Raw genomic sequence first — 72,089 nt, 5'->3', positions numbered from 1 at the left:
ACTTGTCTACAGCAATAAATTAAATTTTTCATATGTTGTTTTTAGCAATACTTGAAATCACATATTAGAGAAGTGCTGTAAGGATAAAAGGTTGTCATTTAATGACTCACCTGCTGGGGGTTAAACAGTGCAGGCCATCTGTCTTTAAAATCCACAACTCTGGGGGACAGGTTGACAACTTCATGTCTTCTGAGCGCGAAAGTTTTTGCCATTTTTGCTTTGATCACTTGGTATTGTCCTTCTTTTTTACTTCACTAAGCAATTCCAACCCTTCTTGCTCCAAACTCTCTTCACTCTGACCTGTTGGGTATGGTGGCAGGTAATTCACTTCTGCTTTCCTTGGCTTTTTGACATCCTTTGCGGGTTTCCTGTTCTCAGGACTCTTATTTTTCAGCGTGTTACATGTAACTTCAGGACAACCAAACTTGCTGAGTCGCCTTCTGTAATCAGCCATTTTGTACTTAAGACTCATCTGCCAACCAAAATACCCACTTAAGGAACCAGGTTCTTTTAGACATGGATATTGCCGAACAAGTGCTTCTGCCACACAGATAATCTGCATACCTGAAGGATATGCTGTATAAGCATGAATAGCCTGAGTCAGCCTTTCAGTTATATTTCTATTTACATTTTGGACACTCATAAGAGTGCCATCTCTCATGTAGGCCTCCATTGCCTTTTCAAGCACGATCTGTACTTCTGGAGAGAAATATGGGATTGGAAATTCTTGGGGCCATGGTAGCCTGTCTGGGCTACTCTGTGGAGAAAGGATGAGTGTATCTTGAGAAGAAGAGGAAAGTGCATCATCTGACTGGAATGTAGATACATCTGCCCCACTGTAACCTGACGAACTATGTATAAATGCAACGGCAGATGATTCCTCTTCAAACTGTAATGTACTGGTGCTAGGGATGGGATTATGTTGAGTACAGAATGTCAGCACCACAGGCGAAGGGAAAACAACTTTGATTGTATCCTTGTGTTGAATCTGGTCAGTAGAAGTAAGTGTGAAAAAGTCATGAAAATCAGAGTCCATGTACTGTAGGCTAAACTCCTCGGTTATAACAAATGCTTCCTTTACAGCTAATTTCAATTCATCTACAGTATTTGGGATTCCTAAGGGAAGGACTAGCTTCCTGATTTGCTCCTTAATAAGAACTTTTAGCAGGGTCCATGTTGTATCTTAGACCTAAGACAATAAAAGAAGTGATAGTCATTTATAAAATTAGCACAAAGCAAGAAATAACACAGACCTAAACCTGAATAGTTTGTGAGATCATATAACAATCTAAAATGTACAACCTATGTAACGCTTCAGAGTAACCAAACGATTTTTACCAACACAATAAGCTGCCAAAGGATAAGAATCACCAAGTGCTCTATGCTCAACAAGAAGAAAATGCCCAGATGACTCAAGGTGATATGATCTTAGATGCTCATTGTAATAAGCAATAAGAGTCTTGACAATGAAACTGAGACCTTTGTCCAAAACAACTATCTGAAGAATCTCAACAAAGTCAGGGAGACCTCCAGTACAACCATAAGGCAATATCATGCCCACTTTGTATGTTGTTCCACAGTAAGATACAGCATTGGCCAACTGCACACTTGTTTGGTTTGGTGATAATTTTCTTATGGCCTCCTGTACCTCTGCATGTACCAATTCCACAGGCATTTTGTGCACCTTACTGACACACACTGAAGGTGTCACAGTGCTTGCATAGGAGTGGTAAGCCATCATCATTTGGTGCCTTGTAGCGAGTGACAGCAAAACATTTCTGAAGTTGGTAGTATCCCTCACTACACGTTTAAAGAAACTGTGTTTTGCTTCAAATCGCATTGTCCAAAGTCCAACAAGTGGTCCAAAGGCTTCAATCATTTGAGGATAGTGCTCCAAGAAGTGGTGTTTTGGAAGCAGTCGTTCATTTGGAAACACACTTAAAAATAGATGGCGATGTTCAGATATCTTTGAGTCAAGGAAAGCAATACTTTCTGCTGTGTGGACAGGTGACACGACAAGTTCAATGATGTCTTTTAAAATCATGAGAATGTGCCATGCTGGTTCATCCAAAGGTATCTTTGACCCAATAAAGAGTGGCAGAAGTCTGATTAGTGCCCAGTTCTCATGTGCATTTCCCCCTACGCTATGGCGAGTAGCAAAATTTTGGGGTATCGATTGGGGGCTGTTAGTTTTGTCAGTCCATTTGTAGGGGAAGTTTTTAATTGAGTCATTCAGTTCACTTAATGTGATGTATTTTTTCTTGATAAGAACAGAGAGGCACAGTACTAGCTCTACTGGAATGATACCTTCAAATAAGTCATGAGCTATATCTGGAGGATAACCAGTGGCAAAGTGAAAATGTGTCAGTTTCTCTGTCAGTGGACAAGCCTTTTTGACACCAGAACAATGGGTAAGTGTAGGATTTACCTTCATAGTCTCAACATATGCCTCTTTTGTCCTTTGTGGAAAAGCCCCTGATCTTACTTCTTTCTGCTAGAATTCACTACGACATCCTAAACAGAACCTACAGATGTAATCCCCGGTAAAACTTTCAACTAAACCACTGAGAGTATGGGCACCAAGGTTGTCTGCTACAACACGAAGTACAGTCCCTTTGATGGTTTTTCCAACACTAGCAATGAAAACTCCTTCCTGTTCCAAGACACAAATATCTTTCAAAAGTGGTTCCAAAACTACATCATATCCAAACCTTCTTACATCATCACCTTTGCTAAGAATAGCCAAATGTATTGATGTCAGAGTAGATCGCAATTTGGGAGGCATATTGGCCAAAACCCAAAATACTGCTGAAATTTTGTGCTTTTTCTTAGAGGTTCCAAGTGGATTGCACACCTCAAACTCATCAACATAAATAATCAAAGAGACTTTTAGTTCATCCCCATCAAAGAACCTATTTTCCTTGAAATATCTGCCATCTACAAATTACTCAATATGGGATGGGTCACTTGAAACTTGATGTTTCAGCATGTCCAATTTCATACTTTTGCTGTTCAACACCTGCTGCAATGTCTCAAGAATAGGTACATAGTGATATTGCATACTCTCAGTAGCATCTAGAACAAATTCTACTGGTTCAACAACTTCAAAATTGTCCTTAAAAAATTGTCTTCTCTTGAAGGCAGACCCAAGGGGACCACCTGCTTCTAATGTTCTTACAATAGGGGTGGACTTACAAAGTTCATTTACAAATTCAGTGACATTCTCTTCACTGAGGACACAATTATTCTTACTTAAACTTGATTCAACAATGTTTTTGAACAGCTGGGAATGGGATGACAAACAAGACACAAAGCGGAGTTCTTCAACCAAGTCATCAATGCATCTGGAAGACACATTGTATATGCTCTCTAACTTCAACAGGAGCAAGGCTATTTTGTTCACGACTGTCTGTGATTCATCTTGTATTTGGTAATCCCCATTTATACATCTGTTCTCAGTGTCACTGTCCTGCAGCTTAGTATCAAATGAATGTGATTCAGTCTCCTTCATCACTAACACATCGGTCTTGAAATCTCTGTAAGAGTGAGGATTATGTTTTCTGCTTCTGTGTGTTACAAAAGTCCCATATCTATTTGTCTTAAAGTTACACCCTTGAAATACACATTCTATGGTTTCATGACTTCTAAGATGATGACCTAAATGTTGAAAATAGTCCTTCTCAGAACAATGTTGTGTGCTACAACTTTTACAATTTAAAGTAAGCACTTCTGGCACTTGATTGTCCTCATGTATATGGTATCTACTTAAATGTGTGTTAAGGGCACTCTGTGTTTTGAAAGAGCATGGACAACTCGAGTGTGTACACAGTACAAAATGGCCATGTGTAAATGAACCATGATGAAATCGACAGTGCTTCAAGACACCTCCTTTCGTGGAGGCTATCCACTGACAGATCTTGCACTGCCACACCATGATTGCAAACAACATCCTCATACACCCAACTACCCCTTAAATCTGAGCTTTAAATCTTAAATTGCAAGGGAATCTATGCTTACACAGCTGAACATCTATAGTGGTCTTCAATATATACCTGTAAAAAAAGGGGGGGGGGGGATAGTTTAAAATATAACAGCAAGTGGTAATCATCAGGGTTCAAGCACAAATTGCTCCCCAAGTGGCTGATTTGTCCAAAAATTCTTTGCCACTAGCACATTGAAGTGGGGGTATCCCTTAATGTGAACAGCTATAGAAACTAGTTTAGACTTTAAAACGAAGGAACAACAAAAGTCCGGCAAAAACGTATTACGTCTAAGTTGCACAAGCAATCCACCCTGCAAATGAGTTTGTTGGAATTCACAATGGTTGACACCAATTACCTAGCTAAATTATGTATGAAAATACCAAGTTAATACAATTATCAGCCATACTTCACTTGAAAACAGTGTGACTAACATACATTTGACGAGCATTTTACTTTGAAGGTTAGATTGCTGTAGAAAACGGATAGTTCTCTTACCTACAGTAACAGTAGTATATTATTAATATCGAGTTTGGCGCCGTTTTAATGCAGCCAACAGTTGATTCATTGTTGTAATACACAGGTATCACAGATGGCATGCTTCACTTGAAAAAAACTAATGTGACTAACATACTGTACATATCACAAGCATTTTACTTTTAAAAGTTAGACTGCAGTGCTTTCTAAACGGATACCACTTGGCTACATCATCGGAGACTTACATTCAGTTTTTGGCGCCGTTTTCGTTCACTGAACGGTTCAGCAGAAAAAAGACGCGGAGAGTAGATTCAGTAAAAATGCATTTGTTACCACAGGTATCAGAGATTCTTCACTTGAAAACGTTAATGTGACTACTATTTGTTAATCTCATATAACTTAAGGTTTGATTGCTGTAAACGGATCGCTCACTCAACTACAGTGAGTGCGACACACCATTTTTAATTCGAGTTTGGCGCCGTTGTTTCGTAATGCGGCCAGAAAAAAGACGGAGAGAAGTAGATTCTCAGTAAATGCATAAAACCAGTGAAAACTATGTCTGCCATAAATGTACCGATACAGTACAAGTGTTAAATTACAAAATATATACCTATATAACTCACCTTATTATATTATCAAGAACGAACGACTATCTGACGAATATTAACGCATGCGCAGGGAGAAAGCGAGCCAAAATTTCGATGACGTCGGCAAATTACAGGCTAAGGCTGAACTCCTCAAAGAAAATGATTTAATCTCACACCTTTCCATTTTAAAAACAAAAAGCTGCGCAAAAGCTCCTAAAAATAATCAATTCGATTATTTTCTGTAATTATTTCTGTGAAAATGAACCAATATTTTATGTAAAATATGAAATCTTGATTTTATAGATTAAATGTACTTATCATTTACTTTATATTTTTAATAAAATCTGCTTCACCACTAATTCATTTTTTACAGTGCAGGACAGGATGCCAGTCCATCACAAGGCACCCCAAGCAGGACTTGAACCCCAGACCCACCAGAGAGCAGGCTCTGGTCCAACCCACGGCACCACCACACCCCCCACAAGAAATAAACATTTTGTATGAATCAATTTATACAGCCATAAAAACTGACATATACGATTTTTAACCCATTTTATGCTCTTTTTCTTGTGTGACAGGTGAAGAAAGAAGAATTTATGCTCTGTCTGTGTACAGAGCTCTAGAAAAGGGGACTGACAAGTTCCCATTTGTCCATTCATCAAAACCTGGTCAGCTGATGTTGACAGGAGAGATGGCAGTGCCTGTGGTGGTGACCCCCACGGGGCACATCCTTATTGCAGCCTCTACTTATGGAAAAGGGCAGGTGGTGGTGGTGGCACATGAAGAATATATTCAGTTTTCAACAAGGATGCCAGAATTTGGGCAGTTTGTACTAAATGCTGTGGAGTGGCTCACACCGGATCCAGAATGGTTCCAAATCCAGATCCTCAGTGGATTTGACCAGGTCCTCCTTTCTGGTGCATCTGTGGTTCAAGTCCTGCTTGGGGTGCCTTGCGATGGCCTGGCGTCCCATATTGGGTGCATCCCCTCCCTCTCCAGGTTTACGCCCTGCGTTAGGCTCCGGGTTGCCACAACCCTGTTCGGGACAAGCAGTTTCAGACAGAGTGTGTGTTTCTGTTCTTCATTACTATAATTGTTTACTGTGTTGGAAATAATTTTCAATAAAATGCAAAAATAAATAATAAAACACGTTTTCTTTTGTTTTAAATGTGCATAAATTGTCTTAAAATCTCTTATTTTAATGCTATTGATAAAATCAAGATGTTTTTCTTGTGTAGCCCACCCACTCGATTCTGATTTTTTTTTTTTTTTTTTTTTTTTTTTATTACTAGCATCATGGGAGGTGAATCGGTGGTGTCTATAACACAACTTTGGGATGCGTGCACTGTCGCTCCCCCAATTGCGGGGTATGGCTCTCGCTAAGGTGAGGAGAGGCCCAGTTAGCGTCGTGCAGCTATACTGTTATACTACAGTGAGTACAAACCTCCCATGCGTCACACACAGCAACCTCAGCCCCGCCTTCCTTTCCCCAAAAAAAAACATTCACACCTACACACACAGGGACTGTCACAACATTCAGGTGAAATAAACCCAACAAACATTTAATATAAAACGTCCACACAAATAAACATTATAATAATTCACACCACCAAAGAAAACGAACACGGTTTTTTTCCTTATATGACTCAGTCTCTGGTACCGGCTTCGTCTCGTTGGCGCGCTTTAGTCTGGAGCTCCTTGTCCACCACCGAGGGAAATTCCCGCCGTTACTCACGGTTTTCGTGCAGTGCAGGAAACCGACAGCCACCCTCACTCTCCAGTGAGGATGGAGCGATGATGGCGAGTCCTGGCGACTCTCTCTCCGGGTCCAGTCGCGCTGGCCAACCCTAATCTTCCACGCCCCAACTCCGAAAAAAAACTCGGTCAACGCGGTATCTCCCACACATACTCCGTTCCCCCTCTAGTCTTAAACTTCTCCAAAAAAAAACCTGACTCCCCGCAGGCTGGTTGTCGCTCGCGCCGTTTTTTTTTTTTTTTTTCCCCACAAACCCCTCCCCGAGCGAGAACGAACCCAAAACTGCTCATTCTCCTCGCCCGGTCTCAAAAAAAAAACAACTCCCCTTTCTCCCCACGTGATGTTCCAACCCTCTTCCTCCTCCGTCTTCTTCCCCTTCTCCCCCCGGAACATCCCGCCCCACAAGGTCGCAAACACTCTCCCCACCAACAAACACCAAAGAAAACGCACAATACAGGAACAACAAAAAAAGTCATGTTACAAAACCATAACCCCCTGCATATTTATATAACCATTTTCCACCCCAAACATCCAGCCACACATGGGAACAAACTATGTGTGGGCTACACTTGCATTCAAACTAGAAACAATTGTTATTTGCATTCAGACACTCAGATACATTCAAGACACTTGTTACTCCACCATATTTAGGCACCAATGTCACGTTCCCACTCACACATCCTGCCTACAGTGACCAACTTGGTAGATTTGAACCACAGCTACAGAATTAAGCTTCCGCATGAAGAACCTTTAGTTGATACCACTGCTTTCAGAAAGGTTGCTTTCAAGACAGTCTGTGTTTGGCAACAGTCATGAGGTTCTTCTTCCTCATCATCATCGCTGCAGTGTTTGTGCTGGCATCTGCAAATAGCAAAAGTAAGTGTCTGAGGTCAGTCTGTGTCCTTCATTCTGAATCACTGTTGTCCTTTTGGTTTCATGCATTTTTGTGTTTCTGAGTAGCATGTTTATTCATACATCTGGTCGGGATGAACAGCCTAAGATGAACAGAAATCTTTGCCATACTTTCAGCTCAGGAGAAGCCAAAATATGAACAATACTGCCTACAAGTTCATTCCAGGAAATACTGGGACACAGCAACTATGCCAGGTACTGTATGGATAACCCTTGATTTAAAATGTGCTGTTCTACACATTGGAACAACAGCAACATATTCAGTGCTGGTATTTTAAACACTTATATTTTTAACATAAGCCTAAAAAGTTTTTGAATGTTTAAAGTGCATCTGAATAAATCTCATGGCAGAATTTACCAACTTCCGATGTAAATGATTCATAAATTTATTACTAGTAATTAGTTGCACTACATTACTCAAGCTAATTTCAGAATTTCCATAACAATTTCAATCATGGAGGTGGTAGTGTTGTGGTTAGCATAGTTGCCCTTTAATTGAGTGGTTTCAGGTTCATATCCTACCTCCAGCTGTAGTTCTCTTAAGCAAGGTACTTTCTCTGAATTGCTCCAGTAGAAATACTAAGGTGTTTAAATGGGTATGTAAATATAAATTGCTTTAGATAAAAGTTTTAGCTGAATGAGTAAATGTATTACTAAAATGCAGCACCATGCGTGCATTAGAAGTGTTATGAATTTCTTTCTCGACACTTGAAAACTATCACACTTCCTCTTTTTAGTGTTGCAAACTGAAAACTTGCAAAAGTTTACAGACTTTTTCACAAACTTACTATTGTATTCAATGGCAGAAATAATAATTAGAGAAGAGATGGGAGAGCACACACAAGCTGACCAAAATAGTTTTATTTTTTCTAGTAGGACAAAAATTTTTTGTAGGATGCTATTATCAGTATACCAGTATATTGTACAAGCAATAAAATTTATGCAGTTATGAAACCATTTAACACATCGTTCTTAGCACCAATGGTGAAAGCTTCACAGAGGTTTTGCAAGACATGCCCAAAAATATCACTTTAAACTGAGTATGCTAACAGAGTGAAAACATGCAATAGGACAGCTTAAAATGTTCATCTTCTGTTTTTTCAATACAGCCTTCCTCAGTGATACCTGCTCGACTTATGAAAATTTGCATTTACAAAGAACATCATTTAACAACTCTTTTACTTTTATGTGTAAAAAACTGCAATTACAAAAAGCAGTGAGGTTGCAGTAGCAACACCGTGTCGAAAAATAGCCTCTTGCATCTTTCAAAGCCTCCTTTACACGTGAGACACATGAACAGCAGCACACCAGGCAGCAGTTACAGCTGTAAACATGTTTAGTGAACATCTTTTCATTTACACTTCTGTTTGTGCTCTTATAAGAAATTAAAACTCCCACACACACAGACACACACAAGCACGGCATGTGAGACACCATGTCAGTTTGTTCAGACTGCAAATTCAATAGCATTTTTCTCTTACATTTCCTTTCATTTTTTGAAATTAAAAGCTGAATTAATACATAAAGACTTTATAGAGCACTCTTATCACATAGTGACACAGAGCGTGGAACAAAGGCAAAAGGGCAAAAAACAAAGATAACTGTTTATTACAGTGTGGCGTAATACATTATCAATGCATTTATTAAAGCTATAAGTATGCCTATTGGCCATGGAGGAAAGGAACAAAAAACTCCCAACTGAAAATCTAGGGAGAAAAAAAAACCTCTGGAGATCCAAATGCCACTGATCTCCCACCCCGCCTGGGCATTCTACATTAAATAAGATTATTAAGTCAGGTTACAGGTAATAATAGCAATGTTTCTGTATGTTGACTGATTTCCCAGTTTAATGCTGACAGTATCATAACAATGTTTTTTTTTTTACACTTGGTTACATGCTTTTCTAAATACTGAGTTTAACTTTTTCACAGCTTTAGTGTTTGCATTAGATCAGTCTTTGTGGACTAAACTCTGGATAATTTTTTTATTGCTTTCACACAAAATGCATTCGATGACCACATCTCTCGAAATTCATGGACTCCACCACCTGGAAAAACTCCATCTACAGCCAATTTTACACATATATATATAGACACGCACACGTGCACATGCACACACAGACAGGGGTGTGGTGGTACAATAAGTTAGTCCTGTGCCTGCTCTCTGTTGAGTCTGGGGTTCGGGTCCTGGGTGTGTCCACTCTTCCTCCTCTATGCCTTGTGTTTCCGGGTTAGGCTCTGGCTCGCCAATCTGTCACAGGGCACCCCAAGAGGCACTTGAACCCCTGACCTGCCAGAGAGCAGGACCCAGCCAAATGCACCCTGATATTCATGTACTCTGTTGAATATGACAACTGCATTTAAGTTTGAAAAGAAATTTAATAAAAAATTGAACTAGAGAGCAATTTATTAAATATCTTCAGTAATACTATACTGAAATATATTCAAAATCTTGACATGGAAAAAACAACCATAGCTGACACCCATTGTAGTTAAAGACCAACACAGGTGTTTTTCTTTCAAATTCAAGACGATTAAAACCTTACAAACATAATGTGCCAAAGCCACAATGGCTATAAGTACTGCCTTCCTAAGGCAGAAGAAGACAATGGTTTAAGAAACAAACATTTTGTATGAATTGACAATTTATACAGCTATAAAAACTGACATATACAATTTTTATCTATTTTTTATGCTCTTTTTTCTTGTTTGACAGATGAAGAAAGAAGAATTTATGCTCAGTCTGTGTACAGAGCTCTGGTAAAAGGGATTGATGAGTTCCAATTTGTCCATCCAATATCAGTACTAGGTCAGCTGATGCTGACAGGAAAGACAGCAGTGCCTGTGGTGGTGACCCCCTCAGGTCACATCCTTATTGCAGCCTCTACTTATGGAAAAGGCCGAGTGGTGGTGGTGGCACATGAAACATACATTCAGTTAGCAGAATTGGGGAAGTTTCTACTAAATGCTGTGGAGTGGCTCATACCGGATCCAGAATCCTGGGTGGGAATCAACAGGCTGAATTTCCTGGGTGGCCACCTGAAAAGGGCTGGCTATAAGGTGAAGAGAATTCCCTGGTATGATGGATCAGTGGGTGTCTTCTGCTGTGATGCTTACGATGATGAACAAGCTGAAGAGCTGGTAGAATTTGTAAGGAGAGGTGGTGGTCTCCTCATAGCAGGTCAGGCTTGGCACTGGTCCAGCCTTCACAAAGAGAAGGATGTGCTGAAGTGGTTTCCAGGAAACAAAATAATTGGACACACTGGGATTTTCTTTATTCCAAAGTATGGGGATAAAGGAACATTCAGAGTTCCCGATGATGTTCCTCAGATCCCATAATCTACACGATAAGATGCATTTACCTGCATATACATTGATCTGTGAAAAAGTACACATAACTTCACCTTACTAGTGAAGAGTTGTAAACTGGTTAATAAAGGATTACAGTATTTTATGATATGAAAACTGAAACTAAATAAAAAGACTAGTAAAAATAATGAAAATGTTTGCCACAGTATGGTTTTTATCTTGTTCACTGAAAAGGTAAAGCCTTACCTTACAGAAAAGTGCTCAGGGAATCATTAGTGTCACAGTCATTTATGAGAGGACTGTATAAACATCTACCACCTTTGAAAAAATTCTGATTTTCACACTGGTATCTTTCCTATTGATGCTGTACAACAGCACACACGGAGATGAGCAAAGTCTCCTTACACAGTGAATAGTTCTGTATTGCCTTGCTTCAGGCCCTTGATAACCACTGTTTTTCAACTTTGAACGTTGGAGGGGCTCAGATGAGCACCTTTTGTGGGGCTCATCTGTGGATATTGTATATAGCTTTTATTTCCTGCTCTCCAAAAGGTCTTTACTGCATTTGAATGAACTCAGTTAAAAGCATGACAAGAGATCCTGGTCTTACAATTACAGATAAGTACATATGTACAAAATTCCTTTGAAAAATAAATAAAGCATTTCTGAGCCACAAAAGCTTAACCCAAAATAATCATTGTCTGAAAGATAAAATAACATTAGAATAGCATTATGCCAAGTGTAAATGAAAACTCTTCAGTTTTTTCATGCTTTTCATACTGTTTATTTTTAATACAAGAAAATATGTAGTTGTGAGTGATGTATTTACAATGTACAGTGAAGTTAATTATATAAGTACACATTGTTTAAACCTATATTTCAGTTTATACAAGAGCTTTTTCAATCTTCAAGTGAACAAGAGCCATAATGAAACACTGCAATATTTCCAAGAGGGCCAACATAAAATAACATGATGGGATGAAAAAAAAAAAAATAAAGAAAGTTCATTTGTAATTTGTGTTGCCGGGTAGGCTCCGGCTCCCCGCGACCCCGTATGGGACAAGCGGTTCAGAAAATGTGCGTGTGCATTTGTAATTTGATAGTGTTTTCTATAAAGAGTAGAACATAATCTAAAATGTAAAATGGTGACAGAAATCTTTTTCCACATGTCCTCGGTCTGAAAATTAAAAGTAAACCAACTGAATAATTACCATTCAAATGCATACTTTTATTATATGTTCATTGTGCTTGACAAAATTAAATACGAAGAAATCTTTTTAGTTCGGAAATATGGAATTTCAAAAATAAATTATATATTTATAGGTTGAAATTACAGCAAAACTAAAAATACACGAGAAAAGACACACTGCAAGACAGTGTTAAGTCAAATAAGTTTAGAAAAATCATTAATTGCACAATTTTGTACAGTTATTTACACATTAAAGTTTATAGCCTTTTGTACTCAAAGGAACATAAGTAAACTTACAAAGCGAAGGGTAACAGAGAAAAAAATCCCTGTCTTTATACAACGTTTATTGTTCCCATTATCACAGTGTCAAAGTTGCTGTAATACCAACTGTGAACCCTCAGCCAGAACTGCTGATTGCTTTCCTCAGTTTTTCCTGCTAAGACATCAGTTCCTCTCCAGCATCTCATGCATCTGCGGAAGGGATGGTGCTGGGCGGAAGTTTCCTGATGGGGACAACATCACAGGTTAAAAATCAAATGGATGAGTATGAGAATCAAGAAGAGCTGGGCAAGAAAGTGCAACAACAGAAAATGCTGACGCCTCCTGCACACTCTTTGTAGGTGTGGTACCTACTTTGTCATCAAGGTTTCAAATGGGTTTCAAAAAATGGCCATTGGAAACACTGCAGATGTAGCTGCTGTTCCACCTAGTTTTACACCCTTGTACTTTGCATATGTTCTCTGTTCACCACCTGTCATAGCAGGAAAGGCTTTGCAAATCCTAACAAGAAGTTTTGTATCTATGTTTATATAACAGCTAAAGGAACATATTTGCGCAAGATGATACAGTACTGTCAACGAGGTCGGAATTCTTGTTATTCCAATAGTCCTGATGTCTGTGGAGCTCATGATCAGATAGAGAATAAAGCAGACAAAGATGTATGAAGGTAAAGTAACATTCTAATTTTAGGAAATTGCTGGAGAAATCAAAAGTACAGGGTGCCTGACTTTGCCATTTTTTGTGGAGCACAGCTTTTCATTTGGAGGATTGGCTGTGTCCACCCTTATAGGAATGGGCACCTACTCGAATTTGGTGAGAGGCGCTTTGTCGCATGTGACTTCCACCTGAGCCCCATTCTTTGGCCCATTGGGAAGATGCAGTTTTGGGATACTCCCCCTTGGAGTACTTAACCCTTTCAACTTCATGTCTCTGCATTGAGGGACACACATATAAACTAAGGCTCAAAAAAAGGTTCCAGCATACACACAACAGGAAGAGCACACACATTCAAGTCATCAAACATATACTGTTCCCCACATAAATAAATAAATACACAAGTTATCATGGCGACACAAACGAAAGTTACTAATGAGAATATATTTCCCGAAAATATGCCTCCAACCAAGCACACACAGAGATGAGCAAAGTGTCCTTACACAGTGGAGATTTCTGCATCGCCTTGCTCCAGGCCCTTGGTGACCACGGCTTTTCGACCTAGAAGCTTGACGGTCAGGAACATGAGTATACCGCAGTTGTTCATGTAGCAGCAAGTGGCATCCACAGCAATCAGCAGAACCAAGAAGATGAGCATGACGATACCAACAACTCCTCCTTTCCCCAGCCCAGACTTTACAGGTTTGGCTGTACAAAAGGACAGAGTCACAAAGGTAAGTTGTCGATGCAGGGAGAACAAAAAGGTCAAAAAGAGATGACAGCATGAAGCTGTGGCTCAGCAGCACTAAATGAATTCTTAAAAACAGTGGTATAATCCAGAATGGTTCCTAGAGACATTTCACGTGCTTTTAGTATTGCTGCATCATGTAAAACAATTTAAAAAATGAACACAAGTAATGAGAGAGAAAGAGATGTAAAATAAAGGGGAAATCACATGAGAAACAAAAAGGCACAATCTGTGTGCCACTGCTCTGCCTGCACTCCTCACCGATGACAAGCAGAGGTGTGGTGAAGTTGTAGAATGCAGGGTATGAGAGCCCGTTAGCATTAGCAGCAATGACCTCCACGAGGTAACTGGTGTTGTACTGGAGATCAGACAGGACTATTACAGAGGTGTTGGAGGGAAGCCTTTTTTCCCGCCAGTCATCATCAGCTGCTTCCTATGGACAGTGGAGGAATACTTAGTGTCAGTACAGGAGACACTGATTGCATCCCTGGACACCGCTGACTAAGGGAGTTGCTCCCTTAGCAAAAACTACAGTCTCCATGGCATAAGCTATACCTATTGTATGTCTGTCTTTAGTTTTTAGTAAAATTTCAGTGCAACTAAATTGAAATTTTTAAATGTAAAAGAATACTGGAGTCATTTTCCAGATTTTGTATGTGGAAGAACTCTTTGATAACACTCCAACTCACTTAAATATAAAAGAATGAATGTTTCATTTTTAAATACAAGTACTGAAATTAACAAAAATTAATAATATATTTATACATTTTCTCCTTTCATAGAGGGGTGTGGTAGCACAGCAGGTTTGGCAAGGTCCTGCTCTCTGGTGGGTCACGGGTTTGAGGCCCGCTTGGGGTGCCTTGAGATAGACTGGAATCCCGTCATGGGTGTGTCCCCTTCTCCTACAACCTTGCACCCTGTGTTGCTGGGTTAGGCTCCGGTTCACCACGACCCAGCTCGGGACAAGTGGTTTCAGACAGTATGTGTGTGTGTCCTTTCATAGATTACAATATCAGCTGTTAAACAAACAGTGATGTACTTAGTATCATGACCAAACCTATTTGAATTGAAAGTAACAGTGTTGCCTAGTGCTTTTAACCTCACCGTTCTATAGCGTACAACAAAGCGGAGGATTGGTGAGGCTCCATGTTCAGGCTTCTTGAAAGGCAGGGAAAAAGAGTTGTTTTCTATTTTGCTCTCACTGATGGCCAGAATGGGGCTGTCAGGCTCTCCTGGAGTGTGGGAGAAGGACCCATCTCTGTAATATCAGCCATTTCAGCAACATTCAGGAAACACAGCATACCATCATTGCACAACTGGCAAGGTGACCAATCGCTGTGGTGCAATAATTTCTGTAACTGTTGGCTTTTCATGTTCCTTTTAGACAACTAATACATTTCAGCATTGCTCTCTTTTGTATTCTCTCAACATAACTTACTGCCACATTTATCGCTTTAAATCGCTAACCCCAATGTTTCTAGTTTACCTTCTGCCGGCGCCAATGGAACAAGGCAATGGGACGATGTCATCCAAAGGGTAAATGATGTAACCACACAGTAATGCATGGTGGAAGATGTCATCATCATGGGGATGGTGCCACACAGATGGTCATATGACAGTGGAATGAAGTGGTTGTGCGGAGGTGGATGGCAGATGTTAAGTTTATGATGGATGCAGATACACAAAGGAAAAAACAGCAATAAGACCAACTTACATAATCAGTTAAAGAGAATCAGCACAATCAGTTCAACAGAGACAAGGAAGCTTAATAGCTCAGAGGAGGAAGAGAAGACAGCATATAGTATGGACTTTAAAGAATATCTTTATCAAAACAAAAGACAAGTATGTTGTGAAACAGGAAAGGAAAAAGCAGATGTTTACTCTGTTGAGGCTGAATGGAGAAGCGTGTCACAGCTCTCATTGTCCTTAGCTGCAACACAACATGCATTTCTACTCTTGGGATCCACAGCTGCAGTAAGCAAGAACAAACTGCGGTAAAAAGGTATCGTAGTGTACTTACGTCTGGCGAGCGTTCGGAGAGAATACTCTGAGGAGAATCTGCCCTGGCCAATGTGATTCTGGACAGCAATCCGGACAGTGTAGGTGGTATAAGGATTTAGAGAGGTGATCACAACAGGTTCTGAACACAAAAAAATCACAAAACGAAATCAGTCATATCTCACATCATGGCCCAATTTCTAGTACTGGGTGTCGGACACTGATACACAGCTTGATAGAGATTTAAGCATAAAGTTACCTGTGGATGGAATGATATTTTGGGACCACTTGGCATCACCCTTCTGTTTCCACTGTAAAATATAGTGGGTGACAGGAGAGCCTCCGTCCACTAAAGATGTCGGTAGGAAGAAATTAACTGAACTGGGGCCTTCTGTCACAGTGACATTTGTAGGGATATCTGGCCAAGCTAGAAAGGGAGAGTTCAAAAGAAACCATAAAGAGGTCAGAAAAAAAAAGAGGATGTGATTTGTTTACATATGAAAGAAGGAAAAGGATGAAAGAGAAAAAGAAAAAAGGAAGAAAATAAAAATACTGACTGACTAACCGGCAACAAAAATGCAAACTGTCTATGTTTCTCTCAAAAACACCAGTACTGGTATCACATAATTTATTTAACAAAGGAGGTTAATTTGCACAAACTGAAAAATGGAATAATTAAAGAAAAATTTTAATTGTTTGAATCCTTAGATATTAATGACTGGACAAATTGCTTATTTATTCTTTATTTGCTATGCCACAGATTGTTTCAATGCTGGACAAAGCATAGGATGTACTCAGTCTTACTTTCCAGGCTGAAGTCTTTGCTGTCGTTCCCAGCAGAGTTCTGAGCTATGCAGGTATACAAGCCGCCGTCAGAGGGAACTACTTTCTCGATCTGCAGAGTAGATCCCTCAACCTTTACTCGTCCTGTGGTTGAAGTCTGAAGTTACATGGCCCCACACAGGTAGTGACATGAGGGACACAATCGGGAATCAGACTTCACAGATAAACTTTGCACTCAGGAAAAACCATCTAACTCCTAAGATGGGCCTCTCGAAGGAATTATTTGAACATGCAAAGGAAAAAAGCCCTAACGAAAACACTCCCCTTTCCTTTTCATTTAAGCAGTCAAAAGTAAATTATTTAAACCCTTGTATGAATTTCTGCCCAAAAAACAGCCCTTTCAACATGTAACTGTGAAAATCTAAGCACCTGCCTTTTGACTTTTGAAAATAATCATAATTTGCGTCTCACCAGTTCCTCATTGGTGCCTTTCTTCACCCACAGAGTTGTGGGATCTGGATGACCAGCAGCCCGACAAGTCACAGAGGCAGGATGACCAGGCTGCACTTCCATAACCTTCTTTGTCAGAGTTACATTGGGATGCACTGGAAAACATTTGAAAGGTCAACTCAACCGATGTTTAAAGTCAAGGTATCCTCACATTTTTTGTTAACAATCATTTTGAGCATTGTTCTCCAAAAACCAAATATGTGCAGTCTGGATTATTATTTAATCTGTTTAAATAAACAGCCAAGACAAGCATTTTTTAAATGTGCTTTCTTACAGAATACCTGAATATAAGTTGTTTCAACTAAAGTCTGTTTATTTATCTTAATGAAAATTTTTGCAAACAGTGCTGACAATTCCTTGTAACATCTGTTTGTGGTATATGTAAACTTCAGAGTGCACTGCTTATACAGTCCTCCAATAAATGGACCTAACACAATAAAAACACTATTAAAGAGAGAACAATGGTTGAGCTTTGTTATGGCTCTTTTAAGTAGAAAAAAACAGATTACTAGAAAGAACACAATCTATGCAGCACCATTCTATTGTTCAGAGTATACATTTTTTCACACACAAGTTTCATCTGAAAAAAAGTGAACACCGTTCATTCTTGACAGTCCCAGGTTTTATGGCCACTGGCATTTCTAAACTGCTTTAATGGAACTGCTGCTCTGCCCTTGACCATTAATATACCATAACAAAGGGCTATGCATCAAGAAAAGTCACTTTTCATTAAAGCATTTTATAGGCTGGTTATTCATAAAGTAATGTGCACACATAGTAAGTAAGGGTAGTAAAATGCAACTGTTTAACAAATGATCGTGTGATATCCTCACTATAAATCATATGATAGTGTTGTATTTGAATCTATACCTGAGACATCGAGCATGAGGCTGGCGCTTGCCTCTCCAATCTTATTGGTTGCCGTGCAGGTGTACTCTCCGTAGTCCAGTCTCACCACAGATGGGATGGTCAGCTCGCTCTTGTCAGAGTTGAATATATAGCGGCTCGTGTCTGATGTCAGAGGGCTAAAAAAGTCACACATATGTTTCAAGTCAGAAGAATAAGAGTGGTGAGACACTAAGCTACATTAATATCAGATACGATGCTTTTTTCCATAACAGACTCACAACACTCTTGCATTTATTCATTTAGCTTTTTCTCCAATGCTAAGGTACTTACAATTATTTACCTATTTATACAGCTGAGTAAGTTTAGGATAAGTACCTTGCTCAAGGGTACTACAGCCAAAGATGGGGATGAAACCTATAACCTTTAGATCCCAAGGCAGTAGCTCTAACCACTACGCTACCAGCTGTCCCAGGGTACTTACATGGTGACAAAAGAATAAACAAACATACTATTTTTTGATAGAGATGAGTATAAATACACATGCCAAGCTTTTATGGTACACAAGAAGAAAAAAGGTGTGACAAGGGACGATTTGTATGCTCACCTAGTCCACGTGATATTTGGGGTTGGTTCTCCAGACACCAGGCAGATAAGAGACACGTTATTTTGAGGCCCGGCCAAAACATTTTTTAACTTCTCATGAATTTTTACCTCAGGGAGGGCTGGGAGGAAAGAGAGTAAACAACAGTGAACATGAAGCTGGTCATGCACTGTGAGACACTACAAGAGCAACATTTTGACTTCAGGGTGCAAAACATTTTGTCTTTTAAAGCATTACTATACTTAAAATATGAGGCACACCACTCTTCTTCAACTGCTCCTTTACAACTTGCCGGTGAAACCCCGAAAGCCTACACTAATATAACGGAACAATGAAATCTTCCCTCAACATCATCACCTTTAAAACTCACCATTAACCACAACGGAAATGGTGAGGGTCTTTGAGATGGGACGGCTGCGAATTTTGCCCTCACATACATAGGCCCCCCGGTCTTCCCGTCGGATGTCAAGGATTTGCAGGCTGTTATCGTTCAAGACTTTCACCCGATCTGGGGGGGGATGAGAAGCTGTCAGTGTGGAGACAAAGCAATGAAGGGGAACAAAACACACTGCAGATTTTCGCAATCTATCACTACAGAAAACAGATCCCAAAACAGAACCTACACTGACCCGTTTCCTATAAGACCACAGACCTCTCCACCTCCCTCCCAAGCTTTCACATTCGCCCTACAATTATAGCTATCTATTGTGCTTTGGTTAGACCCATGACGGCAGTTCCTCACCATCAGTGATATCGTGGCCATTCCTTTGCCACTTCACATCTACTGCTGGTAGCCCAGTCACGATGCAGGGAATGTTGGCCTTTTGTCCAACCAGAAACTCATGATAGGTTTTGGTTCCACTGAATGTGGGCTTCTCTGAACAGAAAAGAAAACAAAAAAGAAGGGTCTGTGTCATAACTGTCTGAAGTTTGCCACTGCTGGAAGAAGTTACCAGCAAGTAAGAGACAAATGCAGCCTCCAAATAATCTCAGTTGTATAAGATAAAAAGGAGCAGCATTCTTAAACTTAGTTAAATTAAATTAAATTAGTGCATAATCAAATAAGGTATAAAAGAGGGAAAGACTGAAAACTAGTGAAAAAAAAACATAATATGAGCAGGGCACAGACCCATTTCGGCTGGATGCCTTTATCAACATGCCACGATTGTTCACTAGGTTTGGAAGTGCTGTTCCATTTTTTATCTTAATAAACATTTAAAGAAGCATCTGCATTGTGCAGATAATGCCCGCTACTTTGTTGTCTGGGAGCTCATACACGCTTGTTGTTCTTCATTTAAAGCTTGCTAAACAGGAGTGTAAATGTACATTTATGTGCATAAAGTTGAGAAGGTTACTCACGGTAGACGTAGATGTTTATCTCTACTTGATCAGTGTGCCCCGTGTCATATTCACAAATGCACTTATATCGTCCGCTGTCTGCCAGAGAGGCTGACTTAATTATCAGCTTAGATGAGGTTTCGTCCACTTTTTCAACTTTGAAATGTTCTTCATTCACATCTTCTCCATCTTTCTGCCATGTTATGTCTCCCTCAGCACCAGCTGGAATGTATGATTTCACAGTCAGTGTCCTCATACTACAGTAGGAAATACAGTACTGTTCATATCAGGTTCTGTAAAATTCCTAATTGTTAATTCAAATCAATTCAATTTATTGTTTATAGAGCGCTCCTCTTATTCAGTGACACAGAGCACTTGAACACAGGCATAGAGCAAAGAAAAAAATACATCAGACAAGGAAACAAATAAACTATAGAACTAGCATAATACATTATCAATGCTTTTGTAAAGCTACAAGTATGTCTACTGGGCACAGAGGAAAGGAACAAAAACTTCCAACCGAAAGTTGAGGAAGGAAAAAAAAACTCTGGGGGTCCAAGTGGGGGTTCAGCGGTACAGGCAGTGAGATTTTCCATCAAAGGAATTATTAGTGTTAATAATAACAGCTATCATCAATATTATATCTTTGAAAAGTGCATACCAACCTTTACAAAGAAGGAGAATCTGAGTCTTTAGTTCAAAATCCTGAGCATTGGTAATGATTTCCATCTTGGCATCTGAGGAAAACATGGGGAGAGCCTTCATTTATATTTGCACATCAAATTTAAACAGGTGTCCTTTTTAAATCTGCTGCTAACAAATCATGGGATTTTTAATCCTTTCTGAGGTTTTTCCATCAGCAATGCCAACTTTGCAATAGAGAGAGTAATTACTGTTAAGTGTAGTCTTGTCTGTTTTTGTAATGGATGAAATTGTGCAACCAAATAGTCTACATATGTAATACTGTACAAAAATGGTGTTTCTATTCTGAGAATGTGAAAAAGTGTGTAGTCATACCCAAAAAAACATTTTATTTCCCATTTCAAGGTTTTTGGCTAAAGAAGAGTGAAGGTTATTGGTTAATGTGCGTCATTTCCAGTGAAGCATCCAACTGCACAATATGGTTACATTTTAAGGCACTAAGCAGTAAATACTAACAAGACTTTGCTCTTTCCATAAGTTGAACATAAAGAGTGATGTAGCCAGCCCTCCACCAGTTTGTCACAGTTCTGGCCAATGATACAGAGAGCATTTTAACCCAATCTCAAAATCAAATCAAAATCAAATCACTTTATTGTCACTCACAATAACCAAAAGTGTACAGGTAGTGAAAATCTTACGTGCAATCTCCGCAGCTGTTCGGCATAAGTAACAGAAATACACAAACAATATATACAATATAGACAGTAAATCTCCTACCGGTGATTGGGTACTTTGCAGGAAATAAGCAGATACAACGTCAGACAAAACACTGACATGTAGAAGATGGTAAAGGAGAAGGGAAACTTTCTATCAATGGAAAACTGTAAGTCCTCCTTTCTAATTAGAGTTCACAGAACATTTAGCTGATGCTTTTCCCAAAAGTGAGTTACAATGTTAGTCTACCCAGATATTTACCCTTTTATACAGCTGAGTAATTTCACTGGAGCAATTTTTTAAGTTAAGTACCTCGCTCAAGTGTACTACTGCTGGAGGTGGGATCCAAACCTGTAACCTTTGGGACTAAAGATAGTTCTAACCAGGATGCTACCAGATGCCTCAGTTGTGGGTGGGAAATAAACCTCCACCACTGTTCTTTGAAATGTTTTCTGCTTGTTGTCAAAGATCCTCAAATTTTACATCCAAATATTGTAATACAGTTATAATAAGAAAGCCCGAGTGTACTGAAAAGGGACCAATAATTCAGCGCATAACATGTAACTGTAAGCTTTTTTACCCATTACTTCAAGCAGGCAATTAGCTAAAGAACCCAGATTTATTGCTTTAAATCTTAATAACCTACCACATTATTTTATTTATTGTATGATCAAAAACAGATCTTCAGGGCAGTAGTGAGACCAGTTTGATCAATTTGAAGAGCGCTTAGCGTCAGGGACGTTGCCTGGGGGTCACCATGAGGAGGTAGCTCTTCTTGACCCCCACCTACCCTATTGTGCACTTGAGTGCAGGTGCTCAACCTAATTCCATTAAAATGTTAATGTGTGTAAAATGTCTAATTTCATTTAGAACATCACAAACTGTAATCAAGCCAGAGGACAATTCCATTGTTTAAACCAAGAAGCTGATATAAATAATTTTGCAAGACAAATTGCAGCCTTCTTTTATGTGATCAGGAAAGGAGAGGGGGTGACCTTGGCAGGAGTTGCTTTCCAGCATAACACTCAATTTCTTCCTGTTCAGTGACTGGAGTGAGCTATGTGACAAATTGAATGAAATGGGCACCACTCCAAACACATCTGTAGAAAATGCACCTGAATTTCAGTACATAAAACTACATCCACTCCCTGCGCAAAATATTTTTTGTCTTCTGCCTTGTTTCTTCTCCTTCTACCCATGATGATCTCGCCAAGGCAACTTAAATTATGGAAAACCACTTCACATTAGTTTCCCACCACACAGACCACACTATATATAATGTGCTGCCCTATTTTAAGAACCCATCAGAAATGTATTAAAATTGACAGGATGACAGACTACATAATTACAAGAAACAATTTTATAAACTATAATTATTTTACCTTTCATTTACATTTATTTAGCTCATGTTTTTGAAAGGCAAGGGAAGGGGATAACCTTTGCGGGAACTCTCACTTCACAGGAATGTTCTATATTCATGAAATTAAAATTATAATTCATGAAATAATATTATACTAAACTTTACAATCACACCTTGTGAATTTGAGCGGTTTTAAAGGATTAAAAAAAAACAAATGGAACAAATGTAATGAAACATACGTTATGTGTCACTCTAAATTTGAAAAAAAACATATTGACCATTCTTCTTGCCATCATTTACTGGCAGCACTATTATAATTTAAAAACGCAAGTGCATTAGAAAAAAATGCATATGTTGGTTAGAAGCTTTACGATGCTTTCAAAAATGAATAAAACATTTTGTCTGCATGCAACAAGAGTCCAGTGCTCGCAGAAGTTAGGAGAGCAATAAAAGCGGTAAAGAGACTCGCGCGCATTTACCCGTTAGAGCGGCGGCCGCGAGGAACAGGGCGCAGAGAGCGAGCATCATCGCGGGCGGCTTCGGTCAACGTGCAGCGTGTGTCGCGCGGTGAGGCGGTACGCACACACACGATGTGTCCGCTGTTTTATACACACGCGGCGCTACGCAAGAAAGACAGGAACCGCACAATCTCCAGCATCTCTGCACGTACTCCTCTATTTACTACACCCCCCTTCCTCAGCCCCAAGCCCCAGGCTTACGTTTTCGGTTCAAATCATCCACTCGAAAGATGAATACAGTACAGGCAGCGCACCCTCCCCGGGAAGGCGCCAGCGCATCCCCTCCGCAACGCCGGATGAAAGGAGCTCTGAGCTCCCGCGGGGCCCCGCTGGAGCGACACCGAGATATTTTTATCACACCATCGCCCTCCTCTCTCATTCAGCATGGACTCCCGGGTCCCGCTGTACAAAAAAAAAGCCAACTGCCTGTAGAGTCGGGCAGGTTGGGCTGAACCGCCATCACTCCTCAGACTAGTACCGCATGATTATTATTACTCGTAGGCTCCAACGCTTTATAGGAGCACTTGACACACAGCGCACAATATCCAGGTGCGCAAAGAAGGGACATTTAGAACGAAAGTGACTCAGGTGACTTAGAAGATAGGCCTACCTGTGCACTTCCGATAATAATAATAATAATAGTTATTATAGATATTCTCAGATATATCACTTCTCATGACGTTGATCATTAAGTTAGGGATCATGAGGTTATTGCTTAGGAATGAAAGCATAAAAACACGGAAAAACAAACACACCAGTGTCGGATATGATTTTGTTTTTTTTTTCCAGAACATTTCTAATAAAGGTTTTGGAGAAAAATAATTAAAATAAGAATTATGATTCTGTTCAATCACAAGTAGAAAACTTGTACAGCTCGGCATATGATGTTCTTGTTCTTGACACTTGGAGAGAAAATAAACTTAACAGCAACAACAACACACACACACACACACACACACACACACATTTTCTGAACCGCTTGTTCCATACGGGGTTGCGGGGAACCGGAGCCTAACCCGGCAACTCAGGGCGTAAGGCTGGAGGGAGAGGGGACATACCCAGGACGGGACGCCAGTCCATCGCAAGGCACCCCAAGCGGGACTCGAACCCCAGACCCAAACAACAACAACAACAACAACAACAATAATAATAATAATAACTCTTCCAGTGTCAAATTCAAACCCCATTTTATCCACTTAGATTATTTCGGGTGACTGAGTAACAGTTCAAAGTTAAAAGGCGAGGATAATACGATTTTGTCTCAGGTTAAACATTATTACTACTACTACTACCACTATTACTACTATTATTATTATGATTATTATTATTATTATTATTCTTATTATTATTATAGTAGTATAAATGGGTTACCTAAAATATCAATTGAAGTGAATTGTGTCTCCGCACGCCTTTTGACAATTTTGGCTCTTTTTCGGCAGGATTCGTAAACAGGAGAGAACAGCAGCGATGGAAGAAGCACTTTGCCCCTTTGTGTGTTCAACGTTCTAAAGAACGATGGGATGGGTCCATGACACAAGAACAGAACATATTCTGTTTTGTTTCGGGCCCCATGACATGTTGCGTTTCACTCGTTATTTTTCTTTTTCTTCTATATGGGGCGCTGTGCGCGGTAGCGCGGTGGCCTGCTCTCTGGTGCATCTGGGGTTCGAGTCCCGCTTGGGGTGCCTTGCGACGGACTGGCGTCCCGTCCTGGGTGTGTGTCCTCCAGCCCTACGCCCTGTGTTGCCGGGCTAGACTGCGGCCCGCCGCGACCGCTGGGGACAAACGGTTTCAGTCAGTGTGTGTGTGTGTGTGTGTGTGTGTGTGTGTGTGTGTGTTCTTCGTTATAACATGTTTATAGAATGACGCACATCAGAGAAACAGAATAAAAATATTATTTCCCCGATTTATTTGCGGAGTAGTGCGTGGCACAGGGCGTAGCGCTGCTGTGTCAGAGCGCCTGGGTGGTGCTAAAGGACCTGGGTTCGACACCCGCTCACTCTGTGTGGAGGTCGCCTGTTCTGCGTGGGTTTCCTCCCACAGTCCAAAGAGGTGCTGTTCAGGTTCACTCCTAATGTGTGAGTAACAGAGAGAGTGTATTCCAGTGATGTATGGATGAGTGACTCAACACTACATAGCGTTCATTGGAAGTTGCTTTGAGGTAAACGTCTGCTAAATATGCAATAAATGTAATAGACGTAAATTGGTTGAGGATGTAACCCACCGTGACATTTTACCTCCATGCGTAACCAAATAAACTGGTCTGGGTCTTAAACCAAGCTGCGTTCCGGCATGTGATCATTTAAACCCATCAATTACTGCGAACTGTACAATGAAACGCCTACACGTCAGAATGGACACTCGTATTTTACACTGTACTCTATACTGGTTTACAACATATATATAAAACCGCTCTCATATAAAAGCACATATATCTGCGTAATTAGACTCATCAGGAATTTCGCCACCATTTGCGAAATTGAAACTACTGCAGTTCAGCAGCTGAATATGGAATTTTATTTATTACTTCATGATCATGTGGTCCTTCTGATCAGCACCTTTTATACGCTAAGTGACGGAATGAAAGTAATAGCGTGGCCTGTCAATCTTTTATTTATTCATTCATTTATTCAGTTATTCATTTGTTTGTTTATTTGCGAAACAAGAAAATCTTTATGTAACTCCTCACTCCTAGGATGACAAGAACCTCCAGTAGCTGGCTCTTTTAATGAACTAATTACAGCATGACTAAGTTACCGGCGTTCACTCACTGCGCATCTCCTTTCATTATTGCTGGTAATAATAAAATGTTATAGAGCGGTTCACGCGACCGCACTATTACACCGCGCCGACCGCAGACGCCTAAACACAGGGGCTTATTTCCAAGAAGCAGGGCAAACTGCATTGAATCAGTCACTTTATAAAAAGGGTTCGGGTTATTTTTGGGTGTGTGTCCGAGGACTGTAGCACGTGTCCATTCCATTGCACCTGAGTGAGCAGAAGATGCTGGATAAAATTGCGTGCAAAAAACAATAGCTCTTCTGTACAGGATGTGTTTCAGGAGGCTCCACTGAGGACACAACTTCATTGTTTCTTTTCTCTCTCAAAATATCTCGACGAGAAAAGGATCATATGAGCAGCCGAACACGTTTTCCATCTGATCTGAGGTTAAACAAAACCATTATTTCTGTTTTATTTATTCTCCACGATCGTTCACAGTAATATTAAGAACAGATTCGGGACTTGGGTGTTTTTATTTTTCCATGACTCGAGCAGCTGAGTGTTGTCATACTTTCATCCCTCAATAACAACATAATCATTTAACTAGGATGTCTATCTAAGAATATGTATTTACACAGTTTTTATATGCGGAACTTGTAATAAGGGCGAACGCCCGGGGGACTAAACCAAACGCAATTACCTGCGTTGATGCCGTTAATTTCCTTGCTCTCAGTCTTGGCCGCACGCCCGGACTTGTCGGAAAGCTGGAACAGCGAGGGCGGGGGGCGGAGAGGGGGGAGTTGTTGATGGCTGAGTCATGTGCAGAACAGGAGGTGGCAGGGGCGTCCCTGATTGGGCGACTAATGGATGGAGCAGAGCGGCATCCCGCCGGCTGCCGTAATAAAGGGAGGAAGAGCTCGCGCGCTGTCGACGCAGATGACCGTGTGATGTCGTGCGACCTGTTCACGGCGCGTCGCGTCTCGTCTCGTCTCGTCGCGTCGCCAAGACGAATAAGCTGCGGAAATGCACGTACTCCGGGACTGTCGGCAGAGGCTGACATCTGCCCTTATGGGTAGAAATAGAAGCAAAGTACATTCGGAAAGAACGTTTTACAGCTCATTTCACTGGGCTACTCTTGTACCTACTCTTTGAATCGGTCTTTTCATTTCGTTTCAATCAGATGTATTCATATTCTTATGTTTTACTCACACATTTCACTTTTCAAAAGTTTTAACTTGAAATGAGCAGTGAAGGAGAGAATCAAGCTCCAGTGTCTAATCCCACAGTAACCTTCTTTAGCTGGACCACCACATACAGAAATGAACTAAAAGTGAACATACACGGCCTTTTGGGACATAATATAGCAAACGAGTGTTGGGAAGAATTTTTAGGATAATTATTTCTATCAGTCATAGAGTCTTTTTTTTCTATTTCAATACAATGGGGCTCAATAATGGCACAGAAACAGGATACCAACTGGCCCAATTGTGGAATACGACAGTCAACGAAGGAGGTTTGTTGGGTGTGACATCGCTACATGGCGCACAGCCACCAAGCCCCCTGCTCCCTGGCCCTCGGCACCCTTTCATGTGGTGTGCCACCCAGCGTGAGCCCCAGACCCACTTCCCTCCATTCCAACAGCATGCCACACCTCTGCTAAGGAGCCTCAGTGCCAAGCAACCCTTCCCAGCACCTCGGTGCTGATAGCATATCAATGGCAGGTCCCCACACACAGAACCCAGGGAAGCCTGTGGAGACCCAGCCTGTCCATCGGGGCCTGCTATCGGCAGCGATCATCAGCTTGGACTCATTTTGCCTCATTATGGGGGAGCGTGCACATTTAAAGTTGGCAAAACAAGGGAAGAATTTGGTGCCTCTCTTGGCATTTGCTTCCCGTCACTCCTTCACGTCTTTCATGCTTTCTTCTCCCCCTGTGTTCTCCTTTTGATTCTTTCTCGGCATTCTGCCTTGTCTCCAAGGAGCCAAAAGGTAATATGACCTAAATGTTTTCCTTGGCTTGTTTTGTTAATTTTCCATTTCAATTTTAGCTGCACATCTTCTTTCTGCAAATAACTCATTATCTTTACTCTTGTAAATCCTGTATTTGTTTTTTTTTTTTTTTTTTTTTTTTGTTTTTGCAGAATCTTTGTAGTTTTCTTCAAGAGGTTCTGCATACACGAAGAGGTTCCACTTTTGGTCTAAAGACAGTATTGTAGCTGACTGTAGATATATGGAATATTTGTCCTTAAATTGCAATGTTTTTCAGGTCACACTGGCTGAACCTCAGACCTAGTCAGCATGTCTAATGGCCACACTTCCAAGGTGACTGTGGGTAGTCTGGAGCATCATCCCTAGAACAATGGTTGTACATTTTTTTTTCCTTTTGGATGCCCCTAGACGCCAGCCCCTGAAGCATAGACCACCCAATGTCCTCACTTTGTCCTCCACACGTTCCAGTAAACAAACAATGGAGAAAAGAACAATGGGGTGTTTTTGCATAGCCAGAATTGCACCACGAACTGAGATAATAAACACAGCCTCCCCCGAAACGTGCACACAATTCCATAATCAGTGGCCCCGGATGCAAGCAGACACTGTATAAAACAGCGACAGACGTCAAGGAGGCTTTCGTGACTCTTGTTAAGGGCCCCCACACCCTCATGTCATCCTTGACCAAAATGGATCTGCAATGGAAGGAGTATCAATCAAGGGCATCAGACATCTGTTTGCTTTAACTATTTCAGGTTGCCATGTTCCTGATATATTAATACAACCTAGGCAGGAAAAGATAGGTATAAATTTCCAGAACACAGTGGCTTATTGGCTTAAGTCTTGTTGAAAGAAATATAGCTGGGACTAATGCTGGGTTTGCACAATGCTGATGACACCTAATCTGGACTTCTGCTATTATGTAATTATTTGTTTTTTAGATGTTGTCCAGTGAAATGTAATTGTATACCCTATATATAGACATAATCATGGTCTGTGAACAATAAACAGTAGCCTATTTGTTACTTGTTATTTGTAACTTACAAATAATTTTTAGACTGTTTAAAAACAAAATATTTCAATTCTAGAATTACAATTTTAGTTGGATTCTTTCCACAAGAAATTCAATATTTAATAAATATTTAGATAAAAACATAGCAGGAATTAAAATATACTCGCTATATATACTCTACATATAATATATTTATTAAAGATATTGAAACTGGAAGTTTAGTTTTATTTCATAAATATTCTTTCTAAAAATCAGATGACAACCTAAATAGTAAAATGATCTGACTCAAAAATAATGAAAACATGCTCTTGAGTGTGATTTACTTAGGACTTGGGGAAAAAAAGGCAAGAGCTTGGAGATTTAATAAAACCTATCCACGGAACAATGAGTAAGTGACCTTCACCTCCCTAACTAGAAGTCAGATTTTCTAAAACCCTTACTGCATACCATAACTGTCTGCCTTTGTCCAAGATTTTGGCTGGGTTTTTGTAAATAGAAAAGAAGGTTATATTTAGACATGAGATATTAATATACTCAAAGGAAGGAAGGGAACAGTCTTCAGAACCAGATATCTTAAGTAGAAAACTGAGGTGCATGGCTGAAGGTACAAGGCTAAGGATGAAGGAAAAAAACAATGGATGGAGGCTGTTTTTGTTCAGATTTACGTCAGACTCCACAATTTAAAATTAAAATAGGGCTGTTTAAGAACAAATTGTGTACTACTGGTTGAGTGTGCCAAGTGGAGCTTTTGTGAAGTTTCAGGAGAACATTTTAAGACATTTTGCTTCAACAGTTGACTGAGAGTGAAGTGAAACGGTTACTGATGGACACAGAAAGAAATACTTTAAATGAAATACATTCTCTGCGGAGACTTATTACACACATCTTGTGACAGGCATTTTTAGTGATATAACCTGGGGTAAATGGGTATTCGGGGTCTTTTATCATGTGAAAATTTCACCAGGTGACCAAACCACGGTTGATCACATGCCAGCCTGCATCCATGTAGCACTGCCTTGAACCCACACCTCAACTCTTTTGATCCACAGCTGTCAAGATGCTGTTTCTGGAGCCTCAGTAACAGTTCTGATGGCCTTCCCCCTTACACTTCCTGTTATACCCAGTACATCCTAGGCCCTATACAGTGGCTTTCCAACAAGGCGCCTGAAGTTTACCATTAACAAGCCAACAACAAAAATTCTTTTTAGCGCCCAACCTCATGTATAACTACTGTTTTTTGCTTTGTATTTAATGCAGATGATGGGGACGTTGTGAGTCTAACAGTGCTTATGAAAATGTCACCCTAATTGGTTGCTGGAATCTTGATGTAAAAACTGAATGGGCACCATTTGTAGATAACAGAGCTTAACAAAAGGAGGAAGTTCGTACAGTCTACTTAATCATCAGCTACTAAGTGTAAATAAAAACCAGGCATAGAAAGGCAGCAGTAGTTATAGTTTTTACAGCAAAAGACAATGGAGAAATTTTAAGGAATTTAAGAATGACTGCCACTTGTCACGTATTACTCTTAAACAGGCTAGCTCAGGACCATAAGTAAGCAAGGCTTGCATGAAACCAGCCATTCTTCACCTGATTGAATTTCCCTCTGAAAATAAAACCAATTTTATTAGCATTGATTTCCATGTTTAAAAATAATTATAAAAGGTACCTGCTGCTAATTCCTTGTCTATTAACTACCTGTAGCCTAGTGACCACTGTTCTGCAAGCCAGATATTATTAATTGTGTTTCTCACACATGTAGTCTGAAGCCACTTGTCCCAAGCAGGGTCGCAGTGGACCGGAGCCTAGCCCAGCAGTGCAGGGAGCACATCCTGGGCAGGACACCAGTCCAGTGCAGCGCACCCCAAGCAGGACTCAAACCCCAGGCCTGCCACACAGTTCAAACCAGCCAAACCTGCTGCACCACCATCTCCTCCAACTTGTGTTTTTTGTTTTTATATTTATTAAAGGTGTTAAAAATAATTCTCTTGCGTCTCAGTTAAAAAAGGAATTAGCCCACTGCAGTCAAACAATTTAAAAAACTGCTGCCTACCTTTTTACTCTCTAAAGCAAACAGTTTAATTATTCCACGTGACAGAATAAATATGCATTAGAAAGGCAGCCTGATGATACAAGAGATTTTAACTAGTCAACACCCCAGCTAGACCCCTTCGCTCATCTACTTCTGTGCGCTTGGTGGTCCCGTGCACAAAAGGTAAAGCACGCAGGTTCTTGGTTCTGGCTCCATTGTGCTCAACGACCTTCCACTTTCACTCAGAACTGCAGAAACTCTGTCTACATTCAAGAAGGGTCTGAAAACTCACCTTTTCCTCACCCATTTTGCCCAAGATCTCTCCAGCTCATGTATGGCGTAAATGTTCATGCACCGTAACTTCGTGAGCATCACCAGATAAAACCTTTATTCAGCCACTACTCCGACAGCATTTTGCTTACTTGTGAATCTTATAATATTTAAAAAAAAATAAAAATTTTGGTAGGAGGGTATCATGATTTGTCTATCCTGTGTTTTTATGCACCTACTCGAACGGTGAACCTCGGTGCAGCAAGTGGTAGGTAACAAACTAGGTTTACTTGAGTGACACGTCTGCAGCTATGTCTCTTTCTCTTAATGTAATGCATAAGTTGTACTTTAACTGAGTTGTACGTCGCTTTGGACAAAAGCATCTGCTAAATGAATAAATGTAAATGTAAATGTAAGTTATAGGTTTGAATCTCACCATGGGCTGCAGTACTGTTGAGCAAAATATACCCTCAAAGCTGCTTCAGTAGAAATTATGCAGCTATGTAAATGGATGAGTAGCAAGTAGACAAACATTACAAATTACTTTTGGAGAAAAGCATCGACTAAATTAATAAATGTAAGTGTAAATCATGGTATTGGATGCTTCTGGAAAATCTTCACTGAATAAAGTTGGTGCCAGTCAGGTGTTAAGTGCTGGTTGTTTCAAAGGTACTGTATGTGGTCATAACCCATTGTAGCCAAAGAATATTTTAGAGTTCATAAAACTGTCAACTGTCTTGTCAAAACTGTTCATGTCTCATAGTGTTAATCAGAGTTACTCTGACTACAAGATTACATTCTAGTATGAACCCTTTTTAAATAGTTCAAGTCAATGGTGTAATCATAATAACCAAAATAACCAAAATGTCCACAAAACAAGGAAATAGAGTGGGTGCATGCTTTTAAGTAATTGTATGAATTTCCTGTACCTCATTTCAGCATACTGCTAAATTAATAAAAAAGAAAAACAAGCAAAATCTTATAAACATTTGCTTGCCGAAGAACACTCAGTCCAAGTATGCAGGATGGCCCGGAAGTCAACTTGAAGCAAAATCATGAAGAAATTAAGCGGTAATACCAGAAATCCAGCCAAGAGCCCCAGCAGGTTCTTCTATTGCCTTTTGGAATTTTTTCCCACAAGAGTTATTTCTTAGTAATGAACATGCTAAAATTATTCTTTAAACAAAGTGAAATGTTCCACTTTTCTTTTCTTTTTCACTTTTTTTTGTTACTATATTGCTTGACCCAGCTTACTCTAATGCTGCAGTTAATACTTTGAAAGGTATACTTAATGTATTAATAATTGACACAGTTTGGAAAGTACCTTAAATGATTTTGCTAATTTCAAAATCTCCATAGATTAATTTTCTTGTAACCTCAATACTTATTTTTCAGAGAAAGCTAATATTTTGAGTGTTAAAAATATCCTGATGTCATCCAAATTTATGAGAAAATATAACCTCCAGGCTTAAAGTCACTCATTGGTCAATGAAATTGTATTTTCCAGTGAGATGCATATGGGGTGCATATTTATGCATTTAAATATTTAAGGGTTTTTTATTTTTAACTTAGTTCAGTTTCCTTCCACTATCGTGATGAGGGTCATGGTGGTAGAAAGTTGAGCAGGGAGGACCAAATCTCTCTATCTCCAGACATAGGTTCCAGCTCTTTTTGGGGGATCTCCATGCTAGCCATAAAATATCTCTCCAGCATGCCCAGAATAACTCCGCTAGGAACCAACTAGGAGGCATTAACACAACATATCCAACCCACTTCAACCCATTCCTGTTCATCCAGAGGGGCAGTGACTCTAGTCCAAGCCTCTCCTGGATCGCAGAACTCCTCATCCTGTTGTGGAGAGTGAGGCCAGTCATTATGTGTTGAAACCTCATTTTGGCAGCTCGTATCCTTGTCGGTCCTTACTTGAAGCTCATGGCCATAGGTGAGGATGAGAATATAAATTGAGTGGTACACTGCAGGCCTTGTCTAAAGACTCGGCTCCTGTTTACCCATCACAGAGTAGCACAGCGCCTGCCAAACTACTGACACTGTACTGATCCATATTTCAATCTCGTGCTGTCCTCTTCCATCACTCATGAACAAGACCCCAAGATACCTGAAGTTCTCCACTAGGGTCAGTTACTCCCCTCTCACCTGGAGACAGAAACCCACTCTTTTCCAGGAGAGAGCCATGACCTCAGACTTAAAGTTGCAGATTTCCATACTAGCTGATTCACACTTGGCAGCGAACCGTTCAAGTGCACACTGAAGGTAACACTCAGATGAAGCGAAAAGGACAAACATAGTCCGCATAAAGAAGAGATTCTATCCTTAGTCCCCCTGGCTGAGCAGGCTTTAAGGCTTGGCTGTGCCATCATATCCTTTCTATGTCAATCACAAACTGGAGTGGACTCAGAACATAGCCTTAGCAGAGTCCTATGCCCACACTGAACAAGGCTGACATAATGCTGAGAATACAGACACAGCTCACACTGCACTCATACAGGGCTTTAAAGGCACACATCATCAATCGCAGGACCTCACATTCAGGCAGCACCTCCCATAGCGCATGCCAATGGATGTGGACGCATGTCTTTTCCGAGTCCACAAAACACATATAGACTGGATCAGCATATCCCCATACTACCTCAAACACCCGTGCCAAGGAGAAGAGCTGGTCTGGTGTTCCTTGACCAGAATTAAATCTGCATTCATCCTTCTGAATCTGAAGCTCAACTATCAGGAGGAGTCTCCTTTCCTATACCTTGCCTCAGACTTTGTCAGGGAAGCTGAGGATTGAGATCCTCTGCAACTGGAACACTCCATCTGGTGTACTTTATTAAATATAGGTACCATCTCAGTTTACCAGTCATGAAGTAGCTTACCTACCTTGCATGCAAGATTGAAGTAGCACAGTACCCCAACACTGTCCAGTGCTTTTAACATCTTTAGATGAATTTTATCCACCTCTGAAGCCTTGCCAGTGTGGAAGGAGGCCTAGCGACTGCAGGTTGACATAAGAATCGCTTCTCTGTCATTGCAGACCCCCATTCACATTTTTTTCCTAGAAGGGAAAATTTTGGACTACTAGTTGCTGACACTTAGCACTTTAAATTCAGTTAGTAAAATGCCTTGATTTTTTTTTTTTTTTACTTTGACATTATAGAGTACTTTGTGTTGATGAGGGGGGTGCGGTGGCGCAGTGGGTTGGACCACAGTCCTGCTGTCCGGTGGGTCGGGGGTTCGAGTCCCGCTTGGGGTACTTTGCGACGGACTGGCGTCCCGTCCTGGGTGTGTCCCCTCCCTCTCCGGCCTTACGCCCTGTGTTGCCGGGTAGGCTCCGGTTCCCCGCGACCCCGTAGGGGACAAGCGGTTCTGAAAATGTGTGTGTGTGTGTGTGTGTTGATGAGTAGGACAAATTCTCAGTTAAATTCATCACATTTCCATGGGGGGTGAATACTTTTTATGGACACTTTGATGTATAAACTGGCTCATTTTATTCTCATTTTTACTAAATAGGTCTGTATACTTACAAAGTCACCGCCCAGATGTCAGAATGGAGCAAAAGTTCATCTCATGAATCTGAAGACTGGGCTTGAGAAGAGTGGGTGTGCGTTTGTATTTGCGGAGCGTGTGTGAGCCTTCCTCCTCTCTCCCAGAAGGCAAGACACTCAGACAATTAGCTGTTGACCCTTTGTACAGCAAGGAGATACAAGGGACTGACGTATCTCGTTTAGGACACCCTCATCGCCTCCTGACTGATGATCAGTGGCTCTTTCAAGACATCACATGACACAGGAAGCTTCTTCCTGTCATTGTTGAGACTCCCCCATCCACTTTTTTCAACATTTAGTTTGGAAGCAGCGTCATAAAAACCTTATCTATTACCATTCCGATTAAACAACAGTGCTCTGATCTCAAAAGTAGTCTCTTCGATGCCTTACAGTAAACTCTGATGTGCTGATACTAATTCACAGACCTTGCATGTCTCTACTGTCCAAGATACAACACATGGGAGTGCATCCGCCTGAAAAAACTGCTGTCTAAAGGCCTAAACTTTTTTCATATTATGTCGTTACACCTCTGAGCGACTGACACAAACCTGAGCTCATAGACCACTATTCCACCCCAAAAAATTCAACTCCAGATGTATTTCCCACTATAACAACCTGATCTGAGTCTGTATGAGCTCAGCTCATGGCACGTGCACCCATGCACGCGTGCGCGCACACACACACTCTCTCTCTCTCTCTCATAAACCACACCCTAGATGTCTCAGTCTGGGCCGTCAGCAATTAGAAAAAATTGCAGGATGTTAATTAGCGTTATCAGTGGATGGGGAGGCTGCAGCTGGCAGAGCTGAACCCTACCCTCGTCACGTAGTGCTGTGCAGACTGCGTGATGCCCAAAGAAAGATTCCCGGTACACTTCCGAATACACACATTTTATATTCCTGAAACAAATCTGATCTGATCATTTGGCATGTGAAGGAAGCAAATATGAAACATACTAATCAAATAAAATTTGTGCTCAAATTATGAAAATAAAGTGAGAAGTAAAACTCACATATATAGTTGAAAGAAGCCACGTTCTGCCTGGACACATAGACGTGAATGATATGTAGACTACCCAAGATGTCAGTCACACATCAGTGCTGAATCTTAAGTGGCTGGCAGCCAGAAGGCTCCCCCTATGACCATAAATAGACGTGTGTATATATACATCAGGGCAACTTTGCAAAGAAGCCTTCAAGCAATATTCCTTCTCTCATTCCTACAGAGTCACAAATATACTGCCAAAGATCCAGTCTGGCATGAAGGTTCACCTGTGAAGAAATAGTGTGAAAGAGCATGTTTCTCAGCTATGCACATGAAGGTGGGGTTGGGGGGTGAAATAAACAGACAAAATCCCAAAACAAATTCTTTAATGAGGTTGCACCATGTGCAAGTCACGTAGAGGACAGTAGAAGAATGCATGTGGGTAGCAGTAAGAAGATACCCATAGCCAAACTGATTAAATCAGATACATTTTTTTTTCTCTCATAAATGTTATACGCATATAAGCTTCTGAGTCTACTCACCTAGGGTGGCTGGTAGCATCGTCCCTGGAGCGGCTGCCTTTGGCTCTGGAGGTTGCCACTTCGATCTCCGACTGTAGTGCCCTTGTGCAACGTACTTGTCCTGCAATTGCTCTGGTACCTTTGCCCAGCTGTATGCCTGAGTGCAATAGTTGTGGACCTGTGATGGACTGGTGTCCTGTCCAGGGTGTGCCCCGGCAGTCTTGTGCCAATGTCTCCACGATAGGTTCTGGCTTGCCACGACCCTGCTCAGGACAAGAGGTTATTGAAATTGGTTGGTTGGTCTACTCACCTATTGTAATTAATAACTACTATTTTTTAATAATAACAATGGTTGTTACAAATTTACTAATGCTTTTTGTAGTCTAAATAGAGGAAAACCCAAGTGGAAAACTAAATCAAGAGAACAAGTAAATTCACAGTGGTCAAATCTAATCTTTTAACTTCCTATAATGTGGGGAAAAATAAACTACTGTAATTTATATTGGTGGTACACACCACATCTGCTATTTAATAAACAATAGTTGACTCATAAACTACATTTTTCATAAAATATCTGTTTAAAATATTCCCTTTGTTGACATAACCAAGACAAAAGGGGTAAGAGGCTTAATGGTGTGTGTAAAAAGAGAGACTGGATGTTTTCTGGAGTAACATCCTTTGCGGAAATCCAAAAAGCACAGTGGCATTTGTATTCATTCATGCACTATTTGGCATGTTTGTGTGCCAGTCCCGTAGGCCTACACTAAATTATAACATTATGATGCTTTCATATGCAGAAAGCTTTTTAAGACACACTAAAATCACAGGCTCATATCAGACACAAATTGTACTCTTTCAAATGTTAAACATTCTTAATCTGAGGTTAAATTTGCTATAGTCAAATGTATGAGATATCGATTGGCCTTTATCTAGTAGTGCTTGAAAGTTTGTGAAACCTTTAGAATTTCCTATGTTTCTGCATAAATATGAACTAAATCATAATCAGATTTTCATGCAAGTCCAAAAACTAGATAAAAAGAAACCAATGAAACAAATTAAACAAAAACATTATCCTTGTTCATTTATTTATTGAGGAAAATGATCCAATGTTACATATCGACATGTAGTTTGCTGGTATGTCAGTAGATAATGTGAAGTTTAGTGCTGTTGTCTTGCAGTCTATAGTTCCCTGGTTTAAATCTCAGTCCTGTTGTATAACTCTTGATCAAAATGCTTTAATTACCCTCAGCTGCTTCAGTAAAATAACCTTCTGTTTACAGATGTAAATCACTAACATATGCATGGCATAAAAGTGTCAGTAATATCTTTAACTACCATCAACATAAAATCTGAATTTTAGTAAATAAATTAGAAATAATAAAGAAGTAAAGCCAATCAATGTTTTCAGTGATACACTCACAATAATATCGCTTGTTTTTGAAACTTAGTATATGCTTGTCTTCGTGTCACAACTGATGTACCTTGGCATGCATCAGTTATAACATCAGATTTGCATCATTAAAAAGATTGCATGCTGTCTTAGCAGGTAATCTGAAAAATTTAGTATGATACGAATAAGCAGACAGATGCAAGTTAAACATCTTAAAATAAGTAATACAGCATAACCTGTTGCAGTTAACTTAGCGAGAAACAACATTTTAACTATTCCTGATATCTCCAATTGGTTTTCTTGTATGTAATTACTCTTGCTGCTAAAAACAGAAAAGTCCATTTACAGTTTCTGCAGTAATTTAAATGTTTTTTGCCTCTGAATATTAAGATTCATTATATTTCTAGCAATATTATTATATTTCTTAAATTCAGTCAGGATTTCTACAATTTAAAATTAATTTCAGTTTTATCTGGTAGTTTCTTTAAATATATATGTATTACATTTTTTATTATTCAGAATACTGATTCTATAATTCTGACTTTTGCATAATTTGCATAGAAGAATTTACATAATCTGTGTCCAGAAAAAAAAAAAAAAATGTCTCGACTTCCATATTTATTATACTTTTAGCTTTGAACTATTAAGTTCTATCATGTTGAGTCAGCCACAGCTTTGGACCCTGGATTTTGTCTCCTACACTGAGGAGAAAGTCTCAGAATATGACAGCGTGGCACTGAGAAACCGTAATTTACAGCAAGATTTGAGAAAGAAAAAAATACTTTTGCCTGTCCTTGCACATTGAAATCAAAAGAAATGTTTTAACAGGGGTTGGGTGTTACAAAGTTTAAAATGATCAAATAATTCTTTTTTTAAAATGTTTAACCTGAATGCAGACTAGGATGAGGCATATACAATATCATGGAGAAACTTTGCACATCTATTTTCCTGTCCTGAGGTCATGTTATTAAACCTTTTTCAACATTAACTAGAGAGAATCATATTTTCTCTAATCATGATCTGATTGTGCCGATTATTCAAAAATCTTTAATAAACCATACTAATCTGAATACTCCTCTGTCTGAATAAGTCATAGAACATCATTTACAGGCACAGCATGTCGGTTGAGGAGTTCTGATTTTGAGCTGGATACATTTTGGCTGCAGGGCAATAATCTGATAGATCAGATGAAACTTTTTGTTGCCCCAGTCCTGGCATACCTCTAGCAACTACACACATTTCCCATGTTTGTGTTTGTCCATGGCAGAATATCTGTTGACAGAGTGGGAATGAACGGGACCCTTGCACTCCTTCTCATCTGGCTTGTGATCACATAATAGAAGTGGCATCAATGAAAAGATGTCATATGCTGTTTCTTTCAGTTCTTGAAGTTGTCTTTTATATAAAATATTTAAAAGCAAAGTTTTGGAAAGGAAGTACTGCCCTACCTTCAGCAACAATGTGTTAATAACAAATAAAACATTTAAATCCTTTTATTCTGCAAAATAAAGTTCCATTTATGTGAGTTGTGGGCCCTCAGGTGGTTTTAAAATCAAAGTACACCAGGCATTCTCCTAGTGCAGGGGTTCTTAAGGTGGGATCTAGGACCCCTTGGGGGTCTTTTAATGGGCTTCAGAATTATATGAAGGATAGTACTGGTTTAAAAATAATGTTAAAAACTATATAAATGCTTAAAATATTTCAGTGCTACTATTTATCTGAGGTGACGAGAGTAGCCAGACAGAGTAATCCAGTAAAAGAACTGTTACTTTCAAAAAATAGTTACTCCAATAAATACAAAAACATATGCTTATAAATTTGCTTTTGTAAAATAGGATTCAAAAATCCTCTTTGTTTCCACAGGGAGCCATGATCATGACACTGACAGCGAACGAACATCCATCCACAAACAGAACCTTATCCTTGTCCAAGGGAATGTCAGTCAAGTCAGGTCGGGGCTTACACACTGCAGAGTCACACAATTGTGTTCTTCGCCGTCCTTTTCAACAGGTAACCATATAGTGGCGTTCAAAGTGGAGCATTGCTCAAAATAGACAGGGTTAGTAGCCAGGGTTAGTAACACATTTTGATAGTGAGTTAGTCTTGCTGGGGTTAAATGCATAGTTCTTGCTTGTACCGCATGGGGCACACGGACAGTCAGACTGTGCATTTATACAACGTCAGCACTTGACAACACAGTGTCAGTAGTTGCTGCTACGGCCCAGAGACAGGCCGGTAGGGGTGCTGTGACTGGATGCAGTTTTTTGAAAAATATACAATTTGCCTCTGTTAATCCCTATGATGCTGGGTCAACACAGGGGTCATGAACCCCTTCTTTTCTTCTACAAGTTGTATAAATGTTTTCCCATAGTCAGGCACCCCCAGCACCGAGGCCAAACACAGAGCCTGTTTGAAGTCCACTAATGCTGCCTCGGCCTCAGCAAACCACTATATCTGATCTTTTAGAGCCAAATTCTTCCAGTGGATCAAATCTTGCAGCGGTTGCACACGCTGCGTGTAATCTTGGATCCAATACCCAATCATTCCCAGGACGGAAAGCATCTGCTGTTTAATCTCAGGTTTTGGCAGTTTTAAGATAGCCTCAATTCTCTCCGCTCCTAATGAGCGTCCCCCGCAGGTCACAATATGTCCCAAATTTCGGGCCACTACCTGTCCACAGTCACTTGGCGACTCAGTGTAACCCTGGGACATGACTGCCCAGGACCACCGCTTCACTTTGAAGGTGAAGGCAAACCAGTACTGGGAATTGGGATGCACTGGAACAGAGAAAAATGCATTAGCCAGATCAATGACAGTAAACCATTGTACCTGTGAAAAAAATTATATCTCCTTCTCTGGAACCGATCAGCACAGGAGGTCAGCACAAAACATTTGGACACGAGGTGACTTTTCATGACAACATGGGCCGATGGGAAAACTCCGTACAGCTGGGTGTCTCCCTGATCGGTTTGCATTGCCTCCTTTTATTTGCAAGCTCATACATAGGTCATCGCAAGGCATGGCAACACTTTCGAAACTTCCTTTGCGTCCGATGAAAAAGGTGATCTACTCCGAACAAAAGTGTGTCGAGACAGCAATGGTCAACAACAAACTGTTTTGCTTCTGCCACGCCCACACCGCCAAGCCAACGCAGAACACCTGGGGCACGGCACAGACTGACTCATATAAGGCAGTGTCAGAGCAGGGACTGACGCGGAACCTTGTTCAGCCTTGTTACTCGCGACCTCCTTGCTATTGCCCACCTCCTTCCTGATCCCTTAGTCCTTTCCCAGTCCCTTCTCCCTAGTCCTAGTGCCTCCTTATGATCTTCGACCTCTTGCTTGTGTACCGACCTTGTCTTTTGGATTATCCCTTCTATGACGTTTGCGCCTCGGAGACCTTTTGCCTGTCCTACGACGATGCCTCTCGGATTTTCCTGAATAAAGCATTTATTCCGCTCCGCACTTGGGTCCGCCATTTCCTTCCAGAACAGGCCATTAGAGTTTACCTATCAACATTTTTCCATTGCACTAAAACAGACAGCATGCACTTTATGGAAGTCTTAACTTTTACATCACACTAGAATATATTAATCACTTAAAAATATTAACTACTTGAACACATTTTCACACCACACTTGAACAAACAATTTTTCATACCACATGTCTCAAACAGAATGGCGGTTGGGTTTAGAACAATTGGTGTTCTGGGGTGTACAGCGGCATTCACCCCCCCCCCCCCCCCCCAGACCCTGTACAAACTTCCAAAATCCGTTAGCTTTCTGTACTGGCAAAATAGGAGAATTTACAGGAGTTAAGTTATTTCCTTGACTGCTCCCCTTTCTACCAAATCCCCATGTATCTTTGCAATGGCTTTGCATCTTTATCCATGTTCTGTCCCGCTTGTCCTAAAAGGGTCGCGGTGGCAGCAGGGAGAGCAGAGAGGCCCAGACGTCCCTGTCCCTCGCAACTTCCTCCAGCGTAACCCAGGGGATCCCCAGCTGCTCCTAGGCCAACTGGGAGATATAATCCCTCCAACGGGTCCTGGGCCGACCTCGGGGCCTAGTCCCAGTTGGCCGTGTCTGGTATACTTCCGAAGAGAGGCGTCCAGGGGGCATCCTTATCAGATGCCTGAACCACCTCAACCGGCTCCTCTCAATGTGAAGGAGTAGCGGCTCTACTCTGAGTTCCTCCCGGATGTCCGAACTCCTCACTCTGTCACGGAGAGTGAGTCCCAGCATCCTGTGGAGAAAACTCATTTCGGCCACTTGTATCTGCAATCTGGGGGTGCAGTGGCGCAGTGGGTTGGACCACAGTCCTGCTCTCCAGTGGGTCTGGGGTTCGAGTCCCGCTTGGGGTGCCTTGTGACGGACTGGTGTCCTGTCCTGGGTGTGTCCCCTCTCCCTCTGGCCTTATGCCCTGTGTTACCGGGTTGGCTCCGGTTCCCTGTGACCCTGTATGGGACAAGCGGCTCTGAAAATGTGTGTGTGTGTGTGTGTATCTGCAATCTTATTCTTTCAATCATCACTCAGAGTTGATGACCATAGGAGAGGGTAGGGACATAAATCTACCGGTAAATGGAGAGCTTCGCCTTATGTCTCAGCTCCCCTTCACCACTACAGTCCAGTACAGTGACCGCATTGCTGCTGCCCCTGCTCCCAGTCTGTGGCCGATCTCGAGCTCCCTTCTTCCCTCACTTGTGAACAAGACCCCAAGATACTTGAACTCCTCCACCTGGGGCAAAAACTCTCCCCTTACCTGGAGGGGGCCTTTGCATCTTTGGACAAGGGATATTGTGCTCTATAAGGTCTGTGGTCTGACTTCCTATATACCACTAAGGGCTCTAACTCATCATACTTACCCAGAGACACGTGCTCTCCACCAGCAACATTATCAGCGGGTAACCTGTTGGGTGCCAGGTTAGGACAACGAGCTGGACCCTCTTTGCTGCCTGTCCCCTCACCTCCTCAGTTGAGGAGGTTTCCCATAGGGGAATACTTGAGCATTCAGCAACTTCACCTGCTTTTTCTTTTTCTGCTCATAGGAGTTCCTCTTGGCGTGAATCACATATCTACATAGCTTCTCCAGGGCAGCTTCTTCCCAGCCAAAGCACAATGTGTATACTGTTTTCTACAATACCGGCTTCAATCCTCCCACAAACACAGAGCCCATAGCTTTCTTGCAGTCTACCTCTGTATCAATGCCAGAGAAATCATCCACCATTTCAGACAGCCTCTGTTCCTGCTGTGAAATGGACTCACCCTCTTGCTGCTTGGCCTAGGTCAGCTTGGTCCAGTCTATCTTGCACTTCTCCTTGTCTCGGATTCGTCCGCCTAGGGCTCCCCTACTCAGCTGACTATTTGGCATAGACTTCGGTCAGGCCCTGTCCAGCCCTGATGCACGTCATTTCAGCCCCCCTCAGTTTTTGGGGTCTACTCGCCTCCAGAGGACTGATATATTTCATCCAGCTCAGCCACTGCATCCCAGAAGCGCTGACCCCCCACCTGACTGGGGTCTGGAAGACTATTGCACACATCAATCAACTCTTGAATTTATCTGCACCATCACAAACCTGAGGATTCCCCGTGCATCAGGTTCCCTTGGGTCCGACATCTGTACCAACAGTGCCTGCATGACTGCGGGGCTGCCACCCCCAGCCGTCAGATGCATGCGTTGCCCTTCAAGGGTCCTGCTTAACATTTTGCAGCAGTATTGAGGAGCCACTGCTGGCACTGGCCTGTAACAGAATCTCCTTTTCTTCCTCATTGTCAGAGGAGGGGGAGACTGCATAGGCAGAGGGAGACGGAGGAAGGGGAGGTGGAGCAGAGGGAAGCACTGGATAGAGAGGAGACTCATCATCCTTCTTTTTCTTGAGTCGAGAGTGGATTTTTGTGGCACCATTTGTCCTTTCACCTTCTTTTCTCTCTTCTTGATCTGTGCCATGATGGCAGCCACACATCTCTGAGCAGTGAGCATAGGCTTATCATTTACTGCATTTTCCTAATCTCTAAATTTATCCAAATGCATGTCAGTGCCTCTGCAACATTTCCCCTGAGCTCTCATTTTTAAAACGACTTTACACGAGTTCACCACCCTCAAGGGGCCACTGTCCCTTAGTCACTTTATATAATTTCTTACATTGCTTCTTGAGCTTAACACCTGTTTGTCCTTCTACCACCTGCCATGACGTACATATGCCAGCATTAGGTATTTTGTGATTATCATACTCTCTCATCCATTTCTCAAAATCCTTCTACCATCTGGATCATATGCAGGGTCTAGCTGAGGCGACAGCGGATAGCTAACCTGGTCTAATTGTGATATTCGCTCCCGCACCAGCTTTTTTTTCTCTCTTTCATTTTTTTCTGTAATTTCAAACCCAACAACACACTCGCTGTCCTTTATTTTTCTCGCTTGGTTGTGTGGTGCACACAATAGACCCACAGAATGTGACTATCTTAATACTGTCAACACCTTGGTCAAACAGGAGGGGTTGCTCTGTTGGGAGTCACAACCACTACCGCGGTACTTTTTATATACTACCTTGCGAATCACCAAACCCCCAATATGGCACGACTTTTTTCCTCTAGCACAACAAGCTTCATGGACCATCATTCATTCACACACACAACCCTCACACTTATTCTCATAAGACCTTACCCCGAATATCAGCACGTTATACTCTCTTACTGTCGACCTGTCACGGACCCAGATTAACTAAACCATTCTCAGACCCACCGAACAGGAGAGAATCATGAGCTTCTGTTTTCCTGATATAGGCCCACTGTATTCCACTGCAAGCGAGCTGGCCATACAACACAATGCAGGTGTACCTCAGTACAGAAGGTTTTGTCCTACCAGCCATCAGCGGTCCCTTTAAGGTCGATGGTGTATTCTTCCCCCGTGGTCTGCATGCTGGGGTCAAGCCCTCATCAACTTTGTCTCAGGACTAGTCTCACTGGTTCTCCAGCTCCTCTTTGGGATCCCTCCAACAGAAGGTCAGTAATGGCAGAAATTAACCATCCTGGATGAGCCCCCAGAATCTGTGAGAAAAGCTGCATGCAACTCATATTCATCCACAGCAAGGTCACAGCAAACTGGAGCCTAACCCGGCAACAAAGGGCACAAGCAACACACCACGGATGGGATGCCAGCTTGCTGCAAGGCACCCCAAGTAGGACTCAAACCCCTGACCTGCCACACAGCAGGACCCAGCTAAGCCTGCTAAGCCTGCTAGGCCTGCTGTGCCACTATGCCACCATGCCCCCTATTTCTAGTCCACTCTTCCCTTAACCCACTGGCCACAGGATAAACCCACTGAATAAAACACAAGTCAGATCTGTAATTTTAGAACGAAGGCGCCATCAGAAGACCCCCTCTTAGAGCAGGGAATCTCCTCAAACAGCCCTAGTCGTCCACTTTTATTTACTATACTTATACAAATTCATACATAATCATTTCAGCAAACATTTTAACCATAGAGCGGGTGTGGTGGTGCACTGGTGCAGTGGGTTGGACCGGGTCCTGCTCTCCAGGGGGTCTGGGGTTCGAGTCCTGCTTTGGGTGCCTTGCGATGGACTGGTGTCCTATCCTGGGTGTGTCCCCTCCCCCTCTGGCCTTATGCCCTGTGTTGCTGGGTAGGCTCTGTGACCCTGTAGGGGACAAGTGCTTCAGAAAGCATGTGTGTTTTCACTGTACTTTACCCACTTGGGTCTATGTCTTATCCCTCACATATAGAACAGTCAACAGTCTGTTGTGCAGGACACAATGATCTCTTGTGTGGACTTGTTGCCCTCAAACAATTCACAATCTACCATAGTTTACATTCTTAACCAATGCATGTTTCCCTTTCTCAAGCACACAAACACCAGTTTATTGCATAGTAACATATTTATATACCACAGCAACAACCTACTTTTTATTTTGACCATTTGTTTAGACTGGGCATGCAGTTCATGTACAATGACATCGTAATCCATTGTAATCCAAGATGACAAAACACATGATGATGCTTTTCTTCAAAGCAACTTGTTAAACTACTTACAATTATTTAGCCATTTACGTTTATTAATTTAGCACACACTTTTTTCAAAGGCACGTACACCTCATAGAAAATATGAGTGCATTACATCAACAGAAAGAGAGACTTAGATGCAGATGTGTGATTCTAAACACAGTTAATTTGCTACATTCTTCCATATGAACCAGTATACATCACATGAGTAGATGTACAAAGGTTTATCCATTATTCTACAAATCTAAACACAGAATTATTAAACAAACATTTACATCACACAAGTTACTGCATAAAGGTTTATCAATAATTACTTACAATAATACATAATTAATTACAATAATTACTTTATCAATATTTACTTACAGTTGGAGATGGGATTCAAACCTACAATCTTTGGGTCTAAAGGGAACAATTTTAACTCCTGCACTACCATGTACAAGAGCTCGGCTCACTATACCACTACATGTTGTATACAGTACTATCAAGATGTACTGTAGGAACAGTAAATTATGTAAATTAGGAAACTGTGTTCATACTATTCAAAGGTTATATTAAACATTACATTACATTTAATGACAAATAACAATTAGTACTCAGACATTTATTTTAACATTATCATAGGTGAACACTTGTCATAACACTTCCCAGGGTACAGCATCTTTAGTAGATGGAAAAAGACAATGTACCAAAATGAAAGACATCCAAACCAAAAATGAAACATCGAAAAAAGTCTCTGTACTCTAGTTGTTGACCTTCACACTCTCTGCTTTAGCAGGCATATGCAACTAGTGTATTAATCAACAATACTTTGTTTCTTTAGAAATTAGTTCCACAATTTACCCACATAAGTAAACTTGTTATAAGTTCAATTGTCACTTAGTTAAAGTACTTATTATATTTAATACGTAATGTTATATATAACATGTACTTACTTATAATGATAATACCAATAACATTAATAATCATTAATAACATTGATTATTAATGTTATTTTTAAACCAATATAACATTTTACGGTGCTTTTCAAATATTTAACTTGCGGTTAATGAGCATGAATGGAAAAAATTGTTATTCCATATACTCAAAGTACTCTAGCAAGCTGGGACTGGGTTCCAATGTGATAAAGAAAGAGACAAAAAGCTGACAATTACTTACACAGCTGGGTAATTTTCACTTGAGTAATTCAGGATAGGCACCTTGCTTAAGGATACTACCACTGGGACTCAAACCTATAACCTTTGGGTGCAAATGCAGCACCTTTAACCACTACACTACTAACTGCTAAATACAACACCTACTGGAATACCGGACACAAAACATGTCTGCAATAATTGCTCTCATTCCATGGAACACACCCTTTCTTCAAGGACATGCTCCACAAACCAGTACCACAGTCACCGTTTCTTCTAGCCTCTGTGTTTCCTATTCTCAGGTATCATGTGCACTCAGCATCAAGGCTTCACCACTCACCCTGCATACTTGCAAACTATAATAATAAACTTCGCACTTATGTTCTCATATTCAGTAGTCTCCATGGAGCCTTGGCAACAAGGACGTTAATCTCATACAGACTACATTTTTATTACTGAAAAGGTAATCTGAAACTGAAAATAATCTTAAAAGTCTTCCAAGCATCCATATTTCATTAAAAGGTAATTTAGTAGCAAAAACATACATTTGGTTTTTGTCAACATGTTTTTTTAGATAAGAAGTATTTTCAGATTAGATACAGTACCTATCTTGTCCAGTTTTTTCATGGGGACACATGGTGTGACTGAATGAATATACCAAGTAATCAGCCGCTTAGACTCACATCCCAAATAATAAACAATTTGAAACCAGAAACATGTTCTCATTGCTCCAACGTTCATCTCTGCTGCAGTCCAGTTCTGAATGCTACACACAACTTTCAGTGCATAACAAAATTTTTGTTGTGAGCACACCAAGTCTCAGTCGTGGCACCAATCAAAAGTCGATGAGCTAATGAACAAAAACACTCACACACTTTCTGAACCACTTATCCCATACAGGGTCGGGGGGAGCCAGAGTCTAACCCAGCAACACAGAGCATAAGGGGACACACCCAGGACGGGACCCCAGTCCGTCACAAGGCACCCCAAGAGGGACTCAAACCCCAGACCCACTAGAGAGCAGGACCTGGTCCAACCCACTGCACCACCGCACCACCGCACCCCCAACAAAAACACCGTGAAGTGAAATTATACACCCAGTTCTCCTTTTCCTCTGAGGTATACAGGCCCACTCAGGGAAATACAAGAAAAGAAAGAAATGGAAAAATAAAGAGCACAGAGGGGGATAGAGGGGTAGAGGCAGAGGAAGACACTGAGGACAAAGAAGACATGTGAAATTAAATAAAAGCCACTCTGGTGAACCATGGCATGAGCATGTGGGCAGCTGGAGAACGAGTACAGCCAAATTTGAGTTGTTACACCAGGGCTGGAGTCACGAAAATAGGACTGAGGACCGTGACGTGTTTACAGTAAAGCTGCACAATATTTGGCTTTGCTATGTTCGGAAGGGACAGTGTGCCCAAATTTAAATGACTTTCCTTCCATCCTACTCCCATTACTCACCATTTCTCAATCCAATGAAAGATTTTTTTTTTTCCTAGTTGGTAATGGAAGGTTGATCAGAACCCTAACCCACAGGGACCCTTCCTGAAGCCATACACGCAGCCTGTGATGATATCACTTCAGAGGCTTATGAAGGACGGATCCATCATTCTACGTGTTACTTTCCTTGCTGTTTGGTTGGAGAAAACGTCCGTTGCAATGCTGATGAGAATATGAGAATATGTGGCCAAATCCACAAAACGTGTAGCATATTGTCTGACTGCTGCTTTCTGTTGTGCTGCTACATTTCGCTTTTGTTTCCTTCAATGCGGTTGTAAAGTATTTCAGTTTGTTCGCTTCTAATGATTATAGCAATATTATAAACAGTTGTATAGTTTTGCTTCTGTTAGCCGTCACTACTGGCATTCTTTTTTCTATCTGGAATGCCCAGAGGTGGGGCAGTCTCGCTGGTTACATTTCATTGGACCAATTTAAAAGTTTTGTTCTTATATATTTCTTGTTAGCCAGGAAGTTAAAATGATATTGAAGGAAGTCAATGAAAAACTTGTATTTGCTTCAGTAACTAAGTGTAGTGTGGTGTTCAGATTTACTAGTCACAGAAATGTATTAATCATACAAATTGTTAAGCATGGTAACTGGTAATATTTCTTTGTACTGTGTTTTAAGGCTGTGCGCTGTGTTATGAAAATGGAAAATCACTGTGGAACAGGCTGTACAGGCATAAGGCTGAGGTGACCTGATAGTGGTCCTGCTTGCGTACCAAGACCATATTATCAAAGTGCCTGCGAGCAAGGTAAGTTTAATAAAAACTGGATGGTGGGGTTCGGATGTTTCTTCCTTTGGGCAAAAGGTTTTGAGAAACAAAGACATTGGAGAATTACTGAGAGCAGAGAAGTGGACACACTTGTTGTAACGCCTACAAATGTATTATGTATGAGCTTTGTAGAATAAAAAAAGGGCAATGGAGAATGATCGGGGAGACACCCAACTTCAGGAGCTCCCCTTTCGGCTGATGTTGCCGTGAAAAGTCTGTGTGTATTTTTTTCAGGGTCTACTACAGCTGAACAGGAAAGAGGAAGATTTCTTCCACAGTAGTTAATCTGGAAAACATTTTAAGAGGTGACACAGAAATATGATGTATGTGTGAAAAAAGATTTAATTGAAAGGGTTATAATTAGCGGATCACTATACTGCGGAAATGAAAACGAGAAATTCATTTTTCCCCCATAATTTACTGAATTTGTTCAATGTTTCATGAAGCAGGACATATGTAAAATTGTGTGTTCAACTGCTTATTTTCCATTCTTTAAATATAAAAAGTTTCTGGCCTCAAGGTTAAAAAGTCATTTTTTACACGTTACATGGCCTTCTATAAACAATGAATGAGTACAACAACACAATTGTGATAGAAAACCATTTTTGAAGATGAAATTAAATGGATAAATAATGTGTAAAAACACAATGTCTGAAACTGCTTGTCCCCAGCAGGGTCGTGGCGAGCTGAAGCCTATCCTGGCAACACAGGGCGCAAGGTACACACCCAGGACTGGACACCAGTCCATTGCAAGGCACCCCAAGTGGGACCCAGCTGAGCCTGCTGCACCATCGCACCCCCTATAAAACACAACATGTTCTTAAGAATTTCTTATGGAAAAATTAAACCTTTTTTTCAACTGGGAAGTTTCACACAATCACATCTGCTTTGTGTTTGGCTTGTTAAATCACTGAAGTCAAAGAATTCAATTTGAAGTACATGGAATTCCCTTATTTTTATAAGTATTGTGTTTTTCTACAGGGGGTGCGGTGGCACAGTGGGTTGGACCACAGTCCTGCTCTCCAGTAGGTCTGGGGTTCGAGTCCCGCTTGGGGTGCCTTGTGATGGACTGGTGTCCCCTCCTGGGTGTGTCCCCTCCCCCTCCGGCCTTACGCCCTGTGTTACCAGGTAGGCTCCGGTTCTCTGCAACCCCGTATGGGACAAGCGGTTCTGAAAATGTGTGTGTGTGTGTTCTTCTACAAACTGTCTATATGAATATACTTTATTATTTTATACTGTCTGCTCCTGAAGTTGCTGCTCTTGTTTAAATGTGCTCATTCTTCATCCCAGGGGAACTTAAAAGAGGTCCCCTTCACTTCTTCCTTTATGACAGCTGAGAATTTAGCTTCCTGTTCCGGACTAAAATGGTTCTTCCAGTCACCAGAAACTCCTAAAAATGAAAAAAAATCCCTTTATCATCTTTATCAAAATATTTTCTGTTTCATGTCTCTTTCAATTTCATGTCTTACCACTGGGTTTTTATACTTTGCCTGTCCAGTTAAGCTTCTGTGCCTTATCCCCCTTGTTCATTGAGCAATTGGAGAGATTAACATTCCTACACTTATGTGGCTCTCATGGTGTCGTACACGAAAAGCAGCTCAGACAGTAAATGGAGTTCTACACTTCTTCATACCTCTCCTGAGGAAGGGTGACTTGCTGCTGTCCATTATGTCTTCTGGCACAAGAGAGTAGTTGGACATTGTGTTGTTCTTCATGTTGTTGAAGGAGCAGTGCTCGGCCACTTTTTCCAGTGCCTCGAGAGTCAGTTCTCGATTCAGGAACCGTGAGAATCGGACCAGGGCTCCTTTCAAGTCCTGTAAGAAAGGAATACATGACAGTCTAGATCCGAGATGCCTGCAGGCGTTGGATTAATACTGGCCCTGGATCAAATGCACATTTTTAACAACTTCACAATTATGTTTTCAAAGTAACACCTTAAAAACGACTAACTGCACAATTATTCTGACTATGACTAGGTTTGGCATCTAGTTTACAGCATTTGAAAAGCTGTCAGCTGGTAACTGTGTGCATTAACAGAATTGCATTTGCAACAAAAATACATATTGAAAATAAATACAGTTCAGTATACCTTTAAAAATGTTTAATTCCAGTGTTCATAACATGAGGAGTCAGTGTACAGTGAAGTTACTTTTTTGTCTGGATATACTGGAAATCACAGATTGTGTCAATAAGATTATATTAATACTGTACTGAATTTACACTGTAGTGTACAGAGATTAATGAAATATAATGCCAAAAAAACATGAAAATAAGTAAAAACACTAAAAATTATTTTATATACATGCCAGTGGTTTTTAAAAGTTATTTTAAAAATATATGGAAATTGTCATACAAGAAAAATAAATAATTTTTGTTCAATTTAAAAGTTAATTGATGCACAATCTCTGTGGAACGGATTTCAGGAAAAATAGACAATGCCCTATTTATATATTTATTTGTGGGTAAAAAAAATTTAAAAAGATTAAAATAAAAAGTACAAAAATCTACGTTTAAAACAATTTAAAAATGGAACTACATACCCACAAATATACACAGACATACCTGTGTGTACATGCACAAATATTTGAGAAACCTGCCTTCAGAAGAGATACCGGCATAGAGTTATGACATCTACCTTATAAATCAGACACGTGATCAAAAGTTGGATCCTCCCTCACCCAAAATGTGCAAAGCAAGGCTCTTGTGCAAATGTTGCTTTTGAGTATCATAAACAATTTTGTGTTTTTAAAATCTAACTTTGACTTTCATTCTTTCTTCCTCCCATACAGTGCATTGTTCTGAAGATGGACAGTAACTTAAAATACAGAAATACATATGCACTTCATGTTATGAATGTCCCGGTCACAAATTTTCAAAGACACAAACGTTCCATCCATCCATTCATCCATTCATCCATCCATTTTCTTGAGTGCCTGATCTTCTAGGGTCGCGGTGGCAATTGGGAGAAGCCCAGATGTCCTTGGCTTCTAAAATGTGAAAATATGTTAACTCCACACTGAGCATGGATTGAACTCAAGTTCTGACCTCAGGTTCTCTGATACCATCCAGGTGCTGTGAGACAACAGGACTGTCCACTGTGCCACCATGTTCCCCTAATGCTGCATTAACACAGATACTATAAAAAAAGTGCATGTTTATTTGACCACTTTGCTCTACCGTAAGGCAGCAGCACTGTTAATATTACTAGTAACACAAATGTTCCATTGACCTTTCAATATTTTTATGTAAGTCTAATGAAAACAACAATAAGTCCCAACAACAAGATGAGGAACGCTGCACATGTTTTAGTATGTGACCCAGTTATTTGACCCTTGTCACCGGCAATGGCCTAAGATGGCCAGTACATGTCACAGTAATGAAACACAAAGACTTGAAACCAAACTACGGTTATTTTAAATCCTTTCAAGAAGAGATGGTGGAAACTCTCATCAAGCTGTGAATGAGCACATTTTTGAGCTGTGGAATATGCTCAGCTTCTTTTGAGTCCTGAGAAATCCTCAAGAGCTATGACTGAAAACTCCCAGATGACGACTCATCAGATTAAATTGTGCTCTGAGCCACTTTGGTGAAAGGCGGTCCAATAACAAAAGGAAGAAGAGTGTACACGTAGTACAGCGACAGATTTATTTTTAAAATCCTGTGTTAGCTACGTACCTGCAACATCTCTTCATAAGTGATGTACAGGATTCTGTCTCCAAGATCTAGGTTCCTCCAACATTTCACATGATCTGTCCACTTCCCAAAAAGTACTAAACATAAAAAAAAAAAAAAACACACAAAAGACATTTGTTGTGAAATAATAATGGGAATAAAAGTAACTACCATTATCATGGTAACTTTCAAACCACTTTTCTTTCTCTTACCCTGCCCAGAAAGAAACTTGTTCAGGAATTTATCGAAAAGACCAGGGTCGTCAAGAAAGCTGGCCATTTTATGGAAATAAAAGGATGAAACTGCAACATCTTTTGGATTGCGGGTGACATAGATCACCTAACAGAGAAAGAATGTGCTTTGTTATGTATGTCAAAAGAACATGGATAAGTGAAGAATCTCATCCATGTTACAAGGCCTTTACCTTGGCTTTGGAGGAGAAGAAAGAACGAGGCATGAGGTGGTATGGCAGGTGGGTGACAAAAACACGAGGACACCTCATCTTATCTATGACCAGGGATGTCCGGGTCTCTTCCAGCCAAGGAACCCGATCCCAGTTGGGGATTGTATGCACTGGGGTCAGGTCCCCTCCACTAAGAATCAACGGAATAATTTCTTGCATCCATGTGGTACCTGGCAGAGAACACAACTTCTGTCAACACGTTCTCAAGTCATGCAAACTGTCAATGACAGGGCTAGCAGTGTTTTCTCAGCTGCTGCCTTTGGAACAGAGGGTCACAAGTTCAATCCCACTTCTTGCTGCAGTGCCCTTAAGTAAGGCACTTGCCTTAAACTGATCCAGCAAAAATCACCCAGCTCTATAAAGAGGTAAACAACAGTAAATAGCAGTACTGTACATTTACATGTGCATGTACATTTATTATACATTTAGCAGACACTTTTTTCCAAAGCGACATACACCTCATAGAAAATACAACGTGTTCACTACATTAGCAGAAAGAGTCATAGATGCAGACATGTGATTCTTAAGTGTGGTTAGTTTCTTTCCACCATATGAACCAATATTCATCACACAAGTAGCTGCACAAGTATCTGCGATTCCAAATCACCTTCATAGTAATTTTTTGAGATACATATATAAACATTTACACTACATTACAGGAGCAGCTTTGTAAAGGTTTATCCAAGTATAATCTTACAGTTATAATGCATGAACATTTACACCTTACACGAACTTAAGAGATCATGGGCGAAGTGAGTCCGGAAGAGATGAGTTTTAAGACCCCTTTTAAACGTGGACAGAGATTCAGCAGTTCTGAGTGACAAGAGGAGGTACACTGCAGGTCATTAGAGCAAGAGCAAGGCTCTTAGGAAAAAATGAGGCAGCTGTATAAACGGGTAAATAAGTGTAAGCTGCTTTGGAGGATGAAGGCGAATGGCTTTGGAGTGAAGAATGAATATTGGCGCTGAGCCGTGGCGCATCTGTAGGTTCTCCAGCACGGTACGGATAGCGGAACAATTCAGAATTCTGCTTCACCACTGACACTGATCTGACAGGCAAAAGCACCGCGGTCTTTTGCGGGACTGATTTTTACGCGACTTCCTCTGCTCTCACAAACGGCCAGTTTGGAAACCCATGACCTTCCCGAGGAGGTTCGTGCGGAGAGGGACCCTTCCCTTTCCAAGCCAAGGCTTCTCGTCCCCGCTCTCTCACGTCCGATCAGACACCCCAAAGACTGACTAGAAGCACAAGCAGTTCTGCGTTTATCCGACGCGGCGAACAGGAGGTTATTGTGAAAGCCCGGAGAGACTCGCTCGTTGGCAGGCAGCGCGGGAAAGGCGCGACGTCCCCGCACCGACGTTCGTGTCGTCTGGCCCGGCTCCAAAAATGTGCTCTTTCGTGTAACGAAACACCCGTTTTTTTCTCTCAAAACCTAAATAAATTATAAAGTACACAATGAAATATTCATATCCATCTCACATAGCATGTTCAGGTTTTTTTTTTTCTTGTTTCAAAAAGTATTTTACCAGACTTTGGGTAAGTGCACACGAGTACGTCCCCGTCCTGGAACCGGAGCTCCTCGGCGAACTTGAGGCTCTCTCTCGAGTGCGTGTGCCGGGGCATTAACAAGCCTCGGTAAAGTAGGTACTTGTCACTCTCCTCCATGTTGGCGTCGAACCAGGGACTACGGTTGATCCGATATCCCCCGGCGTCGACCAGTAACTAATTCGCAACTGCTGCAGAACCGCGGCAACGGAAAGCGGTACGTAGAGCACGAAGAAGAGCCTCGCGGACACTTGGCAGCTGCGTTTCCGACCGGTACTCCGCGGGCACGCGCGCCCCAAGTATGTATGTATGTATGTATGTATGTATGTATGTATGTATGTGTGTGTGTGTGTGTGTGTGTGTGTGTGTGTGTGTGTGTGTGTGTGTCTGGCCGCTCCGCTGTCAAAAACACGGCGACGCGGAGTTTCTGTTACAAACAAGCACTGGCACGTTTGTGACTCATGGAGGAGCGAGGCTTGCACACATACTAGTAGTAGTAACACACAGGCAGAGGCTAGAGCTCCTTTTCTCTCACCTGATTTGGGATAAGTAACTACAAAGATGTCCTCATCCTGAACCTGGAAATTCTCCGCGTACTGTAGGCTGTCCTGGGAATGCACGGCCCTCGGCAGCAGGAGACCATGGTAAACAAGGTAATTGGAGTGCTCCATGGGATGATCGCCACCCTGCTCAGGTGTGTGAAGCACAGAGCTCATGCTGTGCTTTTAAAGGTCACTGCCCTGCCTGCCTGCCTGTCTGAGTGTGAGAGACAGAAAGATGTTCAGGGAATAGAGGGCTGAGCTCACACACACAGCAGGCTCAACACACGCCCCTACCCCCACTATCTCCTCCCAGGGATCTGGGTGTCACTGACACAACTCTTCACTTCCATTTTACCAACCTGAGGAGGCTGGCCGGTGGTGACAGACGAATCCCTTGCTGACAAGAGGATGATGTCCATCTGCTGTGACGATAGAGACGTTCCATGCTGAGCTGGGGATCCAAGATGCCATTTATCAACATTATAATTACTTGTTAAACACTGACTTACAAATCGTTACTTTCTAGAATGCCCAGGAGGGGTGGGCAACCACTGGCCCATGGACCCCCAGAGGTTTTTTTTCTCCCTCAACCTTCAGTTGGGAGTTTTTGTTCCTTTCCCCAGTGGCCAGTAGGTATACTTGTAGCTCTATAATAAGTTCTTCATTATGGTAGCCATTAGTTGACTGTCTTCTTTGTTTGGATCAATTTTTCTTGCTGTATGCCTGTGTTAAAGCGCTCTGTGTCACCGCGTGAGAAGAGCACTATAAAAAAAAAATAAATAAAAAATAAATTTTACACACCTGTTCAGGTTTTGCACAAAACTGCTCCTTTTCTCATGCCTTCAACAAACACACAGAATAGTAAAATACCTGTAAGTACACGAGTGTGTGCACCCTCATGACAAAGTCGTGTTTTACTCCTTAAATGGCACGCACACACACAGCCTTCCTGCACGTCTGTCTATGCACGTGGCTTAAAAGGACCACGCAAAACTCCTACCTGTATAAAATCACAAATTAATTTTTAACGTGATACTTTTTGGCCTAAAAGTCACAGTAGCTGTTAGAAAAGTGAGGGGTGTGTAACACACACACACACAGCCAAAGGCTCATTATTCAGGAGCTCCTTTAATGTACAAGATGAGGACTTGGACACCAAGGACAGCCAGTCTGACAGAATTATGCACATAGAGTCATACAGTAAAGCAAGCTGTGGTTATTCCACTCATCTTACATTTGTCACCTTTACCTGGAACCCAGTAAAGGCATTCCTTTTACAACGTGCATAGGTGTGTCCAAGACAGCATGAAGGGATCCTAAGTGAAAAGTCAAAAGCACAACTGTAAAAACACCACTGCCTAAAGAAAGGTTGTGCCATTTTTGCATGGACTCAAAGTACTGATCCTTCGAGAAGATTTCAAAACGGTTTTAATGGATCAGTGAATGTCATGACAGCCAGGACGAGAAGGAAATCACTCATCAGTGGTGCACAATTTTGACAATTAACAGCAGCAACACAATAAATGTCGATGGGGGTTTAGCAATTAAGAATGTGAGGAAGTAGAGCAGCGTGTGGTTAAACATGGACAGCAGACTAAGGTTGCACATCAATGTGTTGTGTATTGCACTTCCTTTGGGGACAACTACTGCATGACACAACCACGAAATACTGTTTAAACCACACCAGCAACAGTTTTGCTAAACTGCAGTGTGGTAAATGAGTTTTGGTGGCACAGTGAGTAGTGGTGCTGTCTGACAGCACCTGGGTGGTGAGAGAATGTGGGTTCAATCCCTGCTCAGTTTGCGTGGCGTTTGGATGTTACCCCCATTCCAGCATGGGTTTCCTCCCACAGTCCAAAGACATATTGTTCAGGTTCACCAACAGTGTGTGTGAGTGACAGAGAGAGCGTTGGAACTGATGTATGAAGTGACCCATTGTAAGTAGTGTATCTAGCAGTGTAATTCACCTTGGTGAATAAGGTGTGTGGGCTGATAACACTACATAGAGTTCACTAGAAATTGCTTTGTAGAAAAGTATCTGCTAAGTAAATAAGTGTAAATGTATAACTGCAGGGAGAATTTACATTTTGGTTGCGTTTGACAGGTGGCTAGCTGAACAATAGCATCGTTTTCAGCATGAATGGCTTCACAAAAGGCTCCAACTAATCCATTTAAATGTCTGGGAATTTCAATGGCGCTCTTCACTAAAAGAATCTCCTCTGCATGACCACACAACTGGCACAAAGTAGGCTATTGTGTGCCAGTGCTCCAACAGTATTCCATTTCACCTTTTAAAACGTTCGACCAATAAAACCACACCATGAGTGAAGGCAGAAAGACCTGAGAACGTTTTCAGCATATGAACAGGGCATGCCAGGAAATGTAAGACTTTTAATTTGTGCAGCCTATTGACGTTACATGAATTTAATCACTAAGGAGAGGTGCCAGCAGCCTTGTACTGTCTTTCAATCGGTACTCTAAAAAGCCAACACGCAAAAAGAGTATCTAAAGACACAAAGGACTTAATAAAATAAAATAAAAATTTTTTGTACAATTAAAGGACCTATATTGGCCCTTTTTGTGTCGGTGTTTACTACATCACAGTCAAAAGGATGTCTGTGGCTGGAGCACGTCGATTGCCTTCTTCAGTTGCTGTGCACAAGACTGACAAAGAGGAAGAGCGAGCAGAGGGAGATGGCACCCGTCAACACAGCCTTGACCAGGAGAGCTGTCCAGCTTCCGAGCACAAAGACATGAACAAATAACCTGCGGAGGAGAGGCAGAAATTTGTGTCAGCATGAATGAGACAATCAGCAGAGACAAACAAAGGTTAGTGAACACACAGGGCATTGGAAAGTGGCATTTCACTTTAAGAGATGACAACCAAAGACTCATATGCCATGAACACTGTTCTCGTGCATGGTGCAAAAGAACGTGGGTTTGATTCCTCCCACAGTCCAAAGACATGCTGTTCAGGTTCCCCCATAGTGTGTGTGAGTGACACAAAGAGAGTGTGTTCCACTGATGTATGGATGAGTGACTCGTTGTAAGGAGTGTATCTAGGGGTATAAGTCACCTTGGTGAATAAGGTGTATGGACTAGTAACACTACATAGAGTTCCTTGTAAGCCGCTTTGGAGAAAAGCATCTGCTAAGTGAATAAACATAAATGAACAAACTGATGTGTTCCACAGCACCTGGCCTGCATGATTCAAAACGGGTTTGATCCCCACTCCGTCAGTGTTGCATTTGTTCTCTGCTTGTTCAGGGGCCTTTCCTCCAAAAGACATGCTTACAATGACCTAGTGAGTCTAAATTGTTAGCGCTGTATTTAAGTTCACGTGTGGGTGCTTGTGCACATCCCCATTTTAACATGTTTCCCCATTTTTTTTTTTTACTTGGCGTAGTGATGTTGGACTATATGAACAAACAGCTAAAAAGCAGATGGTAAGTGGGGAAATGCTAGCCAGACATGTGCCCCCTATCCCCCAGTGCTTTTCATAATTTCCCTTTTTTAAATGTAAATAGAGAAGTGGTATTAAATATCGTTCTTCCAAAACACACATATTTGTAAGTCAAACATTCATGTCTCAGGGATGACCATTTTAAATATTTCGTAAATGCATTATAGGGGTGGGGGCGTGGTAGTGCAGCGGGTTTTGCCGGAGCCTGCTCTGTGGTGGGTCTGGAATTTGAGTCCTGCTTGGGGTGCCTTGCGGCAGACCGGCGTCCTGTCCAGGGTGTGTCCCACCCCCCGCCCCCAGCTTTGGGCCTGTGTTGCCGGGCTATGACGAGCGGTCGTAGACGTTCGTGTCTGTGAAATGCATTACACGACACTAGACTATGTGGCATTTATTTATCATTACTTCTCTTAATCTAGTCATGCTTTAACTGCCAGTTAATTTTGTGTTCAGTAAGTTTGAAAAAAAAAAAATTTGCAAACAAAATACCTGCCAGGTTATCTACTGTTATGGTTTAAAGAATCCTCATAAAAGCAAACGATATGATATCTTTTAACTGAAGAACATTACAGCTGGAATGTTCCATGGAAAAGATCCAGGTAAATTATACATGAAATGAATACATATAGTTTCAGAATAATTTTTTCAATTTGACAAATATGCACAACTCATTGAAGAGGTCACTTGTCCTGCAAATGAACACAAGCCTTATGCCTGTCTATATTTTTAATGCGGTTTTAATTTTTCATGGTTTGTTTCTCAAAAAATTTAATTTCTTTTATTGAAAGGAGTCCTCAAAACTTTTCTGAATTACACATTTGTAACAGCAAACATAAACCTTAACAGCTCACCCTGCACCACAGGCTTTTTTCTTCCCTACTGTTTCCCAGCACTACAGAAGACTAATTTTTACATCTACATTTTGAATAGAGGTAAAAACATTAATTTCACTTTATTTCATTATATTTTGAAAAATTTACAATTCTGCACAGATTTAATATTTAGAGTACAAATTAGTTGGAAGCACTACTATTTTATACCTATTTATTCATGTAGTAGACACTTTTCTCCAAACAGAGGTACATCTCAGAACTATACAAAACGTGCAATATGCCAACAGTAGCCACCAACCTATTTTAAGATTTACAAGCAAAGTTGAATTTTTGTAAGGGAGGGGGGGGGTTCACCCTCAGCTTTTACACAGCTGTATGCAGATATCTGTACACCCTTGGTCAAATTCAGTGTCCCACCAAGTGAAAAGATGACAGTTTTGCATCTTACAACACTTGTGTTAAGACATAGTATTTCTGTGCATTGTGTTGCACAGTTACTCATTATTGGCAGAGTTTTACAGACTGGAGGGGAAAAAAAAAAAAAAAAAAAAAAAAAAAAAACTGTTAATGTTGCACATGCAGAAGTTTGGGCAATCTTCCTCAAATGGTTACTGACTACTTAGGCCTGAAATAAAGTCAGATGCAGATCATTTTAGAGTTCAGTAAATACTCATCTAAACTCTTAGGATGTTGTGACTTAACAACTAAAGGCTCCTGAAAGCAGCACACTTAAAACTTGACTCTTACAAAGAATATCTAAATGCTTCCAGCCTGATATTTCCATTGTCAGAACCCATGCATCATTTCCAAGAGCCTGCAGAAAAGGGGGTATTTGCTGACACCGGAGGAGTCATACATAGATCCACGGCACAGTGTTGCCTACAGAAAAATCCTCATGTACCTTTTTGCATACACCACAAAAGACACATCTGAGGAAAAACAAGTGAAGAATTTGAAGAATACCCCTTGCAAAAGGTTAACAGTGAGGTTAGGAATGACATCTGGCAGGCAGTAACAGGAAATACTGGACTGGTGTTATGAAGCACTGATTTAAGTAATCATAAAGTCCTAAAACATATCCGTTTCCTTAGATAAAGGTGCCTGCACTGAAGTTGAAAAAGGTAGGACATCTCAGTGAGAAAAGATCTAGAGGATGTCAAGCTCCATCATGAAGTACCAACAAAAATTAAAGAAAGGTATTAAAGTGCTTTTCACAGTGCCAAGATTTCAAAATTATTGGATACCTGTAGGCAATCTCAAACATGAAAGGCAGGCACAAAGTCCTATTAATATTTTTCAGCTAGAAGACTTCTGAAGTCAAAAGGAGTAGTAGGAAAAAAGCTCAGTGAATTTACCCCCCTACAAACAGCACAAATGAAAAAAACCTTATGATTCATTAGTGCTACATTTGTACCGTAAAAATTTGAATTTTTGTCATTGCAGTTTTTGAGATATTAACATTTATTTATTTCGGAAGTGATGTCACTCCAGCCCCCCACAACACCACAGGAACTCGAATTGGGGCTCATACGTTTGTGCTACATTTGTGCCGATTTATGACGTTCAAACTGTGGTCCTATCTCTTTTACTTTATTAAATATAAAGGATAGTGTTTCACATGACATCACTCGGAACCGCGAAGTTGGTTCGAATGGCACAAATGTTGCACTAATAAATGAGCCCAAATTCAACTTTCTCCAGTACTGTGGGGGGATGGAGTGAGGTCACATGCCACGTAAAGACATTTACATTTATTCACTTAGCAAACACTTCTCTCCACAGCGACTTACAATGGATACTATGTAGTGCTACTAGCCCACACACCTTATTCCCCAAGGTGACTTACACTGTTAGATACACTACTCATCCATACATCAGTGAAACGCACTCTCTCTGTCACTCAGGCACTATGGGGGAACCTGAACAACATGTCTTTGGACTGTGGAAGGAAACCGGAGTACCTGTAGGAAATCCATGCAGACACGGGGAGAACATGCAAACTCCACACAGACTGAACGGGGATCAAACCACGTTCTCTCGCACCACCCAGGTGCTGTGAGACAGTAGCGCTACTTGCTGTGCTAACGTGCTGCCCCAGAAAAAAGAAGAACCAAAGGAGGTAGAACCGTGGTGTAAACAACACAACTGACGAAAAATATACATTTCTTTATTTGTGCTGTTTACAGGGGGGCTAACTTCACTGTTCTTGGTGATGTCACATGAAATACTATCTTTTATATTTATAAAAAGTAAAAGAGATTCAAATGGCACACCGACACATATGTTGCACTAATGAATGAGCCCGAATCTGACTTTCTCCGGTATTGGGGGGGGGCTGGAGTAAGGTCATGTGACATGTAAACAACAATGTATATCTCCAGAACCAAAGGAGGTAGAACCGTGGTGTAAACAACACAAATAAGCACAAATGTAGCACAAACAAATGAGCCCGAATTTGAGTTCCTGCATTGTTATGGGGGGCTGGGGTGACATCACTTCCGAAATAAATAAGTGTTAATATCTCAAGAACTGCTACAGCACAAATTCTAATTTTTACAGCACAAATGTAGTACTGACAAATCATAAGGTTTTTTCATTTGTGCTGTTTGTAGGGAGGCCAATTTCACGGTGTTTAGGAAAAATGCCTAAATCAATATTGGCAATACTCAGTGGCTCCTAGGAACATCTGGAAACATTCATTTCTGCAAATAAGGTGTTCCCAAGTACAGACTGACAGTGCCTAAACTTGGGGTGTTACATTTCATTAGTGACCTCTACTGGAAACAAAAACACTAACGTTGGCACACACTCCCACCTACAATAACAGCTCAATGATAAACCTGTACATATCTATGAATAAATACTTTGTAAAAACCTTTAACTTTTTCATTAACTTTGAACTATGCAACACTCCTCATCTTGTTATTACTCAACCACAATTAGAGCAGCTGATAGTGTAGTGGTTACAGCTGCTGCCTTTGGCTCCAAAGGCTGCACGTTCAAATCTCACCTCTGGCTGTAGTACCCTTGAGCAAGATACCTATTCTAAATTGTTCCAGTAAAATTACCTGACTGTATAAACAATTAAATAACTGCAGGTACTTTAACATTGTAAGTCACTTTGGCAAAAAATGTCAGCTAAATAAATAATTGTAAATGTGAATATCAAGCATGAACTGTAAAAACTTCTGCTCAGCAACATGCAGAAATTTCAGGGAAAAAAAAACACAATTCAAATAATATTGTAAAACTTAAAATGCTCATATATTTGAAGATTAATAATTTTAAGATTTCTACGATCAGCCATTGTATGTAAACATGGGTTTTTAATAAATAAGATACAATTTCTGGTCTTTGGTTTATTCTTTATTTTATAATTAAATGTTCACTGTTAATCAGGGAGTGTAAAATTCTGAGAAAGTTTTTATCTGCTGTTTATGTTCTATGTAAAATTAAAAATGACAATGTTCTACATAAGGCACATTCAATTTCTCAAGTATAAACAGCTGAAGATAATCAACTACTAATTTAATGCCTCAAAGGGCTGTCTGGGAATCCGAGATTTGACAAGTTTTGATGTGGCTACTCACTCCATCAAAAACGCCTTGTAGACACATAGTCCCAGCAAAACCGTAACAGGCAGGCGGAAGCTCTTTGGCAGGTCATATCGTGTGAACATCCACACCACTGCCGCCATGGCAATGTAATGCACCTGTGTAGAGAGAAAATAATGCAGATTTTCAACAATCCCCTTAGAATTCTACCCTAGCAGAGTGGTAACATTTTCTCTGCTGGTCCCCAGCCTCCTCAAAGGGTGGAGAGCACTTACTAGACTGATGTTGGAGTCGAAACTCATCTGAATATACTTCCAGTCAAACTCAATTCCCCGGGCCCCAACCCACAAAGGAATGCACCTGGTGGAAAACGTATTAAATACGTGAGGATTAGTGCATAAATCTAACTTTCACAACATGCCTTTTTTTCCCCCCTATCCTTCAAACACATAAGGGCAGTTGTCATTATAAATGTCAAACAGGATGGGAAAGTAATTCCAAGACTCTCTTCTTGGGCTCCAGTGCACACATATTAAAGCCATGTCAGCTGGATTTTGAGGCCAGTCACAGATGTGGCACATAAAACCTTAATTTCACAAGAAATAAACACAGGCATCCCATAATTTACTGTACAAACTATCTGAAACTTCAGTACAATGACTCTTGGCTTTTGACAGACAATTTTCAATTTCCACAATTTTAAAAAAAAAAACTACGTAACGAAATTTATCCAAAACAGGCCCAAAAAATTTTGAAGCCGTGCATCACGCAAAAGTCAGAAGTGCAGTAATGTACTGCAGTTGGCACTAGTGTACCATCAGCTGTTTCCTGTTTGCTTTGTGTCCACATTTGTGTAGTGGCAGTACAAGAATGACTGCCAAAACTCCTGCCTCATCCACCCACAACTCACAGTCAACTGTTCTTCTCTTCACTCAGTGAATACAGTAAGTTCATTAAATTGCCTTATTTATTGTCAACTGTTGTCTGCCCTTTAAAAAAAAAAAAAAAAAAAAAAAAAAAACATTGTAAATTTCATTATTGAACATTTGGTGCTGTCTACCAGACACTTTCCTACACCTGCTGCCTGGAAACATACCTGTTAATACCTTATTAAAGTTTAGACAATCATGAAGTGATTCCCATGGCTATGTCTCAGTCGTTTTGTGTAACGTACCTCTGTATTGTTTTCTAAGATATGCCTGGGTTTGGAAAGAAAAAGGATCTGCTAAATGTATAAATGTGTTTTATATCATGCTGAAATCATGGGTTGATAGTTATGTTGGTGTTTTACAGTGTTTTTGTGAAAACTCATTTGAGGTTTCTGGACCGTCTGGGAACGCATTATTATTTTCCCAGTCCAATTATTTATTTTGAAACAATGGGAAATAGGCTTTTGGTATCCAAAATTTCAGTATCAGCACCATTTTCAGTAATAGATTATTTTTGTAAATTGAGAAATTTCAGTATATCTATATAAAAAAAAAATCCTAAACACCTTAATACTAAATTACGCTGAAATATCTGTTAGACCACCTTTTTATCAATAATTTTATATTGGAATTATTGCTGGCTTTAAAAGTTCAATTAGCAAAACTTTTATTGCCTGTTATATACTACATGTGGTAACATATTGCAGACCTTGGTATTAAGAAAGCTAGCTGGAAAAAAAAACTGTACCTAGACATGACCAGCTCAGCAGTAGCCCAGCCCATGGCTGCCACCATTATCTTGTATTCTCCCTTTCCAGCATTCCTGGACATGACAAGGTGGAGCCCAAGAAGGTCAGCTAGATCAACAGTGGTCTTCATGAACTCCTGTAAACAAACAATTACAGAGGAAAAAAACTGATACAAATGTGAACACATTTATATCTAATACACTTCATCAGAAAGATGGAATCTCTGATATGTAATAAAACTTTAATTATAATTTACTGTCAAACATGAAGATGTACAGAAATTTTAATGTGGATTTTTCTATTGAAGACCATGCACTAGGTAGTAACCCACTGGATTTTATCTTAATTAAATGATATTTCAGTCTCAAGTTATCCAGTAACTTTTATTCCATTCCTATACCCTTTAACACATTCTATACAGAAGCCACGCACAACAATTGAGATTTATGAAAATTTGGAGAAATTATATAGGTGCTTTGATTTCAGTAAAATGTTATGTGAAATATTAAAATTAATTTCCCTACATCCTGCCTTTTGTCACTTCACCCATGAAACTTACATATTTGAGACCTAGTAATTTCATATTAAAATCACTGGGGACCATCACAAGGTGTTGGGCCTTGTAGAAATTTGAAAAAATGATAAATATTCTAAAATTTTAAAATATTAAACTGTGGAAAATTAAAAATTAAATACATTTCAACAAGTCAGATATTCAGAATTTTTGAGTTTTTTTTTCTTTATATACAAAACTAAATCTCTGACTTGGACCAGTTCTGGTTCTCTAGAAGGATAAAAAAAAAATAAAATAAATAAATAAATAAATAAATAAATGAAATCCTCACTCATGCCTCAAAATTCCACAATTATAAAATTTATTTGAATGAAATAGAATTTCTGTAACTACAATAGGAACTGATGCAGTTTCAAATCTAACTCTTGTCCTGTGTGGCTCCTGCATGCTCTTACTGTGTTTGAGTAGGTTTCCGCCCACAGTCCAAAGACATGGAGTTCAGGTCTGGACACTCCAAACTGCACACAGTATGTCAATGTGTGTATGGCTACACTGCATCCTAATGAGGGTGTACCCCACCCACCAACAATGTACTCAGTGATACTGGGAGGAGCTCTGTACTGCCACGACCTTGCCCACAACAAGCAGTTAGCCAAACTGAGTGAGTAGGAAGTAAAATCAGAACTAGTCTCAAATTCATCTGTACAACCCACCAGATGTCTCAATAACAAGTTTATCCCCATGGGGAAAAAAAAAAAAAAAAAAAAAAAATTTATACTGAAACTCATACTTATACGATGAACATCAGTGCATAAAGTGGAAAGAAAAACTAGGATTACTTAAGAATCCCAAGTCTGCAACTATGTCTTTCTTCCTTCTAATGTAATGCAAAAATTGTATTTTCTTTGAAATGTACATCACTTTGGAGAAAAGGGTCCGCTAAGTGAATAAATGTACTGTAAATGGAAAAGTTGTTTTTTGGTCATAACATGAGAACTGATGCAAAACCAGACTTTTCCAGCAGATGGTACTGTTTATGCAAAACTGACAAGTAGAAGGGTATGTAAAGCTTGACAGAATTTACTCAAATTTATTTTTTTCTTTGACAACATAACTATAAACCATCTGGGGGATAGGCTTCAAGACCTGTGATGGATGGTATTAGAATTCCTTTCTACAGGTGATTTGGCATGAAATGGCCTACCATTGTTTGTACAAATTAACAATTACAATTAACATGTTGACTAATGGGTAAACCTTTATGCAGTTACTCATGTGACGTATACTGGGTTAATGTAGTGACAAATAATTGTGAAATTAATTTAGAATCACGTGTGAGCATGAGTTAGCAAGTCTTTTCTTCTGTTGATGTAATGCACTCATTGCACTTTTCTCTAAGATGTACATCACTCTGGAGAAATACATCTGGTAAAGGAATAAATGTAAATGCAAATATCCATTTGTCTTTATTTTATGTAGCTAGGATTCCTGTGCAGGAATGAAAGAGTCTAATCCAAGCCACAGTTGCAGGAAACTACAACAGCAAAGATACATTATATTACAATATAATGTATAAATGTACAACGTACCCCAACAAAATCATACACACCAGCACCACCTTCCCAAGTAGGAAAAAATGTGGCAAGGAACAGCATCTGAAATACAGCAAGAAGGGTTATTTTAGTTATAAATATGTTTAACTGTAGAACATAAATGACAAGATTTATAGCAGCTCTTCAAAGAGTGGAAGATTCTAGATAACACGCTGGGTTGAGCAGGCAGGTAAACTGCAGAGGTGATACTTAGAACCAGAACAGGGAAAGTAAAAAAAAAAAAAAAAAACACTAAAGAAGAGAAAGTAAACACAAACATTAAGTGACTAACATACCATTAAAACAAGTTTACAGTTAAACATTGATTTTTTTTTTTTTTTAATACCTTACAGAGCTGTACGAAAAGGTAGGTAGCACCAGCCTGAACACATCTCCAAAACGCATTGTACTCTGACCTGTGAAAATCAGGGCCACATCACACAGAGAGAGATGAAACACACACAATGTCTCTCGCAGTCTTACAGCTGCCACAAAATTTGGGTGTCAGCTGTCCGGAATAAGTGATAAACACAGCTTTTGCCACAAAGCACAATCCACTTAGTTAACAGTGATGCTCATAACACAGGTGCAACTAATTTGTCCCCAGCATTACTGTTTAACTCCACTGAGTACAATTAATATTTTTGGTCCTACATTGTGACTATGAGTATGAAGTTACTCAGTTATATGAGGTTCCTTGCTGAAGCACTGCAGCTCAGATGATGACAGAGAGCATAAGAGGATTTGAAGGCCTCATCCCATTGTCAAACTGTACACATTATACACACATACAGCAAAGGGGACTTGCAAAAGATTATTTCCCAACGGACTGAATTACTACGTGGAACAGTTGCTTTTTACTCTTTAACCTTTACTCACAGTCCACTGCACTTGTAGGTAATGAAATAGGGGAAATAAGCCAAGGCGAAACAGTTCCCAAAATGAAATAAAGTCATTTTTCCCCTGAAGGAGTCAATGTCGATACTTAAGGTACGTGATCTAGAAAGGAGAAGAAATTTAGTTGAAGGTCTGTCAGTGATTCACAGAGAGAGACAGGCACCATTAATTTACATGTATATCTGTAACCAACTCCGAAGCTAAAAAAAAATTAGTCGTCTGTCGTAGTCATTCTCATCTCATGTGATATGATTTACAATTAAGGAAATTAGTTTCTTTTAACGATTAAATAACTGCCCATATTTAAAAAGTACAACGTTAGAATGAATCGCAGTACTTACCCTATTCAGTCGACAACTATACTACATGCCTCGCTTACTACAAACCGGAAGAAGGAATCGGTCCGACGCTATAATGTTTCCGGTTGCGCTCATTAGTAGAGAGGGCAAAGTTCCTATTATAGTTCGCTTAGGGGAACAAATTGGTTTTCAGAAACAAGAGTACTACGCATTTTAAGTAAAACTATAATTTTGAAGGGGGATGCAGTGGCGCAATGGGTTTGGCCTGTGCCTGCCCTCCGTGGGTCTAGAGTTCGAGTCCCGCTTCTTGGGGTGCCCTGCGACGGACTGGCATCCCGCCGTGCTTCCAGCCCCTCGCTGCCGGGTTAGGCTCCGGCTCACCGCGACCCCGCTCGGGACGACCGGTTTCAGTCAGTTTACGTGCGCGCATACTTTTGAATGCACTAGATTATTTTTTTTTTTACCCGAAACGAAGCTCGAAAAATTGTAAACTGTTTAAACATGGGCTGTCGAGGTCTTACTTCCAGTCATACAATTTAAATAACAATGTCCTGGAGTCGCTCACGTCATCCCATGGTGGTCTAAGTCTTTGCAAGGACATGAGTCCAGTCTTCAATTCTCCCGCACATCGCAGCCATTTGCTGCTCTTGAAGACATGTCCACTTCAATATCTGTTGAGTCCGCCATCACCCGACACCGCACTGTTCCCAGCATACGTCTCTCCATCGACTTTCTGTAGCTACTCGAACCAAGTTCACGACTGGTTACAGCCTACAAGACCATGATTAGTGGATCTGCTCAGTGATACCTATGGGCCGTCATCCTTCCCTACACATATTAATTCATTTAGCAAACACTTTTCTCAAGCAACTTAATGATAAACTTCTTCCAATTATTATAGCTTGGATGGTGTGAGAGGACATGGGTTCAGTCCTTGCTCAGTCTGTGTGAAGTGTGCACATTCTCCCAGTATCTGCATGCGTTTCCTCCCACTGTGTGTTTCAGGTTAATTGATGACTCTGAAGTACCCATTGTGTGTGTGTGTGTGTGTGTGTGTGTGTGTGTGTGTTTGTAACATTGCTCTGGTGTGTAGATGGGTGAATAATAATAGGGAATACAGTATAAATCACCCTGGATTAAGATCTCGCTAAAATACTACATAGTATATGTTGTTTTGGAGAAATGAGTGCTAAATTAATACATTTAAGCTGGATAATTTTTACTGGAGTAATTCATGGTAAGTATCTTGTTTAAGTGTACTACAGTACATTTACATTTATTCATTTACAAGATGCTTTTCTCCAAAGCAACGTACATCTCAGAGAAATACAATTTGTGCATTACATTAGGAGAAAGAGAGACATAGTTACAGACATGTGATTCTTAAGTTAGTTTGTTTCTTTCCACCATATCAACCAATGTTCATCACACAGGTAGCTGCATGAAACTCAGAAAAGATGACCCTTAGGAAGAGTAAGAAAGAGCGGGCCAGGGTGGCATTTTCCAGAGATCCTTTCAAGTTTGTGAAAGCTCTGTTTGGTAAGGAGAAGTCTGGGATGTTAAGGGTAGAAAAGCAGGAGCTGGATGGTTATCTGAACCATACTCTGGTACTCTGGTGAAGGGCATGATGGCAGACTTGAGTTTCCAGTAGACATCCCCTCTGCAGGGGAGATAGAGTGGGAAATGGATGTGTGCCCTCCGAGGTGGGGAGAGATGCAAGATGTAGTGTGGCGGGCAAAGGCCTCTTCGCCACCTGGCCCAAACGCCGGGGCGTAGCTACGTGGTGGCCGTGGGTGGCCAGTGACACCCCTGATTGAAGCTCGGCCACCCCTCTGGCCACCCCTGTTGTACAAAGCACTCTGATCACACTGACAGATGACTTTTTTTGCCACTCAGACTTGTACGACGCACATAGTGTTCCGTGCAGTGCTATTAGGCTGAAAAGCTGCAAACCGCCTGCACGGCACAAACCTCTGTGTGTAGGAGGGAGGAGTAGGAGCGGGAAAACTGAGTTTCGGGAGCGTTACTGCAGCCAAGTCCAGCGCAAGAAGATACGGTGATCGGGAGAGTAAAATAAGTGTCATTTACCTACATTTCACTGTCATTGTTTTTTGTAAGTAGCTATTGAATTTAGTAATAAAAAAAGTGTTTCTGATACTAAACTGTAGAGAGCAAAAGGAAAGCAGGGGAAGATTAGGAAGATGAAGATACTTTCCTTTTTTTACAAACTGAGGACTAGTAGCAGTAAAACTGAAAATTATGAAGAGGCAGGGAGCTGAATGCTACAGAGAGGGAAGAAGCAGGGGAAATGTGTGCTGCTAAGAGAGACGACAAGGCAGCAGAGATACAGTCCCAGAGGGAGCTTGTGGAGAAGCTCTACAGAGGCAACACACATCAGACCAGAATCAGAGATGAGAAAAACACTCGTGTAGTCAGTCATTGCCCACCAGGTATGTAGGTTACATCAGTTGTCTCTGCAAACATAAAAAATAATTTCCAATACCCAATTTGCATTGTTAACATCTAAATATATAAATAATGTAGAATAGGGATCATATTAAATGATATTATAATGTTTTTACGATGGGGGGCACAGTGGCGCAGTTGGTTGGACCGCGTCCTGCTCTCCGGTGGGTCTGGGGTGCCTTGCGACGGACTGGCGTCCTGTCCTGGGTGTGTCCCCTCCCCCTCCAGCCTTACGCCCTGTGTTGCCGGGTTAGGCTCTGGTTCCCCGCAACCCCGTATGGGACAAGCGGTTCAGAAATATGTGTGTCTAATGTTTTTACATTCCTAAAACAGACATTTCTAAGTACTGCCACTGTAATTTTTTGTGTACATTTGTAATAAATTCTGTAGAATTTATGGAATTTCTTTAGAATTTGCTTTTGGTACCGCATGTCACAGTCAGTTGTGATTTTTTTTTTTTTGAGGCACCCCAATGAAATTACTGGGTCTTACTTGTCTGGCTACGCCCCTGCCCAAACAGGGTACCATACCAGGTGTTTAAATGTGCTCTGGGTGTACAAAAATTTTTGTGGAGGTTAATGGCTCTTGTGTGGAAGAAGGGGGTAATTCCCAAGTCGTGGCGGAGAGCAGGAGAAAATTTTATTCCCAAGGAAAAGCAAGCTGTTTGGGTAGGCCAGTTCAGGCCTATTAGCCCTCTCAACGTTGAAGGGAAGATTTTCTTTAGTGTCATGACAAGAAGGTTGATAGCATACTTGAAAGCCAACAGGCTGATTGATACCTCCATGCAGAAAACAGGGCTTGCAGGATGCTCGGTGCTTGGAGCACACCAGTATGATTTGGCACCAGATTCAGTCTGCGAAGAAGGAGAAAAGAGATCTCCTGGGATGCCGGACTGCACTGTTGAGTCTTCCGGAGGTGTCATGGGCCTAATTCAGCAAAACACCGATGAAGGAAGGTGCCCACTTGATGACCTCAATGAAATACTCATGTTGGTACCCAGCTGGTTTGATGGCTTTGTTTGTGGGTTGGGCTTGGTCTGTTTTGGTTTGATGGTTTTCTTTTAGTGGTGGATTAGGCTTGGTTTGGTTTTTGTTGGAGAAGTTGGTTAAGCTTCTTGGTCTTGGGTCATGGAGATGTGTGTTGACTCTTCTGAGTGTTCTCTGTGGCTTCATGTTGATGGTTGGAATGAGTCCTTGTGTACAGGTGTTGAAAAATACGCATGGGTATAACATCTTATCCTGTGTATCTTGAACATTGAGTAATTAGATACTGGAATATGTGTATGTGTGTAATGACAGTGCCTGTGTTGAGCAGATGAGCTGCGCTTCAATAATCATGTTTATGTATCCAAGCCCCCTCTCTGTTGTGGGTTGTACTTCTGTTTACTCTCTCTGCAGCTTTTAATGTTGCATTGGAGAAAAGCATCTGCCAAAAGAATAAATGTACATGCAATATAAAATGAGTGTGTGTATCC

At 40.8% G+C, this 72,089-nt stretch overlaps 4 protein-coding genes across 7 annotated transcripts in view; all 4 read right to left on the bottom strand.

The window, feature by feature from the left end:
• Window positions 1-2,432, bottom strand: part of LOC114909124 (uncharacterized) — a 3,846-nt gene extending 1,414 nt beyond the window's left edge. The window contains exon 1 of the mRNA XM_029245983.1: window positions 111-2,432. Coding sequence (XP_029101816.1) covers window positions 111-212 — 102 coding nt within the window. The 5' untranslated portion in view covers window positions 213-2,432. The remainder of the gene's footprint in view (window positions 1-110) is intronic.
• Window positions 2,433-12,227: 9,795 nt separating this feature from the next.
• Window positions 12,228-23,277, bottom strand: ncam3 (neural cell adhesion molecule 3). 3 transcript variants are annotated; one of them, XM_018726919.2, is made up of 17 exons: window positions 23,165-23,277; window positions 20,635-20,706; window positions 19,991-20,191; window positions 19,374-19,508; window positions 19,002-19,139; window positions 18,635-18,752; window positions 18,052-18,206; window positions 17,143-17,276; window positions 16,693-16,828; window positions 16,148-16,315; window positions 15,911-16,030; window positions 15,377-15,379; window positions 14,995-15,122; window positions 14,152-14,323; window positions 13,646-13,850; window positions 13,293-13,418; window positions 12,228-12,712 (listed from the first exon to the last, which is right to left on the bottom strand). In XM_018726919.2, exons 1-17 carry the CDS (start codon window positions 23,211-23,213, stop codon window positions 12,673-12,675), a joined length of 2,100 nt encoding a protein of 699 aa, XP_018582435.2. In that variant the 5' UTR covers window positions 23,214-23,277; the 3' UTR covers window positions 12,228-12,672. The 3 variants fall into 3 exon arrangements, with proteins under 3 accessions (XP_018582435.2, XP_018582437.2, XP_018582436.2); XM_018726921.2 differs by lacking the exon at window positions 13,293-13,418; XM_018726920.2 differs by lacking the exon at window positions 15,377-15,379.
• A 26,994-nt stretch (window positions 23,278-50,271) lies between these two features.
• sult2st3 (sulfotransferase family 2, cytosolic sulfotransferase 3) lies at window positions 50,272-55,539 on the bottom strand. Of its 2 annotated transcripts, none has more exons than XM_018726926.2 (6): window positions 55,316-55,539; window positions 53,197-53,405; window positions 52,985-53,111; window positions 52,776-52,870; window positions 50,734-50,914; window positions 50,272-50,490 (listed from the first exon to the last, which is right to left on the bottom strand). In XM_018726926.2, exons 1-6 carry the CDS (start codon window positions 55,494-55,496, stop codon window positions 50,375-50,377), a joined length of 909 nt encoding a protein of 302 aa, XP_018582442.1. In that variant the 5' UTR covers window positions 55,497-55,539; the 3' UTR covers window positions 50,272-50,374. The 2 variants fall into 2 exon arrangements, with proteins under 2 accessions (XP_018582442.1, XP_018582443.1); XM_018726927.2 differs by lacking the exon at window positions 55,316-55,539 and adding an exon at window positions 54,762-55,134.
• A 1,783-nt stretch (window positions 55,540-57,322) lies between these two features.
• Window positions 57,323-68,252, bottom strand: tmem147 (transmembrane protein 147). The gene is made up of 8 exons (XM_018726931.2): window positions 68,192-68,252; window positions 67,833-67,952; window positions 67,300-67,369; window positions 66,951-67,016; window positions 64,847-64,983; window positions 63,445-63,529; window positions 63,206-63,327; window positions 57,323-58,088 (listed from the first exon to the last, which is right to left on the bottom strand). Exons 2-8 carry the CDS (start codon window positions 67,907-67,909, stop codon window positions 57,968-57,970), a joined length of 678 nt encoding a protein of 225 aa, XP_018582447.1. The 5' UTR covers window positions 67,910-67,952; window positions 68,192-68,252; the 3' UTR covers window positions 57,323-57,967.
• Window positions 68,253-72,089: the final 3,837 nt, after the last annotated feature.

Source organism: Scleropages formosus, chromosome 18 (genome assembly GCF_900964775.1).
Source record: "Scleropages formosus chromosome 18, fSclFor1.1, whole genome shotgun sequence".
Taxonomy (NCBI): Eukaryota; Metazoa; Chordata; class Actinopteri; order Osteoglossiformes; family Osteoglossidae; genus Scleropages; species Scleropages formosus.
The sequence above is the reverse complement of the archived record's forward strand: the minus strand, read 5'-3'. Positions and strand labels throughout refer to the sequence as shown.

Coding starts and splice junctions, on each gene's coding strand:
- ncam3 (XM_018726919.2), bottom strand. CDS start 23,213: ATGATGCTCGCTCTCTGCGCCCTGTTCCTCGCGGCCGCCGCTCTAACG. Junction 20,192..20,634: donor GATTCTCCTTCTTTGTAAAG/GTTGGTATGCAC, acceptor CATACATTCCAG/CTGGTGCTGAGGGAGACATA. Junction 18,753..19,001: donor CATTTCCGTTGTGGTTAATG/GTGAGTTTTAAA, acceptor CTTTCCTCCCAG/CCCTCCCTGAGGTAAAAATT.
- sult2st3 (XM_018726926.2), bottom strand. CDS start 55,496: ATGAGCTCTGTGCTTCACACACCTGAGCAGGGTGGCGATCATCCCATG. Junction 53,112..53,196: donor TCTTCTCCTCCAAAGCCAAG/GTAAAGGCCTTG, acceptor TTTCTCTGTTAG/GTGATCTATGTCACCCGCAA. Junction 52,871..52,984: donor CAAGTTTCTTTCTGGGCAGG/GTAAGAGAAAGA, acceptor TTTTATGTTTAG/TACTTTTTGGGAAGTGGACA.
- tmem147 (XM_018726931.2), bottom strand. CDS start 67,909: ATGACTTTATTTCATTTTGGGAACTGTTTCGCCTTGGCTTATTTCCCC. Junction 64,984..66,950: donor GTGTGTATGATTTTGTTGGG/GTACGTTGTACA, acceptor GTTTGTTTACAG/GAGTTCATGAAGACCACTGT. Junction 63,328..63,444: donor TCGACTCCAACATCAGTCTA/GTAAGTGCTCTC, acceptor CTCTCTACACAG/GTGCATTACATTGCCATGGC.